The following is a 72,089-nucleotide window of genomic DNA, read 5'->3' as shown; positions in this document are numbered from 1 at the left end:
GGTCGTTACGTTAACTTGATATGTTACAAAATTGGCATAGTATGACAAGAGTATATGCGAACATAAATGATAGGTCATGACATGCGTGTCATGTAGGTCATGAAACAGCCGCCTACGTCTTGGTGCTCCCATGGTCGTTTCGTTAACTTGGTAGGCTCCCCCGCACACTGCTTCGCATAACATCGATTCCCACAGGGCGTGGGGTCTGCCGGCTTTTTTTTTTGTGCCTTCCACTGTTATTTCACTCAAGTAATAAAACGGAAGAGCTGTGATTGTTCGTCATCATCATCAGCAGCAGCCTATTTTTATGTCTACTGCAGGACGCATGCTTCTCCCTGTGACCTCCAACTACCCCTCTTTTGCGCTAGCTGATTCCAACTTGCGCCTACATATTTCCTAACTTTATCACCCCACCTTATTTTCTGCCGTCCTCGACTGCGCTTCCGTTCTCTTGGTACCCATTCTGTAACTCTATAGGTCCACCGGTTTTCCATCCTACGCATTACATGGCCTGCCAAGCTTCATTTTCCCCCTTAATGTCCATTAGAATATCGGCTATCCCCGTTTGCTCTCTCCTCCACACCGCTCTCTTCCTGTCTCTTACGGTTAGGCCTAACATTTTTCGTTCCATCACTTATTGTGCGGTCCTTAACATGTTCTCTAGCTTCTTTGCTAACCTCCAAGTTTCTTCCCCATATGTTAGCACCGGTAGAATGAAATGATTGCAAACTTTTCTTTTCAACGACAGTGGTAAGCTCCCAGTCAGGATTTGGCAGTGCCTGCCATATGCACTCCAACCCAATTTTATTCTTCTATGAATTTCCTTGTCATGATCGCGATCACCTGTGATTAGTTGACATACATAAACGTACCCCTTTACAGAGTGATTGTTAGCAATGTATATCTATGGCAATATGCAGTTTACAAAACGTCAGATTGTTTATTCTTCTCCGTTTGTTTTCATACGTTTGTATGTCTTGCTCTGATATTTAACCACTTGGTTTCTTCACGGCATCTCATGATGTACCCAGAGATTTATCCAGCTTTCTACTGCTGGTTTTAGTGTTTGTTGTAACATATCTCTTTACTTTCCTTTTTCTCCAACAAAACATGAACGTATCAACATGTAATTCTTCATTCAGTGTATTCACCTACAGAGCACGAGTTTTTTTTTATTTATATAACTGTCTAAAGGTTTCTCCGTGCGTTATCTAGGTGTGTATATTATGCTTGATTAAGGGAGCGCAGATCTCGTCAAAGCTTTGTCGCTTTTTGTTTGCGTCCAACTCAGTGTCTTCGATACTGAAATAAACTTCAACCTTGAAGTTGGAGTTTACCCCGACTTAACAGCTTCCTGGTAAGATTGCGGCTTCTAAACTCTAAAGAACCATAAACCACAACACTAAAGCGGTCCGAACTATACAATTTCCTATTCCAGACAAAATAGTATGTCTAGACAAAATACTATTTTAAAATGGTATCTGTGCTCATTTCAAGAATGTGATTTTATTACGAGTTGAGATAATCGAACGTAAACTTTTCTCCATTAAATTTCGCAAGCACTCAGTGCAAGCATGTCAGTGTGCTTCATCTTAAATAGAATTTATTGTATATACGACCTTTTGGCACAAGAAAATTGCCAAAGTTTGCTAGATGGAGTCTATTCTTCCTCTAAGATGCAACTTAGTCCCTCCTGGCCAATAAACAGTTAACTAGATTTATATCGACGCTGTCAAATTCTGTTATGTTGCGGCGACCTGGCGCGTGAACTTGACGGTGGCGTCGAAACACTTATTTTGCATTAGCGTTTTTTGTGCCTCACGGAGTCCGCTTTCTCTGTTTTGGAATTCGAGAAATTTAGCCAAACGTTCGTATAACTAACAGGTTTCTGCGTATATAGCTGGTTTGATTGACCAAGTAATTGTATATACCTGAACTTTCCCACGACAACCTAAAGCAACTTTGATGATGAGTCCGTTATAGAGGAGTCTGTGATCTTTGAGGAAAAGAAGGAACTATTTCAATTATTGACTACGAAACAACGCTCTTTAGATTTCGTAAATTTTTAGTGCGGTATCTTAAGACAAATTTGAAACACAAAACGACGCGCACAAGCGCTTAACCCGGTCGTTTTGTGTTTCAAATTTTTCCTTAGATACGTGTGCTAAAAGTCTAAGAGCTGTAGATAACCAGCTACCCTGAACCAACGCGATGCTGCGCATATTTTATGCCGTGATTTTCGCCTTTGCTTTGAACAGTTAGGAACGTCACCAAGAATGGCATTCTCGATGCACAAGATTGTGGAAGCCTATTCCAGCCTAATTGCGTCAATGCCGGATCATAACAGGCGCAGCCGGTCCATCGAAAAAAGTGCACATGCAACAACTCTGTACAATGAAAAAAACAATAAACATACTCACTCGAAAGCTGAGTTCGCGGTTTGCAAGCGGCAATATGGTGCTCGCAGCGGATTCCCGAGTTCGATACATGTAATGCCCAGTTCGTTGTGAAAGATTATATTGGATGAATATCGGTCCGCAATTTTCCAGTGTTCAATACAGACAACAATTCACTCAATCTTGTTACGTTATATACAGATTCGACTGTACTTTGCTGCTACTTTCATGGCTCGACATCTCTCGTCTTCTTCGCTTTATTTCTCGCAATGAAAAAGAACTGCCCGAGAAATTGTATCCAGTGCGGGCCCTTTACTTGGCTGTGATATTGACGGCATCAACACTGGTGCCTCGCGTACTTTCGAAAATGGTGCGAGGTATCACGATGCCGGTCCAATAGCCATTTCGATGAGCATCACAACCCGCAGGAGTCGCAGTAAAACGCGGCCCTCGAGGCAGGTATCGAGCGTTGCCATCCTTAAAATAAAAAAAAATCCACAGAAAGCAGCAGTCAGCTACAACGCGTAAATATCATGTTCAAATCTACAATGCACGCTCACATAAAAAAGTCACAAAAGTAAAAAACTAATATGGCTCAAAACTCCACCATCAAATTTTCATTATAACGCAAGCTACGAAAGTATAGCGAAGAAAATAGCAATGACTCCCAAAGCAAGGTGCAATCTAAACAGCAATGAGAACAAATGCTTACAACCGTAGCTCGGCTAGCAAGACCGTGTGGTCCGGCGTTCCTCAAGGTTCGGTCCTTGGTTTCCTTTTGTTTTTAATTTTTTATTAACGACCTCCCTAACGATATAGCATCCTCAGTGCGTTTGTTTGCAGATGACTGCGTCCTGTACCAGCCCACAACATAGGAAACTGTCAATGTGTCAATTTGTCGCTGCAAAATGACCTAAACAAAATAACTGGTGCTCACGCTGGCTTATAGTACTTAACACTTTACAATGTAATTTCATGTCTATTTCTCGGCAACGAAACAACAGCATTTACCTCTATTCCCTCAATTCATCGGTCCTCTCATCCACAGATACATACCGCTACCTAGCCTCACAATATCGAACAAACTCACCTGGTCCGACCACATCTCATAACTAGCGCCTGATTGTTCTAGATCACTCGACTTAATCAAAAGGTCCCTATCAATGTCACCCGCTTCTATTCGAAAACTTCTCTATGAAAGAGTCATTCGCACTAAACTCGAATATGCGTCACCAATTTTGTGCCCTCATCAAACTTACTTGATTAACCCATTAGAATCGGTACAGAATCGGGCTGCACGATTTATAGCAAAACAATACGATTGACACACTAGTATCAGTAGCATTAAATCTCCTCTTAACATCGGTACTTGTCAACTCGCCGTACAATTGCAAAAGAGTGTCTTTTTCACCAACTCTACTACTATTTTCCCCAGCTGTCTAATACACTTCTTCGTCCTCCTCACCGCACTTCTCGCCAACTTTTCAATAGCTTAAGTGTACAACGTCTTCATGGAACTATCACCGTATTTCATAAATCTTTCCTGCCCAACGCAATAGAGCACTGGAACGAACTGCCACAATCAATAGTTATTGAACGCGATAGCTCAAAATTCAAGCAGTTACTGAAAGCCCATTATCCAACCTAATCACCTTGCTTACACATGTGCCACATCTGACTACTATTGCTTTACTTATATATATATATATATATATATATATATATATATATATATATATATATATATCTTTCATACAATTTTTGATATCATCACTGCTCTGTATTTCTGTTTTTGCCCCCCCCCCCTTATGTAATACACCGAAAGGGGCCTTTAAGGGTTATTAAATGATGATGATGATTGAGAATGTATAAATGCAGCTTGACTGTCACCCGAATCTCGGCAAAGACTCGGTGCGACGACCGTGTGTTCCTGTATAATTTTGGTAACGCTATGGGCATTGCATTAGTGGAATGTGCCACAGAAAGTGTGGGATTAGGGCGAAGTTTTTATCAATGCGTTCTAAACCCCTTCCCCCATGTTACAAAGCCAGGTTGCTGCCAAACTGATGTTTTACGTTGCTGGCATACTTACGCAAGCGATCACTGAGGCAACGGCAGGTCGGCCCCACGTAGGATTGTCCGCAGCTCAGTGAGATGTCGTAGACGACCTGGAAATTAGATTAGATTCCGGGGTTATACGTGGGAAAACCGCGATCTGATTATGAGGCATTGTGGAATAATTGTGACCACCTGCGGCTCTTTATAGCACACCGAATGCACGGAACACGGGCGTTTTTTTTTTTTCTTTTCATTTCGTCCCAGTCCAAATGCGCCCGCCGCGGACGGGGTTTAATCGCCGTGACCTCGTGCTTAGCAGATATCGCCAAAGCCACGAGCAATCACGGCGGGTTAAACCCTGGAGATGCAGCCATTTACGGGCGCCTGATGCTTCATTTAGCATTCGCGGTTCACCGGAAGGTCACCCTGGTTGACCATTCTACATTCAGCTCGCTTAGGGATCGGGAAAATAACGACACTCCGATCCTGCCCACTGCATTTTTCTGCCCATGGGACACCCCATGCACAACGGCCCGACAGATAACTTTGATCTATTGATCTCGCTTTTGGGGGGCTTTCTTCCTTTGTGCGTTTGAGATAATAGGTCGTTTGCCAGGTGCACGAAAAGGCACTTGGGGAAGCCCGCCAGTACCATCCATTGCAGCGGACCTTCAAAGCTTTTTCTAATCTAGTGTGGGCTAGACCATTGCAGTGCATTGCTGAAGAATACTTTCACAATGCCCCTTTTTACTGCCCTTGTGTGGGCTATAAAAAAAGGCAGTAGACTTTTGGCATGCTATTTGGACGAGCTCACTCAAGACTAGTGAAGAGGGGGGTCGCAAAAGCAGTCTTCCACAATGCGCTGCAAAGGTGTTGTGGGTGCATCCCGAAATACAAGGAAGTGACCGTTATCAAAAGGTACGCAGACAAGCGCACATGCGAGATCGCCGAGGTCTTCACAAGTGTCAAGTGCGGCCCTTCATGCGCCATCATTAGGAAATCCCATATCTGCAAGATGACCCTGACCGTCGCGTACTCAGAAGCCCCAAGTCATTCGTGTAATATTTTTTTTGCATTTACCTTGCCTTTTCGGGCTATCTCTTTCGGCCCAGCGCAATAAAGTTTAATTGAAAGTCAGTCCCCCGTGTCGTGCGTTCCCTAATCACAGATCCTTTATCGCACTCTTGGCAATAGTGTATCAAAATAAATTTGCACGCTTTTGTGATGGTACTTACATGGCTATATCGCCTAGTGAAGTTGTTACAAGATTTTGGACGAGTATGTACGATAAGCAGAATACAATATGAATTTCCGCAATTTGTACAGGCTCATTCTCCTAGTCAAATAGTCTATGGTGCGATAACACGGAATGCAATCACAACGTTCGACGATCACCTGTACGTGACCACCGCACATGTCAATTTATTCGCACCAATGTACACTTCCAAATTTCGATGATTAGTTGTGCATTAAGCTCTTTCTAGATAGAACGTGGCTACTCCTTGATAATCTGGCATTGCTGTGCTCACTTGCGCTGCGATGGCTCTACGCAAGCCTAATCTAAACCGACTTTTAAGAAGACAAACTAAAATCACGCGAAATCTATTTGTATATTTTAAATGAATTATGCGGTCTGTTGCCTCTTGAGTAACCAGAGATTAAACTTTCCTGCTAGTCTTTGATTCTGCATAGGTCTAATTTAATGCTTCTACATGTCATTCCGCTCAACGGAGTGACGTTTTTGACACTTTAGGCAATTTTGTTTTTCATGACGACAACGGTAGCCTTGTGGATAAGAATAACAATGCGAAGCATTCTTTTCGAACTTCAGGCGCTCTCAACTTCAGGCGTTGGCCTTATAGATAAGCGTAATAATGCGAAGTATTCTTTGCGAACTTAAGGCGCTCTGAATATCTATCTATCTATCTATCTATCTATCTATCTATCTATCTATCTATCTATCTATCTATCTATTTAGCCTCCTGTGCCGTGTTGCGCACGGTGCCTACCAACTTGACCCGCTGGGAATAGGCCCTTGTTCGCGATGCCGTCGCGGTCGCTGCATTGTCGTCATTCGAACTTCGTCATCCGACTCACACCTCTGATTATCGCGTACTACCAGCGCTCGAGCCAGGTGGCGCGAGTAAGAAGATTCCGGCATCTCGACGGTGGAACATCGGTTGGTGTTTGCCTCGGTACGAACAGCGACTGAAAATGCAAGCTTCCCGCGAGCGTTCATGTCCGATTACCGGACAGCAACGCGCCACCCTCTCGTTCCTCCCGACGCTCGGCACCGCTCTTTCACGGCCCCGGTTCTTGTATTTTCCAGGCCGTTCAATCAAGCATCGATGCATGCTCTTTCGCGCTGCATGGTAACAAATAAGTTCTTAGAGGACCGCATCTTCGTAAACACGTGTGTCAAATCAGAGTTTGCGTTTCTTGGGGATTCATTTGAGCAGCTCGAATATGGCGTACTAATATTGACGCGAAATAAGTTGGCACGTGGTGTCACTGGCCCCTTGAGGCGAGAACGACGAAGTTCGTGGTTGCGCGCGCGCTCTCCGAGGTACAGCCATTATTAAAGGCTGACGTGTTTTTTGCCTATCTGTTGCTGGTCAACTATTCTAGCTGTACTAGCTGGGTGACATTTCTGGTGGAGGTGCTAGAATAGTTCTAATTATTTAGAATAATTCTGTATCAGGGGGCTAGAATAGCCCCCTGATACAGAACTATGCGAGGCGACGTCTAGCTACGGCACCAAATGCGTATTTAAATTAAAACGTTGAGAGGCGAGATACATAATTCCCACCATAGTACAGCTTCGCTGATCTTCCATTCAACCCCAGTGGAACGGCTGACAGTTCTTTTTAAATATTTTTTCTTTCTCTCATAAATATAAGCATGCAAGTTCTCATTCATTGTATGATCCGGAAATTATTCATCAGGAAAACCAAGAGAAACAGATGGCCCAGTTCTGTTTTATATGACCATACCTTGCAGAATAATTGAATACAGCAGCCTTCATTCCTCCTCCCTCTCCATATAAAAAATATCAGTGGCGATTAGGTGGTAAATGCGAAAGAAATGCGTTAGCATGACGTCGCACCTCAGAGGTCCCGGATGCATGGCCTAAATGATGTTCACCACACGGCAAAGTTTGGTTCAGATGCTCACTCGGCGCACGTCCTGCATCTTCGTGGAACTTGTATATATATTTACATATACCTCTACCACGTGGCCTACCTCTGCTCTACCAGGTGACCGTTTTCCCACAATCCGCACACTTACACTTTTTTCCGCTTTGACACTCCTAATCCTAAAATATTAATTAAAATCTTGCCAAATGAGAGGTGTTATTGTGCAGAAGTGACTATTTTATATCAGTGTCTGTTATTGCAACAGAAAATATGTGGACGCAGTTAGTGCTGCCATTGGTCTAGCCGTCTGCGCCGTCGTGCATAGGGGGCCCGTGAGTCGAGTCATGACCTCCGGAGAGGCGCAGTGCGTTTGACTGCTGAAACGTTGAAGAGGCCTAGACGCACGGCCGCCCCTCCACTCAATTGGTCGCATTGGTGGCGCTGGAACAGTGTCCGGCCGTCGACTGCTGGCATGGGCATTGTGCAGACGCACACTGTAAGCACCATGGAGGAACAAAAACCTTAAGAGAGAGCATCGCGCAATGCGATTGAAGCCAAGCGTGTCGGTGCAACACGTGATAGTCACGTCAGAACTCGCGGTAAATTTAAGGGCCCCTGCTCTGCATGCAGCGCTGCGGCAGGGCCCCCTAAATGTCCTCGAACAAGCGCGCACTGATTAGAAACCTACGGGCACCAAACGTCTCTGCAAATCTTGATTCTTGCTCCGTGATCTCAACGCCAGATGTCACGTGTTGGGCCGACACTGCGCAAAACAAGAGCAAAAGGACTGACGTCACGGAGCGTTTGCTGGTCTAGGCTAGCTGCGTGACATAATGCTCCCTCCTAGTTTTATTACGATAGCAATTACATAGACACACCAGGCGCATTTATGCCATCGCTGTCGTCGTCGTCGCCGTGAGGTTCCGTATAAAGTCCATGGGCGATAAAATTGTTGCCGCGCGCAGTATGCTGTATGTGCAAGTGAAAATATGCGACGGTGATCCGGCAATTGCGTCTTGCGCCGCAAGGGCTGGAAGCGGGGAGAAAGCGCCAGTCTTCCACTGGCGCACGACGCTCTGGGGGAAGGGTGTGTAGGTGGAGGAGCCGCGCTTTACCGTGGCTGCGCGCTCCCGCCGGGCCGGAAGGCTTCAGGGGTAGGGTGAGCAGGTGGAGGGACTGCGCTTTATTGCAGCCGCGCGATACCGCCAGACCGGAAAGCTCTGGGGGTATCGCCACAAGCGACCGCCCGCGCGGCTGTGTCTTGAAAGCCATCTGCGGCGCGGGCAGATTCCACCCTCCCTGTGTGTTCACCGCGAAGAGAGCGCCGGCACGAAGCTCAATTCACTCGCTGCAGTAGCCGCGCTGAAGCACTCCAGCGTTCTGACAGCGACTTTCCACTGTCATCGAGTGAGATGTGCTCATCTTTGCGTGTGCGCGCAGGACAGCATGCTTCTTAATTTAGTTAGTCTACCTATGTTTATAAATTTATACGGCCGATAAATCTACTATCCTTATTTTGCATAGCTGTCCACTAATTTTCCATGGCAATCGATGCTTCGCCTTTCGGGCGAAACTGCGACTTTCTTTTTTCTTCCTCCATGGCAGGCACATACTAGCGTTCCTATTGAGCTGCTATGTTTGCACTGTCTGAGCGGGACGGACAGTAAACATCAAGCTAGCCCTTTTCTAATTCCGGTGTGACATGTGCACTTCTGATCGCAATCGGGGGCGATCCGGATTAAGCTCAATCCGGATCCGCGTGCGGCTACACGGTGAATGCAGAATCGTGACCGCGATTTCTTGATCGTGGTCGCAGGCTGACGTCGGCGCCCTCCAGCGCAGTATTCTGAAAACGCTAAAAACAAAAAGTGAATGGAGCTCAATAAAAAACGTTCAAAAACCTTTTCATCAGTAATATAGTAAGCTTTGAAATTGAAATATTGCCAAAATTTAACCATATTTTTCAAATCTGCATTTGTAGCCAAGGCATTACGCAGTTCTGAGAGTTGCAGACGATGAGCAAACGATAAGAACTCGATCCGGATCGTTGGACTGCGTAGCAGCGACCATTGTTGATCGCGATAAAGAAATACGATCCGGATCGGATCAGGAGTGTACGTGTGACAGGGGTATTCTGTAAGTGTCCACCTAGTTGGCATGTTGACTTCGTCTTCTGTTTACATGCGCTAACCGTGTGCTAACCAAAACGACATTACAAAGGAATCACAACAGCCTGACGACGACGGTGGCATAACGACAGTTGAATGGTATTGTGCTGCTAAGCACGAGGTCGCCGGATCAAATCCCGGCCGTGGCAGCCGCATCTCGATTGGGTGAAATGCAACAAAGCCCCTGTCCCGTGCATTGAGGGCATGTTAAAGATCCCCTGATGGTCAAAATTGATCCGTAGTCCCCCACTACGGCGTGCCTCATAATCAAATCAACGTTTTGGCACGCAAAACCCCGGCATTCGTTTAGTGCGACATGTCCTAGCAGCTGCGCTTCTTCCGTACCCGTTTCTGCAGGGGGCCACATATTTCTCCTGCTGTTCGTTTGAAAATCATGCACCTCTCTGGCACTGTGCGAGTGCTTAGCGGCTCACCACTCACTGTGGTGAGCCGGTAAGACGAAACGGCGTGTTCCGATAACAGACGCACTGAGAACGTCAGCGTCGAGCGTGCGCCGCAACCGTCAGACCCGGTGGCCGACAAGCATGACACAGCGCCACTACCGACCGCAGCATGTAGACCTTCAGACGCCACAAAGACCTCTCACGAGAGTACGAGCGTCTGAGAAGTCTAGTAACTCGCTTGCGCGAGACCATGTGCCCTAAGGGTTAGAAAGTGCAAAAGTGCAACTAAGGAACAAAACCGAACACGGGCGAACGAGGCAAACAGAAATAATTTTCTTTGTCGCGATAGCTGTGACATCGTTACTTGCATCCGGCACCAGTTCTAGGGTATCACTGTCCTGTAAAGCCAGATACCAGTGCTTGTTTGAATTTGCCGTTGTCCGTGCTAGCCTTAGGCATTCTATGTTGAAGGGATACATTTTTCATTATCAAATGTCCTACGATTGAGAAATCCGTAGCGATAGCACGAGCGCAACTTTTTTGTGGCAGTTTGAAAGGGCGAAACTAACTGAAAATAAAAAAAATTGTCAACCAGCTCGACCTTGTTTTAATAGAACGAAATCAGCTTTTCTTATGCTTTTCAACCCCTATGCAGCGCGCCGCCTTTCTCCGAAGACGAGTGGTGCGCCCAAAGCTCGTCTTTCATGACAATAGGACGCCGAACTGTTGCAAGAACAAAACGGCGCACCCTCACATGTCCTTCAAAACTTCATGATACTCAAAAGCTAACTCACATCAATATGAGAAGGGTTATGAAGTAAAACGTCATCAAATAAAGATGCACTCACAGCTTATCACTGTCTGATTCATTTTATTACTGTGAGATGATTATACCGTCAATATCGAGCTGGTTCTCACCTGCGTCTGTGACCTACTTCGACGCTACGTCTCATTCGCTGCCGTTATGCTATTATTTCTGAGAGCCATCGCTGGTACCCGTGGCGAGCTGGAAAGTTAACAACCATAGAGGCGATACGCCAGGCTAGCATGCTGTGCAATGTCAATGACTTACTGCAACCTTACTGGATATGTAATCCCACAAGGGACACGTGCTAAGGGCAGAACAATATGGCAAAGGCCCTCGCCCAGCAATGTCCTGAACGACGTGTTATCAGTATAGTGTTCGCAGTTTTATGCCACCTGCCTGTATAAAGATAACCGTGCCTGCTGGCTTCCCCCGTTTTATTGTCAGACATGACGCCATTACAACTTTTGCAGCTATTTTAGTGGGAAGAGACGATACCCCAGCACTTATCCAGCATTGAGTTTATTGCAGCAACCCAAAGTGCAGTGTGGCAGGAATAATACAGCGTCGCTCGGATATTCCTGCCACCATATAGAAAGCAATGCTTGCTTTTAAATGTAAAACCAGGGCTTTAAAATTGCATTCTTCGCTGTTCCTTATTTCGAAATGAAACTCTTACGAAACCTGCGCTTTCGTAAACATAACGCTTGTGGCGTGAGCCTTACGGCACGGCAATGTCTAATTCGTGTTAAGCACTATCTCATATAGCAAAGCCATGATAAGGCAATGAAATGACGTTTCTGCTTAGTACCTGTAAAAATAAAAAAGTAAGGACGGGACAATATCCCATTGAGTATTTACCGGCGTTTACGTTCATGTGGTTTATTTCTCACTCTCTTTTATTATGTTGATTATCCTGTGCTGCGAGTGCATTAGGGGTGTTTTAAACAACTAGTCGAACTATTCGTAAGTTTTTTTACTGTCAAGTAGATGCACAATTGACGGCGAATCTTGACACCGAGATTATAGTGCGAAGCCTATAGTTAGTATAGTATTTGCGTACCACCTAATTACCACTGCAATATGTCATTGCACATTTGTGTAAGCCTGATGTTTGGGTAAAAATCTGCGACTTCAACTTTTTTAAATTTTACGTGATTTCTGGAACATCTTCAAACTCAATGTGGCACTTTTGTAATGCGATTACTACCCGTAGAATGACCTGAATATCTGACCGATAGGTTTTCCTGCCTACTTTAACCCCCTCCCCTTTCCTGTTATCAGTAACAACCGTCCACGCGTCAAGGCCTGCCACGGCACTGAGGCACTGACCACTGGTCACTTCTTCACAGTTCCGCAAGTAATTGAGTCGAAACATGTGAGTAAATGACGTTCGTAAGAAGCGCATGTTCGGTCAGAGACGCTATGAGTACACATATACTCCAGGATACCTCGGAAAATTTAGATGCTGTCACAATAAGTACGGTAGTGAGACGTTATATCATTTGTTATATAAATGGTGAATCACAGCGTATTAGAGACTGGAAAGCCGTATCACCTATTAAGATGGTAACTGTTACAAGGATGTGTAACAGCTAGCACTCCAAATTTATATATATATATATATATATATATATATATATATAAGTAGATAAATGAGATGCGAAAGGCAGGGAGGTTAACTGGAAGGTAGATATCCAGTTTGCTACCCTGCACTGGGGAAGGGGTCAGGGGAGACAGAAAGATAAAGAAAAAACGTGGGCAGCTTGCACTAGTGTTGCAAGGCTGCAGTAAACAGCGGAGCAGGAGATCGACCTAGGCTCTTCCAGGTTTCACTAGGCTTGGCTAAGTTCTTCTAGGAAATCTTAAGTACTGCTAGGCACGGTATTCCGAATGTAGACCAGCCAATTCGCCGGATTGTGTTTGGCGAATGAAAGCTGGCCAAACCTCTGATCTTAAGGTAACTAGGGATACGATCACTCCCATGCGTCTCAATGTAAAAAAAACGCATATCCACGGGGTGAATGATGATGAGTGGGCGAAGCTCCGGAGGGAATCATCGGTAAACCGTGAATCTTCCGTGCAATTCGCCCAGTCTCGCCGCACTAAATCGAACGATTGACTTCCACCAATGACACGCGCCATATGTGACGTCATTCCTATTTTATAACAGCGCCCTTCATTTTAATTGCACCATCTCCAGCTTAAGGGGACGCTAGCACAAACGCGTTAGAAACGTGCAGTACTCTCTAGTAAGGAGGAGAGGCCACCGTCTTACGCAGCCGTTTACACATGCCGGAAACGTGCACCGCGTTTGCCGACGCCATCACATGAGTGCTGATAGAGTATAACCCCCCATTCATAAATGCTCCTCGACTTGAACTTGACTTGCCACCGCTTTCAACGCGTTTCGAACGCGCTGCCCAAGGCGGTGGCAAGTCAAGTTCAAGTCGAGGAGCGTTTATGAATACGGGGGTAAGGCGAAGAGGCCACAGCGTCTTACACCAGCTTCTTACACGGGCCGTAACGCGCTAGCACAAACGCGTTAGAAACGCGCAATCTTTCGTTAATAGACAGATTTAGTTTAGCGTTAGCGTAATAGCGGGGTTACGGGAAATAGCGTTACCGTTCCGCAAACGAACTTTGCAGAAAGAGAGTTTTAGTATAGCGTGATAGCGTAGTTTACGTGCGGGACGCTATTCCATTACGCTTTGAATTTCGCATGCATAGGGCACCTAAGTCTATGTGTGTGTGTGCGTCCGGAAAGTGCGAGAGGCAGCGCAATGTAAGCCAGGAGCGCATTGTATTTTTACTTCACATGTCCGTCGATCTGCAACGAAACAGACAAGCAGTACAAGCTGTCTACCATAGCCTCCGAAATCCTCCCATCTCAGAGGCCATATGCCGTTGTCGCACCTATCTCCCGACTTTATCGACAGATGGCGCTCACGTCTCGCAAAAAATTTCGTTGGTTAGGCTTAGGCGCGTTCAAAACGAGAAGCGATCTCGAAAACTCCGCTAAATTATCTATAAAAACATATTGTCGATCCTGCCTGAAGGTAAGCGAAAACTATTTACGCAGTCATTTCCTACCAACGAAGTCAATTATTCAACAGCAACTCCAAATTCAGTTCGAAGCGGGCGGCCGGGACCGCCGCCATGTTTTACGTACACTACGTAAACACGCTAACACGGTAACGTTAACTCTGAGAAATAGCGTGCGCACGGTAAACGGTATGGCTCGTTTAGCGTTCGGCGCATGCGCATTTCGATCTCGCTATTCCCGTACGACCGCTATTCCGGTAACCACGCTAAACTAAAACTGTCTATTGTCATCGTGGTGCGTGTGTCCATGTGCGCTTCGTGGCGTAGTGGTTAGCGCTGCGCGTTCGGAAGCGCTTTGATCTTACGTAACTAGGGATACGATCACTCCCATGCGTCTCAGTGTCAAAAAACCTCTTCACATTAGTAGCACAGCGACGTGACACAAACGCCAAGTCTGAACAGCTGCTGTATGGTGAGCCTCGTAGAAACGTAGGGCTCCCATCATTAAGCAGGGACAGTCCATGGTGTGATGCAAATGAAGCTAGTCGCCGGCCGGTTACGTTAATTTTGGAGCTACCCCAAATAGGGTGATGGGCGTTAAAGTCTCCTGTGCTAATCCATGGGCCAGGGGTTGCTGTCAAGATGTCTTCTAGTCTCTTGTTATCCAACCGGGTTCATGATGATATGTAGGTACCCACCAGCATAAAGGCTACCTTTTTCTTCTTAACAGTCAGGCAAACATACTGATGTTCATCATGACGCGGCACATGCTGAACGACGTAGGTAAGCTCCTGACGAATGAACACAACGACCTTGCTGCTGTCGCTGTAGGTTGAGGACATGATTGATTCGTCGCCGGATAGCCGAATAGGTTTGATAACTTCGGTTCACAGATTACGATGATTGGGAAATGGTTAGAGTATACATACTAACGAAAGTCAGGCATCCGACATCTAAGCTCTCTCGCATTCCACTAGATAATGGATGCTTCTCTGACCTCTTCGCGGAACGACTAGTGATTGCCAGCCATGAATCTACTCCAGGGCGTGTAGGACTAGGGCTCAGCGCGTGCAGCACTTGCAGTCCACTTCGAGCGGTTGGAGTCGCGATACTGGTCAGTAGTTCTTTGATGACATTCACTAAGGACCACAGCATCGGTATAATCTGTCGGTCAACCCTTGGTACTTGATCAACCGAAGTATGCGTAGAAGCAGAAATCAGGCGATGTGCGCGGAAGCGCAGGCCAGTCACCCGCGGTGTTTGACTTTTCCGTTTCATTCCTCTTCGCCCTTGCATATCTACTTGCCCTCGAAGGTGATGAGTTGGATAGTCTGCTTATGAAGAGCACCCCGTCTTCTACGCTTGCGTCGACGATAACGCCGGCGTCGTACAGTCTAAGCAGCTTCTCTGTGGGATGAGCTGTCTCTAAGCATTTGTTTAAGAACGGCAATTTCTCTCTTGATTTGCGGACAGTCTTTGAATGAGGTATCATGGGATACATCACAGTTGCTGCCCTTTAAATTGGTTGTGTGGCAAGCGTCCACAGTGTGCGACTCAGCGCTGCGTGGACAAACTATACTCTTTGTACAGACGCCCTTGATATGCCGATCTTCATGCAGTTAGGGCACTGAAGTGACTTGGGCACGAATGGCCGAAAAGCATGTCGGAAGAGGCCAACCTTGGCATGCGAAGGAATGGAATCGCCCTTGAATATCAACGTTACGCAGCGGGTGTTACCAAGGCGCAGCACATGCGTTATGATAACTCCTTCGGTAGCTGGTTTGATGAGAATTGGCAGGTCCGAGTTTGCCTATGTCCAAATCAATGTCGTAAATGATGCCCGTCATGCTGGATTTGTCTAAAGGTACAATCGCTCGGACTTTGGTGCCGACCAAATCTGTTATTCTCCGAAGCTTGTCCAACGTGCTGCCATTTGTCGCGTCCACAGCGAGGATATTCTTGCGCATGTTTAATCGGGCTTTCCTTATTTCATTCGGTGCGACCCCCTCGAGGAACAAAGAGAGAGAAAGCTTGCCTGTTAAGTGTTCGGAGGCTGATGGAGGAGTCCTCGGGCACGAAGAGGACGGAGTGCGGCCAGCGTTCACTTTTTGTCTTCATGGTTAATGTCCTCGCTGGTGAAGACAGCTTGATAATCCTTCTTTTGGCCTTCCCGCTCATCACAGACTCAAAGCTGTCATCTGACGAGTCATCGCCTGTGACCGAGTACAGTTCGGTGTCCTCGCTGGTGCTAGACCAGGAACGCTGTTTCCTCGACGAGCTCGCCATAGTTGACCTCTGGCCGGGTGTCACCGCAGTTGACTCGGCTTCCATAGAAACAAGGCAGTGAGCCTCGCTGATCACCTCGCTGGTGCTGGCTCAGGCGCGTTGATTCCCCGGGGAGCTTGCCATAGCAGACCTCAGGCTGGGTGGGCCTGTGGATAGCTCCGCTACCGTCGCCACAAGGCAGCAAGCAGCGTCCCAGAAAAATGTGGAAAATTTGATGAAAATGCAACGAACAGAGACAGAAGCGTTCTATAGATGGATGTTGTGCTAATGAGCCAATGTACACGATGTGCAAAACGCACCAAGCTTAGGGCGCACTTTAAAGAGCTCAAGGTTCTCAAAATATTTGGAGTCTTATTCGCTGCGGCGTTCATCGTAATACCACTGTGCGGTTCAGGGACTGTAAGCACCATGATTTAATTTCATTTACCTTTTTTAGTGTTATCTGGCAGAAATTTGTTCGGGACTTCTAGCTAAAGTACAAGTAGCCTAATTGCCATTGTAGAACAATCGAATTCATCTTTCAACTGATAATGCAGATGTCTTTCTTTCTTCGTAGTTATTGCGCAGGCTGTACTGCATTACTGTTGACATTTTGGGGCTCACATTGTAGCCCGAAATACCTGAAATGTGTGTCATACTTGCATCTTCTACCTTTAAAAGTTCTTTTTTGCCAGTCTCACTGAGTGGTGCGCCTATTCCATTGCTTCCACCGTATAGTCTGATTTTCTTTTTCTTATTTCCCTACCGGTAATATTTTCATTGCTGTAGTTAAAATAAATAAATTATTGTGGCTATTTGCATTTTTTCTCATGTGACTGTATATAACTGTTTCCTTATACAGGGTGTCCCACGCAACTTTAGCCAAACCTTAAAGATATGCAAATGCCATCGTAGCTGGACAGAACCAAGGTAATGTTGTTTGCCATGGCATTGGAAGTAATAGATCAACTTCTCAAGTATTATAATTACATGAAACTTGGCAATGATAAAATTGCAGGGTCACATGACAAACCCCCGATACACGTTTCCGTTGCTCAATACGCCCTACATAAAAGGGTTTTTCCGAGCCTTAAGGAAGCCCGCGAATACACGTAAAATTGCCGCACGACTGGCCGCTCGAGGCACTTACGCGTGCATTCTCGGGCTTCTTTCAGGCTCGGAAAAACACTTTTAAGTAGCACATACTGAGCAGCAGTAAGCTGTGTCGGGAGTTGCTCATGTTGCCCCACAATTTTGTCATTGCCACGTTTCATGTAATTACTTTGTATAATATTTGAGAAGTCGAAATATTACTTAAAATAATTATGCAATGAGGCGGAATGCTAAAAATAATGCATCTCCAAGCGACGGCAAACAACATTACCTTGGTTCTGTCCAGCTACGTGGCATTTGCATAATTTTAAAGTCTGGCTAAAATTACGTGGGACCCCCTGTATATAGGCCACATTATATATTAACAACATTAATATACGAAAAGAATAAATAAATAAAGAGATGATCTATAAGGGATATAAGAAACTGCCCTGAAGTTCGGTCGTGAACGACGCTACAAAAACGGTGCGATAAAATTAGGGCACCTACCTAAGCCCGGGTCACGTTAAAGCTTGCTCAATGAAGCAAACTCAATAAAGTTGTATCCATCCATCCCACACATATTTGCGTGTATGGCGGATGTCCGCACATGAGACGCCTAACCTTTCCTCAAGATCAACGGAGGTACACACACACAAAAAAAAAGAAGAGACGTACACAAGCAGCGCTATCTTTTGACGGCCGCCACTTGCCGCGGCAAGGATTGGAGGGAAAGATATGAACGAGGCGACAAGGAGCTTTTTATTTCAGCGCAACGGAAGGGTATGGGTAAGGCGGGGTGCTTGTCCGTGTAGCCGAAAGTGGCGACTCGCGCAGTTGAATCTCCTTTGCATACTTGCGCATAAGAGAAGCGGGCAACGAGCTACACGGTTCATACTTGTGCTCGCGATGGGCTGCTCGCGCGGATGGGTGGTCGTCGCGGCAGCCTCCATTATCAATGTATTCACTCTTGCCGTGATGCGGTCAGGTGCTATCATTTACGTTGGGATTGCGAGCACATTCGGAGTGTCCCGGGAAGATGCCGCCTGGCCGGTATGCCTGGCTACCGTTTTCAACTTGGCGGCAGGTGAGTCGCTAATTCCGCTTGCTGCTGACATTTCACACACGCTCGCAGGTTTGTGAGCTTCTTTCGGCATTTGTGTATTTACGCAGAGGTCTGTGCTGCTCAGTGATTTCCGACCAACTTGGTTTTTCTCGATCTTCACTGAGCAACGGCTTCCTTATAGGTCGAGGCTAAAGTGAAAGGGTGATAAAGTTGCTTGCGAAGTAATTTCGTTTGCGGGACCCGAATCTCGGCTATGGGGCTCCGAAAATCCGGGGTCTCTAGGACTGACAACTTCCTGAAATCCTGAAATAAGAGTAAAAAAATCAAGAACGTTTCACGAAGACGACCTTAATATTGCACTTAACAACACTTCTACCGGAAATGTTGTTCACGAATTCAATGATTAATTTTTTTGCTGAGCGGCTGATAAGAGTTTGATAAGAGTTCCATAATCATAAAGGTTATTTGGAGTCAGAAACGTGCGATACTTTTCTTTCTTTTCTTCGAGAAGATAAGTACACGGAAATAGCTTTGTACCGCCATTAGTGATTGGGGCATAATAAAAGCTACATGGAGAAGTTACTGTTACTGCCCTTCTTTTCACAAGCACTCTTGAATTTAATGCACAATCACAGAGGCCTTACATACGAATTACTCGTGCTCGACTGGCAACGCATAAAACCTCAAGTCCCGTGCTCTGTTTTTCGAAACGGCGGCAGAGCTTATATTCCTTCTTTTCCTCCATTTACGGAGTCTTTAGTTGACTTCTCAAACCCCTCGAGCCGTATATCGCCTTGTATCTAAATTCTGCTACTGCCTTGCCTGTCAGTATAATATAACTGATACTTGCGCATAATTACGAGCAATTTAAATTTTTAGCCAACCAAACTTTCAAGAAATTTTTCACTTTCGATGAGTGTGGCAAAATTTTACCTGTCTCTTCGTAACAGGGGACGATCTAGCACAGCTTTAAAGAGGGGCTCACAGCAGGGATAATTTTGCAAGCGCGAAAGAGCCGGCATCTCGCGGTGGAGGAGTAAGATCTTCTGCCTCTCTCCCCCCTTCTTGTTCTGGCAGTGCTTCGTAAAATCCTATGAAATCCCAATGTCAAGGTAGGCTATATTCACACAGGCATAAAGATCTACCTTTCAAAATGGAGATTGTCTCGTTTGTATTTTTATTAGTAGGACTGTTTGTAAGTGTAGACGAAAGCTTGAGCTTGTATACAATTAAACACAACCTTTATTTTGGGAATTTACTGTGAGTTGCAGTAGCATTTTGATGGGCAGTCATGTGGTTTTATGTCTCGAAGGTATCCTTAGTCTAGGCGCAATGCCACATCATAAGACCACTTCCTAGTTCGACACTCTAATGCTACAGTAGCTCAGCATATAGTCGGTTTTTTGCAGCCAATACATGCAACTATATCGTCACCATGACCATGTTCTAGGAGGAATAACGGTTTGGCACTTAGCCATCGAATACAGTAAGCCCGCTAACGAGAAGTCCAGGGGTAACATCCAGGGTTTGCATTGTGTTTCGAACTCTCGGTAAAGCCACGCCAACGTGCACTTCGGCGACAAAATATTTGTTATGTGAAATGCAACTATTACAAGTGTAACGATAAAAGGTTGCTGACATGATATTGTCTACTATTCATTTCTTGCGTCAAGTGAAATTCTAGAATTTCTAAACACTAGAAAAAATTGTGACCAGCCACAAAGCGACGTTAAGAAGTTCATATAACAGCTCTTCTACATCAAGTTTCGGATTTGTTCCCGGGAAGATGCTGTGACAGTATGTTGGAGCAGGGCACCGAACATTCTGACGTTTTTGACACTTGTTCGGTCGCCTCGTATGCTGCTACTCACTGCTAGGACCGATGCAGCAGCATATCGGACGACCGAACGAGGCGAAACGAGTGGTAAAACGTCGAAATTTTTTGCTCCCACGTGACCACGTACTGTGTCATGACGTCACGACACAGTATCCTCCTGGGAAACGAGACCGTAACTAGGTGTATAAAGGCTATTCTATTAAATTACTTACGGCGCATTTAGGCTCGTTACTCTTTCTTGTATGGTTTACCTAGGGCTCTAGCAGCTTCATTTACCGCGAAAAATGCTCTTGTAGAAAATATAATGCCAGTATAACGCCAGTACTTTGACATGACTGCCATGCTTCCCACACCTTGTACGGATAGTTTAGGGCAAACGTGATATCCACAGTCCACCGAGCTACTTTGCACAGAGAACTTGTCGATTCGCCTTGTTAGGTGGTTTCGACGGATGTGCCGCTGCTGTCGCACTGGACCCAGGCTGTGAGCGATATGTACTAGCACGTCGGAATTGAACTATTGCAGACTAAATTGTTAACCTTAACTGAGGTTGGGTTGCTTGAAATTAAACCAGGGCTAATCAAGTCTCGAAGTACGTATACCAATAGCGGTATTACCTAAAGATTATTTTTTCCATTGGTTTAATTTCTTATCACAACGTCGCAGTGAGTGGCCGATACTGGCGATTAAGGAGGGAAAATGAGAAGAGCCATTACAGAATGCTGCGAAAAATTATCCCTTTGACAGCACCTGAATGATGTCCAACTTTTCTGCGTTTCGCTCGGACCCTTTTTGCGGTGCGTTTGACAGTTCACTTTTCTTCTCCCACATATTTAGTACAAAAAGCTCCCAACGAAGTTTCTTTGTTATTTTACTGATAATGGCATAAATGTGCCGTTTTCATTGTTGGGTCCACCTACTAAAACCTTAGTAGGAAGATTGAAAAATGCAAACCACACAGTGCCTAATTAAACACTTTGGTCAAATCGAAGAAATACCTACAGAATGCGCGGAATACCACCCAAAATTCGATACGAAAATACGCGTATTTGCAAGAACACAGAAGTAAAGGAAATTACGAAACACTAGCGCCTGCACACATTGCCAGTGTCAACTGATAAAAGTAATACAGACGAAGAAGGAAAGCGTACTTACTAGGGCTTCGTGGTTCTCGTGGTTTTCCATATTTAACGTCGGCCAACATGCGCGAATTGCTATAGCGGTTCTTAGGATTGCGGCTTGTGGTGTAAGCGGATGCATCTAATGAAACCTCCTGAGCAATTAAAGACAACTGGCTCAGTTGGTGCATTTTCGAAGGCTATGACATACAAAGGAACGCTCTGTTCTACGAGGTTCCTCTTGTTCGTTCTCTTTAATAGCGCCTAAGTTGGTCTCAGAACCTCATATGTTGCATAGGACGATATGAAAGGACGATCTTTTTTCTTTAGCGCTACAGTAAACACCGTTGGCATGGGTCAAGGCTTCTTTAAAGCAGATTTGGAAAGGTACTGCTGCATTTCTTTACCATTTCGTAGACCAGTTGTCATGCAACGTGGAATTCCCATTGCATATGCTAGGACACTTGGCGCTGCTGCGTGCATTATTACGACGCACCGTACCGTCGAGGACTGAACAGTTCCTGAAGATAAGTAGCATCCCCAAACACATCTCAGGGGCTGCAGCGAATGTCAGTGAGATAATGCACTTCCGACACACAGATTATTGTCTTGGATTCCAAGACAAAGACTTCTAGCTACCTCAGTCCCAACCGTTTTCGCCACTCATCTGCTCCTGCACATATAGTGTTTTCAACTTGACCATTCCCCACGGCTTGACCCTTGTTTCTGTAGTAAACATCGGTACCACGCAGTCAAGCGAGCCCAAGTGCAATATTTTTAGATGCGAAGCAGCTTATGGCGGGGGCTTTGTCTGTCCGTCCCGCGGCGTCCCACGCTCCCACAGCGCATGCGCGTCCCCTCGCCCTCACTCTCCTCTCCTACGCTCCCCTTTCTCTCCTCTAGGAATCCTCTACTGTACGGAGCGTAGCCTGCGTGCCACACCCCCACAGCGCATGCGCATTACCCTCCCCCACTAACTTCTCTCCTACGCTCCCCCTTTCTCTCCTCTAGGAATCCGGAGCGGCGCGCACGACAGGTGGTGTATAGTCCCGCGGTATGAAAATGACGGAGCGCGCGCGCCTCAATCTCTCTTCTGTGTAGCGCCGCGATGAGCGCTCGGGCCGCTGCCGCGAAACCATCTCCCGCTCAAGCTAACCATCTCCCCGCTGCTTCGCATCCACACATGGTTCCCTTTAGCGGGAGATGGAGTAATTTGTTTTGTCTGCTGAATCAATTATGCCACCATATATTTCTTCAAATGAAGGATTATGAACAAATAAAACACGAGCTAATCCATTCAAACAAAAATTACATAAATAAAAAAATATTTATTCTCCTTTCAATGAAGGAGAATAAATATTTTCATTTGTTTTCACTGTTGGTAATGGTGCACGGCTCGTCATATTCAAGTAAACAACACTAGTAAGTTCCTCTATGAGCCAATGTATTACGTTTTTACCGTTCCTGCCAAAATTTTAATTCCGTTCTGACTTCAGTTTATTCGTCACGTTCTTCTTAGATCGCCAGTACATTACATTGAGCATTGCCTTCAAGCCTTACAGCAATTGGTGAAATTGTGAAATAAGCGGCACCTTCAAATTGCGTGCGCCGGTTCTTACTCTGTTCGAGTTGTTCACATCGCTGTTGTGAAACAGCGAAACAGTGATATGGAGAACGCACGTGCACGCATGGCACGTTCAGATTTCATTATGCAATGCCCGCAGGACATCACTAAAAAAGACTAGGAGCGGCCCTCGCTGAAAAAGCAGTGTACTTTGGAGCGGCCAGCAAAAGTATCACTTAGTCGTTTGTTTATCGGGTGCAAGATCACTTAATGGAAACTAATTATTTATAGTACGTTTTTTACGGTGTGTTACGATATGTATCCGTGATAGCAAGACAGGTGCGTGTGGTGTGGTATTAACATGGTTTAATCGTATTGTTACCGTATACGTTTACTCAGAAAATTGACAATAATAATTATGCCAACCAAAGGTGAGCCAGCAGCTGTAGATTATATGTAGCGCTGCGTGCTTCACAAGAGCACACAAAACACTGATTAAATCACAATCCACCACTTGGTGACTACTTCAGACGCGCACTTTCCCAAACCCCTTGCTATACCATCGAATTTAACCCGATACATACTCCCCACTCTGCAAAGCCTGTGAGGCCCACGCTGACCTCGATCGCATCATCTGGGCATGCCTGAAAGCTACACCCACCGCACTAACACTACACGCATCATAACTACGGCCGAGCAGCGGGAGACTTTGCTGCTCCGCTTAGACCCAGAAGAGAGGCTCTGGGCCGTCCGGATGGCCGAAGACGCTTCCAGAAAGCAAGGGCTGGCCGCGGTCTGAGGAAGGAGAGGCCCGAGGTTTAGTCTCTCAACCCCCGCCTCCCCCAGACATCATGGACACAATAAAGTTTTATCTCTCTCTCACAAGAGAGTATTAGGCCTCGCTTTCTTCAGTGTGACCCTCATGGTCTCGGTGAAGTTTTACCAGTGACAGTGTGTTTTTCAATATGTGCAGAGGACATTTGCTTCTAGACTTATGCGGTTACGCGACTTCAGGTGCGTGCACGGGTAGCAACTCTGACATTAGCATGCCTTTGAATAAAAGGCTTGACGGTATGCGTATCCACAAAGACGTGCACGTACATGTACTGTCGACCAAAAAAGTTTACGGACCAAGGCATCCGACAAAAAAAAAACTGAATATCTCCGCAGCCTCAAAACGCAGCCTGGTATTCCCATCTCCAGCCTCTACTGGTATATGCAAAGAACATTGCGATATGCAGTTTTACTGGCTACTTTAAAGACTGCTCGGATATTTAGCGTTATCTGAGATCCCATCGTCCGTAAACTTTACCTGCACATTTTGCCCGTACATTGCCTTCACATGTAAACCCATGACGCCATGCTCAGTCTCTACTAACGGAGAGACAGGCTAACGGAGAGAGGAGAGACAGGCTAACGGATTCTTAGGCGTAATAGGTGGGCAAATTTTTCATCCTCTATTGCGCGTATCTGAAAAGAGACTCCTCGATAGCCCATGTACTGAGAATCAGGGGCGGGAGAAGATGAGGAAAATCTGTATTCTAAGTTTACGTTACAGTGAGCTCTTTTTCTAGAGCTTTTAGGCTACAGTCTTCCAGTGCTGTCCAACCCGTGCAACTTCAACGTTCGCTCGTTGTAGAGCTTACGGGACGAGGCATTGCGGCGCATGTGCTTCGGACTTCCTGGTTTTGTGACATTCACCATCTGCACCATCGTTTCTCCTCAAAGGTCATCCGGTCCAATAAAGGTTACTGTGGGTTTTCTGAAGGCGTCAGTTGGGTATATTTTCCGCGTCCCCGATAACCATTTGGACCGTTTGCCTTCGCAGAGATCACGTGCTACATTTCCGGAAGTTATCGTCACCCGTCAAGGTTGTCTTTCTTCATTATACACACAACCAGCAAGGAATTCATTTTCTTATGGTGTCTTCCACAGATTCAGGTGCGCATAAAATTTGCAGAGGTAACGAAGAAAGCCAGGTACCCAAAAATAGCATCGAAACAAATTACATATAGCCAAATAAAACATATCTACAATGATGGGTCAGTCTCATACAGCGTCTCTACAGATTCCGTTGTCTTTGAAACTGCCCAAACTACGGTCAAATTCAAGCTGTTCTAGAAGAAAAAAAAACACTAACGGAAACAAGTTGCTGCACTGAGTGCTGCTGCAAAATACCTATTACAAAAGCAACCTCGCCAATCGCTCGTATAGGCAGCACTTCAGTATTTGCAATTTGCCATATAGTACAGGATTCATCAGCGCCTGGTACATGAGAGAAGAGAGGACCACCATCAAGCTCTTGAGTAGGGGAGCGAAAAAATATTTCCTTTGCTGCCTTGACATACAAGCATTCCTGGTATGTCAATAAGCTCTCCGGCGATGCCGCACATTGCGCCCGTGAAGAAGCCAGAATGGTTACCATCCCCCTATGAAAAACCGACATGGAAACTATTTCATGGTTAGAGCTACAGCTAACTTATATTGGTCTTGTCCTAACTTCTCCAATTGTCGTTTTCATATACTTCATACAGGCTCCAAACTACAAATCAAAAATTACCCCCTGTGATGACACATTGCTATGCAGCTTCTGGCTCGAGGTGGTATATAAAGGCTTTCTTATTCTGCATTAGAATGGGTGGCACGCGCATGTGGGATGTTTGTGTAACCACAGAAACTTTTGAGCGGATTTTGTCTCTTTGACCCCAATGCGACATGCTGCGGCAAGCACTCCAGTTAGTAATAAACCGACTGGGTTGTAGGCCACTTTCTGAAACAAATATCCTTGAACCATATCCGTGCGCGTCGCCGGCACCAAAGTCAGCGAGGGCATCACTGAAGCAGGTCAAGTCGAGAGGTTTCTGCAAACGTTTATAGACTTTCTGCGCGCCTACAAGTGTGGGCACAAGTAGTGCTGTTTATGTCTCTCTCCCTCTCGCCCTCTATTTATACCTATACGCGCTTTCCCAGCTCAGGGTAGTAAACCGGAAGCAGATCTGGTAAACACCCTTGCCTTTCCTCTCTTCAATTTCTGTCTCTTGACACTATAGTATATGATCTATACCATTTTCACAGAATGCGAAAATGAATTGTTAACTACTTTTCGAATACGACGTGATGGCATGAAAATCCAGTATGCAGTTTGAACATAGTCACCCTCGACACAATGTTTATTCTATGTAATTATGTTTAGGCACAATAAAATGGATTTCCAACATCACATACCAGAGGACACGGTTACTTTGTGTGCGTGATAAAAAATGCTGCTTTTGGTATCTAACCGTAGTACTTACACAAATAAGTGTCTCCTATTTTAGGTTCGTAACATGGTACTTAGTGATAGATACTAACTTAAGAAGTGATGACGTTTTTGAGATATCCTTTTTCTAAGAAAAATATCAAGCAAATATTTTGACAGTGACACCTTAAATCAATGTTGAACAGCAAAAGGTACCTTCTTCGCTTGCGGAGTGGAATGTCAATGCTTCTTTGCAGGTCCTATCTCGGGAATTCTTGCTCAGCACTTTCAGATATCGACACTCCTGGTTGTAGGCTGCTTTCTTGCTTCCCTTCCGGTGTGTGCCAGCTACTTCGCCAACGGGGTGCCCTTCCTCATTTTAACCCTGGGAGTCTTGCATGGTCAGTAATGATAACTAGTAAGTTTGCCAAATAGAGAAAAACATAAATAGTTTTCTTGTCTTTCTGGATATCATCAAGAATGGAATTCATAAACTGCTGGTTTCGGCTTAGTCGGCTATAAACAAAATGAGGGACAATTTTTCGGGAACAACCGTTCGCGAACGCCCTTTATTGAACCTCTCAAAGCATAAATAAGGACAGCTAAATGTAAGATTGCCTGTGCACTTTTTGCTGCTATATAATGGGGATTTGAAACCGATTACATTATTAATCGCGAAGATAAAGAAACATTAAAGTTCAATTAGTGCCGACCACAAGGCGGAAAAATAATCGGGGAAGACCCAGCTCCACTTGAAAGGCGAAACAAAAAAACGTTCGTAGTTTTATCGGTCGTACAAATTGCAGTAAAATTTCGCTCACTCATTAATAGAACAAGGGTGGTGTCACGGTCGCACAGGCAGGCATGAACAGATCTGTCTCGACGACGACGAAATTAACACTCAGTGTCACAACGCTGGCGTGATAAAGAGCGCCGGCAGTGGGAAGCAGACGCTTAGTGCGGCTTCTGATTTCACTGTGTCTCGGAAAGTCGAGGTCACACGACCTACAGAACTGTAGGCGTGCGTAGACACAGGGGGCTCGAAGCCTCCAGCCATCTCTTTCTTTGCATACGCCGTATATTACCTTCAAAATAGGGTGCGTGGGCTGCGTGCGTGTTCCGCCGCACGAACAATCACGTACAGCCACTACCGAGCCAGCTAGAGCTAGGTCATATCAAACAGTCGCCAACACTCGGCAGACCCATATGGGTGTTGTGTTGGCCTAGTCTGAATGAGCCGTTATGCATTTAAAACCATAAAGCATAAGTCGGTTGCCAGTTATATACCCTTTTCTGGTGTTGCCTAAATTCAGCTTTATTTAGAAGCAACATAAAAATCGTAAATAACTGTATTAGACGAGTGTCACAGTAGCGTAGTTTGACATAAGGGCCATGTTTCAAGGTGGTGGAGAACATTTTTTTGTTAATTTTACACGTAATGGCACCAAGTTAACACGCTCGCTGAACGCGGTATCCTATTGAATGCTTTCCTTAATCCCTCTAATATGGTGATATCAAAAGACAGATAGTGTGGTATTTCTTCACTCGGGCTAAACAAATGCATGTGAGAACCCATTAATACCTCGCATGTCACCTTTCCACGATCATCTTGTTAGCAACCAGATAAACACACCTTGTCGTACATTCCTTCAAGAAAAACTAGCGCAGCATGTTGTACTGAAGAACTCGCATGCCTTACTAACTGTTCAGGCACTAAATAGATAAGAACACAATTCATTGCCCTTGATTGTGAATAGAAGAAATGCATACTGGTTATATTTTTTTCGCTATACCACATTTATATTTCCCTGTTCCTGTGCGCAGGGTGCGGTTTGTCCCTGCTAACGTTGGGCTATGCCGCCGTCAACCAGAGCGTCACCAAAAACAAGGCGCTCGCATCGGGCATCACCATTGGAGGCTCCGTGGTCGGCGGCATTATCTTCCCGCCCGTCATACAGTTCCTTTTCGACAAGTACGGCACAAAAGGTGGTCTCCTCGTCTTCGGTGCCATCATGCTGAACTCTACGGCGGCAGCACTCTTCACGAGGACGTCTTGGCGAGGAAACGCCATACCACAGGACTTGGAAAAAAGCGCGCAAAACTCCACAACAACATGCCTCTCGGAGATCGCGAACAGATGCATTTATGAGGCCAACGGTGATGCCCGAGGACTGGCAGATAACGTGCGTAACTGCTGTGATAACCACTCGTTGAGCCCCTGCAACGGGACAGTAGGCCTCGACACGCCTCTCAATGACAGTGCATGCAAAAAGATATCTGCGTGCGGAAGAGCTGTGGTTGCCGCGGATGGGCCTCTAAGCGCCAAGACTCAGCAACCTCCACAGACCACTCTAGCAAAGTGGCTCTCTTTCTTGAAGAATCCGAGGTTCTACGTCATCGCCTATACTTTGGGTCAGATCTGGTACTTAAACACCACGCTTCTCACGGTAGTAGTGGACGCTGCGATGGAGCGTGGCATACCCAAGTGGGACGCCGTCTCGCTGGTCACGTTCATAACGGCCCCCGATCTCGTGTCCAGATTTTTGTCGGGGCCCATAACCGACAAAGGTCTTCTGAGGAAGAGCTCCATGATGGTCCTGAGCCTAACAACGAACGGCATCGCGCATCTGCTTATGACGCTCTTCACGTCCTACCCTGCGCTGGCGGCGCTCTCGGCGGTCTCCGGGTCGTGCAACGGAGTGGCTGTGACGCACATTTTCGTGCTTTGCGGGGAGCTCGTCGATCCGGTAACCTTCGGCCTGTGCATGGGCGCTGCCAATTTCGTGGCTGCGTTTGCGCTGCTCGAGAGGCCACTCATGATCGGTAAGAGCTTGGTCCTTGGCCAGGTCGGTTACGTACCAATGCATGTAACTGAAGAATAATGATCTGCTCGTTTTGCCAACAGCGTTAAGGACAGACTAAGTTAAGAAGTGGTGGGTGCCTATTCGTGTACAATTATTCATTTGGGCGGAGCTGACAGCTGTGCCACCGGGATATTTACACTTACTGTGCAGGCCTGCAGCTAAAGAGTGCTGCGCCTACGCGGGGCCGTATATTACGATGATCCATTTCATTTTTTATTATTATATATTTTTTCCTCGTCATTAGCTCTCACACACCTGCGCCGCCGACATAGCCTGGAATCCGCAACTCTGTAGCAGTGGTGTTACGAAAACATGAATGAATAATTGACCATTGAGAGTTTTCATCCGCACAACTCGCACGAAAGTGTCAACTTATTGGCATGGTTTTCATTTCTGCAAGTTTGCACCTGAATACTTCATTTTTTGTTTGACAGAAGTTGCATATTGCAATATTTGTGAAGAAGTTCATATACTTAAGCAATTTGGGGTTATCAAGCTACCTAGAAAACGGGTAGCTCGCGCCGAGCGCTATTGTGTTCTTGCTGAGGGCGCTTTTAAGCGATAATATCGTATGACACCTCCAAGCTAATGCCTGTAGCTGCCATATGATATTACAGTTCATATTAGTACATTTCCCCACGAATTCCGAGTACTGTCGCCCAGCCTACAGAGATGACCTAATACATCGATTCCGCCAGGGAACCTATGAGTATTCTTGAGAAAACGCAGCGCCCATGGCTTTACGCGTACGTTAGGAGGGCAGAATTTCACTAACTACGGATATGAAACCGTTGCCAAGCCAGAATGATATGGAAATTCTTGGATGTCTTATGATTTTTTTTGTCATGTCAGCGCTGCCAATACCTGACTGGTGAATTCAGCAACAGTTCCTTCGTCCACTTTCAATACTGCGTCATGCGGAAGCCTCCGCTAAAAGGAAACAATTGCGGTCTTCTGTCACTGTATTTCATTTTCGCTTCCTTGCACCCCACAAGGGCCGTTTGAGGCAGCGTCCCCTTTATTTAGTTCTTTATAACTCGCTGACAAGCAAAGTGAGAGCAAACAAGCGTTGTACTTGGAACGATTAGCCTCGCGTAACGACGTCCATCTTTAAAGGGTCCTAAACCAGGCTGAGCTCGATGGTGACGAAGGGTTTTCTTAAGTTAGGGGTTTCTCGCTAGCCATCGCTATACTCTCTCTACTTGTGCTATCTCGTCCTGGTCGTCTACTTCCGTAGAAGATATGTGGGCACTGAGCCAGTCAAACGTGATGCTCGCGTGTTTTTTTTTTTTTTTTCCTGCTTGCCAGCTCCATCAAATGCCGCTTATGAGGACACTGCGCTTTTCGGCTGCACGCTGGTGCCGGCCCACGTACAGTGGAAAACACCCTAGAAGAGACAAAATCATTTCATTGCGCACGACCGGGAAGCAAGACGACCAGGAAGTGTGGGCGTGCAAGAAGTGCATGACAAAGGCCAGCTAGCAGATGGATCAGAACTTGCGTTCACTGTTCGACAGCTTTGACCCGGGTGACGACACGCGCATGACACTGTTGGCGTCATGGGGAGAGAAGGAGGAACTGGAAAAGTTCCGTGAAGAGCACGCGATTGTTATTTTTGTTATCGTGGGTGTTTCAGGCGTCCCTTAAACACGCGAGACTTTTGTAAATTGGTATTCATTATTGCGCGAAAATTAAACAGAGTAAGGATGGTTCTTCCAAGTTTTGTAGTAAAGCATTCACAAATATTAGGCTAGCCTGTGAGCAAAACACTCAAAAAAGAAGGAAAATCACGTTATTACAACCTTGAAACGAAGTAGAAAATACTCTCTCAGAAAGTTCGTACCAAAGAACACGCATAGGTGGTGTATAGGCACATTTTCAAAACGATCAAATGATCACTTGGCGCTTTTGCAAGGAAGCGGAATATCCTTCAATTTGTTACAACTTTCGGGGGAAAAAAGTAGTCACAGGCGTTTCATGGTTATGTGTTGAAAATAATAAAGAGGGCCTGCTATTTGGCCCTCGTAACGAAGCAGGCAGTTCTTAATGTGACACACAGTGAAGCTTTTAGCGCGATAGCGTTAAAGACCCCATGTCGCAGAAAATCCGGCGTTGCGGTCGGTCACGGCGTCCGCCGCCAAGAAAATCACCCCGAACCACCCCGGCCACGCAGGCACCTCCACGTGGCGCAGAGGCGCTGGCGAACTAATCGAATTTCTTCAAGTAGAATGCGTCGGAAGACTCTCAAAGAACGACGTAACCACAACCTACAGACGCGATAGCATGGGATTGTAATTTTGTTGTAGGAGAAAACATAATTCTCTTACGCGGAAACTCGAACACAAGTCCCTTTTCCATCATCACTTCTACCACTCATACAACGACGCGCAGTGGTAGCTCCTTGCAAAAATACCATTCGGATGGCGCTCGCCTCCTGGGTAGCCGCATGCGGAGGCGAAGTTGGGGAGAAAATCACCAGCCCTTCCCCTGTCGAGGAAATTGGGGTAAGCGAAGCTTGTCGTGTGTGTATCTGACCTTCGTGGTGATTTTCTTTCTTCCTCTCTCTCTTTCTCTCCATCTATCTTTCTCTCTCTTTCTCTCTCTTCCCCTCTCTTATTTCTTTCTCTCTTTCTCTTTTTCTATATCTATTTTTCCTTTCTCTCTTGTTTTGTTTCTCTAACTGTCCTGGTGATTTTCTCTCGTTCTCTTTCTTTCTTTCTCTCTCTTTTTCTCTCTCTTTCTCTCTATCTATCTTTGTTTCTCTCTCTATTTCTTTCTTTCTCTCTTTCTCGCTTTCTTTACCTTTCTTTCTCTCACGTTCGTAGTGATTTTCTCTTTCTTTCTCCCTCTCTCTTTCTCGCGATCTTTCTTTCTCTCTTTATTTCTTTCTATCTCTCTCCCTCCTTCCTTCTTTCGCGCTCTCTCTTTATTTCTCTCTTTCTTCCTCTCTTTCTCTCTTTTTCGTCCCTGGTATGTGCCAATGAGCTTGGACCCGTTCTGCACTATCCCCATGATCGGCCCACTTTGGCGGAATTTTTTTGCTCGGCACACGAAAGAACCGTTGGTTGGCAGAGGTATATAGCTTCGCTATAAAAAGAAAGCTGTAGTTGCCGGCAAGCCTGATAAGCAGCCAGGGATCTGTGAATGCTGTCGCGTTCCAGTCTTAAAGGCGAAGAATAAGCGTCCCCACAATTTCTTTTTTTTTTTTTTTTTGCTCAGTACTCCTATTCTCTCCAGGTAATTCTCTTGTTTTGACTGCAGTGTCTCAGTTATGACGCCGGACATATTCTGTACAAATGTCACGCCTAAGTGTGTTACACTTGCTAGCAGCGTTTTATTAGAAATCATTGTTAACATATTTCATGTGCATCTTTCAACATTATGCTTTCGTTTCTCTTGCCACCTATTTCCAGGATATTGCAAGGACAAGCTCGGAAGCTACGACGGCCTGTTTTATTTCAGTGCTGGCGTAGCCTGGAGCTGCGCAATTCCTCTGGCTCATCGCATACTTCCACGAGAGTCGAACCTCGAAGAAAAAATTGCTGAGGGAAGCAACCGTGGCAAAATGGTGATACTATTTCGAGAAGATAACAATGTGGCAAACACAGCAGAGCTTCTTCTTTATTAGATGTGACGCCTGAGAAGTCTAGCGACATTGAGGGCAGGCCATCTAGAAAGGCTTACTCAGAAAACCTACAATGAAGCTATTGAAATTGCATAATAGTGTCAACAGTCTTTAGCAAAATGTCCTTACACTAACAGATCACGTCCGTGAGTCATGATGAAATTGTAGAAAACTTAAGATAAAGGTTGTAAGACTACACGAACAACATAACAACAAAAGCACAAACAGGTGATGGCAGCATATAGAAATCATAGAAGGGCTTAAAAAACAACTCTTCACGAAAAATCTATGAAATTGTTGTCTACGAGAAACAACCCGTAGAGTTTCCAGAGCTAATCTCTGCTTGTCGACGCTATACCAGGGTTCAAGCACTTTTTTGCATTAAAAAAGTACGTCCATCTAAAGCATTTCAATAACTGTGATAGATCTCCTGCTGGTCCTGCTGTGGGTACTCAATCAGAGCGTCCTCATTAGAACTTGCAGTTTTCCTGTTGTGCGGGTGCTCAGATGACGTAGTCCTTCTTTTACGATGCGAATGTCCACCAATATTGGTCCAGGATGTGCTGTCTTCCCGACATATCGAAGGAAAACAGCACCCGTATCGAGAAAACTGTGACACCTTATCACCTCTAAAGCCTACAGGGAGAAATACGAACGCACTGATTTATTGCAATATTCAGTTCGACATTCCAAACGCTACAGTGAGGCTGCCAGCAAAGCCGTTGGGGAGGGCTTCTAAATAATTTCAACTACTGGAAATGAGACAACCACTGAGCTGCACCATCTCAAGTCCAGCGTTGTACGGCTATCACAGAAAAGGTGCCAATCATAAAAGTACAAAATGAAAAACTGTGTAACAAGAAACTTTAGTTAAATTCACTACAAGGCACCCTTGGCAGAAAAACGTATGTTTGGTGGAAACGTCATTGTCGAGAGACATCCCAAAGGGTGAACTATGGTCGGCCGCGAGCCCACGCGTGCATGCCGACTACCTTCGTGGGTGCGAAGGGTGCCATATTTGGTAGAGATTATGAAACGTAAATTGAAAGGTTTACGATCCGCGGTAAGGGCGAAGTACTGCAGCGCGCAATGTTAAGGAATAGGAAAAGAGTGGTCTGAATTAGACAGCAAGCGGAGCTAGCCAATATGCCACTTTGAGATCAAGAGGACAAAATGGAGCTCGACAGGTCATGTAACACGTGGGCGGATAACCAGCGGTATATTATAGTTACAGAATGGGCGCCTGGAGAATAGAAGCGCAGTCGTGGACGTGAGACAACTAGGTGATGTGATACTGCTGCTACTTTGATGGCATACTGCTGCTACTTCTTCAACCAACTAGCCCAACTTGGGGCACTACTGCTTATGATAATAACTATAATGATGATGATGATGTTAGCTCGTCTTTTGTCTCGGCACCCGCCACAGATGTCGTGAACTTAATGACGTGGCATACGGGACCACGCTACCGTAAGCGCATAAGGGGGCCCCCTTATGCGCTTATGGTAGCGCGATCTCGATCACGTGACCTCCTACACTGTGCACGCAGGCAGCCTACATGTCAAACGACTAGCCTTCTCAGATCACTCTCGCAGCCGCAAATAGATTACTTGGCCTCCAGCATACCACGTGCGGGCCCAGTTGGCATAGCGGGCTGGGCTGCGCACGCACTATAGCACTCGGGGTCACCGTGGTAGCAGCAAAGGCAGGAACAAGGCTTGGCTGCCCTTACAATTTTTAGCGCAATAAAAAGAAGTATGTGTCCAGCTCTGTAAGCAAGGCTCCTTTGAAGCTTCCTTTGTTCTACCAGCAGCTAAATCGTTTTTCCCTTCGCGCTTCCAACATTGGGATGTTATTTGCGAAGCGGATAGCGTTAACAACCATGCTAGGCAGTTCTTTCTTTGTACAAAGGTTTGTCAGAGGAACCGAAACATAGATTCGATTGTTCTTTTGTTAGTCACGACACACATCGTGAGCCTTGAAGCGGGCATTATGCGCCGGTCACTTGTATGTGTTCTTAGCTTGTGATTCATTTGTGAATAGAATGGACACTTTCGATTCAAGGCCACACTCCCCTGCGCCGATTTTGGTTCACTATAGAGACACAGGTACCTTTACATGACCTACATAGCGAATGCGATCCTGTTACTACTTTCCCTGTCATTTTATGACATAATTGCTGAAATAAGTTCACACGCCGCAACGAGAACAGTGAAATACTATGCCCCTGTGAACCAGACTTTCCAGCAGCTCTTCGCGTCCTTTGCGGCTTATCCTGGCTATAACAGTAATCGTCATCTACCTTGCGCGGCTTGCATTTCTTTAACGCTGAGCACTCGGTACTTCCAGGTCCCACACGGCATACGCGTTTTCAAGTAGCAGGGAACAGAGAGTTAGCAAGGGGAACGCAAGCAAGACCGATGAGGTATATTGTTTGGGGACAATACTAGTATACGCCTCAAGTGGGCGTAAGCTTTCTTGTTTTCCTCCTTTTTTTTGTCTTTCACAGTGTACTGTGCGAGGGCCTAAATATTTCTGCACTCGACACTGCTTCGCTTTCTGCAAGTAAACGCTAGCGCCGCTCTCGTCTGAAGTAGACACTGCGTTTATATATCACTACTGGAATGTGTAATGGAGGACAGAAAAAATCACTTTAGGAATAACAAGGGTGAATTACCTGTGAAGTTCCACGAAAATGCTTCCTGACATTCTTGTATTTCCCCCTATCTTTTCTTGCTTTCTTTTAAACGAGGGCTTGGCATCCTTAGTTAGGTGCATAACTGTCGGCATTGTGTCGTAGTGTCATTACTGTCTTAGTGTCGCTGGCGGGGGCGAAATCTGAAAGCGAAGTAAAGTAAACAGGATGAGCAATTATTTCGATTTCACTGACGCTAAGCAGCAAGACCCCAAGTAAGGCGCGTGGGCGAGTGTCACCCGAGTAACGTACTAAAGTAGCTGTTTGCGAATTTTCACCATAACAGATGGTTGGTATAGGTTGGCCATATTGAAGTCTGGCGCAAAAAAAAACGGACCACACGAGAGCGGTCATGTGTGTTTCTTACTTCTCTTGTGCTCCGTCTTTTGAGCCACAGTTAAATATGGATTATAAATCGCCTAGCAAGAGCCGCCTATGCCAGCCCCAGGGAGCCCTACACATTCTTCTCGCTCGTTCCAAAACGAACGACTCGTTCCTGAGAGTCAGTAACGCAGCACAGCAGCGTGCGTGTCACGCAGTGTAATTGCCGACTTGCTGGATGCCGCTTCTCTTGCCTTTTCGAGGGTGTAAGCGTTAGTTTCGGAACATGTGTCATTTTGCCATAGTGCGTATAAAATGTCATACTCAAAGGCACATTTAGCACACTCCCGTGGAAAGTATTTTGCTGCATTCGAAGCCGTCAGTCGAACATGACTACTCAATTTTCCCTTCTTCCTGTCCACCCTGGCACACTGCTATATAAAACGTGAATGCAGCGCACTTGCTACTTCATCAAGCCCGTCCTTGCCACCACAATGTGACAGCACTTCACCCAGGATGTTCTCCTGACATTCAACCTCACAATGGACCTTACCATGAGTCTTGCTTCAATTACCTAGGGGACTACCTACGCGAACCTGCGTGCGTGTGTGTGTGTGTGTGTGCGTGCGTGCGTGCGTGCGTGTGTGTGTGTGTGTGTGTGTGTGTGTGTGTGTGTGTGTGTGTGTGTGTGTGTGTGTGTGTGTGTGTGTGTGTGTGTGTGTGTGTGTGTGTGTGTGTGTGTGTGTGTGTGTGTGTGTGTGTGTGTGTGTGTGTGTGTGTGTGTGTGTGTGTGTGTGTGTGTGTGTGCAAGTAACAAGTAGCACTTATATCAGAAATTTAGTGGCGAGCGCAGTCGTCGGTCCTAGAAATATGACCCTTACGGGCTAACTGCATCTGCTATTTATGCACGTATGACGGTAAATTCTAGAATAATCGCTTGTGCTCGCTTACATTCGAGATTTCACAACGTTAGCGTCATGCACGCAATTTTATTAGAGAAGACTCTTTGGCTGCAGAGTCCGGCGACAAAATTCAGAACGTTTGGAATGCAGTAGGTGCGTCTTGCACCCAGCAACGAATTGGTAACAATAGAATTTGGGGGAATATTGGTCCCCGTCAAAAAGCTAAATGATGTACCCGTGATATAAACACAACATACATAAAAAAATCTTTAGGAAAAGGGCACATCTACGTGTCTCGCCTTTTTACTGCGTGAATAGACATCTCGTGAAGGTATTTTATTGCAAATCGCACCTAGCAGGTGGTAACGTGCTACCGTGGAATCGGCTGCTCCGCGAACCTAAAAAGTTTATTTTTTTCAAAGGAACTGGCTTCATTCTTTCCAGTGCAATAATTTTATTTATGGAAATACGAGAACGGATGTTGAGGGGCCTGTGCAGACCATGTGAGTTAACGCGATTCGGCCTGACCACTGACGGCACAATCATCATTGTATTCGGAACAAAGGCCATCGGGCAAAATATATAGGCGGTGTAGGCGTAGTCACAGTTTTGAAGCAGCCGTTAGAAACGAAACCTACGTGGCCTATTGCTTTATAAGTAAAACACTGCCACAACACATCCGCGAAACCTGCTGTTAACGCGCATGATGAAAGCAACCTTATTTCTAGGGTGTGCCCTTTTCTTTGGCCAAAACGTGGTCGCGAGCCGCTCGGCGTATGGTAAGCATGCAATCAAATTGGTCGCATTTTGTTCATCGTTTTCTAACGCTCTGTGTGATAAGAAATGTTCCTCAGGAAAACGTTTCGTCTGCTCTCAGGATGCCATGCAATGCATGAGTGCGCAGGAAGAAAAAGAAAGAAAGCCTCTGCCGATGTATGCCTATCCGAGAAAATCGTATATCAAAGACAGCGAAGCTGTTTGAGGGCGTTCTCGTGCCCCCAAAAGTAGATATGCGTTTCGACACTGCCCGAAGCCTCCACAAGACTTTGCAAACATTTCACTAAATCCGCTTCAGTTCGTTCGCTATACAAGGTCATTTTAAAATGATTCGCTATATAAGAGTTATGTACTTATATGCTCTCCGTTATATCCAATGCATTTCTTGCTTGCGGCACTGGCACTGTCGTCGCTGGTGTCTGGCTGCGCGCTCCGACGGCATATTCGAGCGGCCACTTTGGAGCTTCGACGCCGGCTCCGCGCTCTCACCACTGCATTCGTCATACGCCCATTTCGGGGATCTCCAACACAGGCTGCTTTCTGTGATCTATATTTCATACTGACCACGATGCCACACAGCGACATGCGACTACACCGCCGCCGCATGGGAACCGTTGTGGAACTCCCCTTACCAGCTCCGCTGTATTCTCTGATTGCCAACACTTACAAAAACAGCACGCATAGGGTAACGGCCTCGCGATCTAAATAGTTTCTCTTGAATTACAGCCCTTCTGTTAAACAGCTTGAGCACTTACAATACTATGGCCTGTGCAGGCCGGTTCTACCATTCGCGATCTTGCATGCAACAACCGCCCGTCGCCACGGGCGTCACGGAGCAGTCATCCCTGGTGATCACCTATGAAGGTATCCCTTCCATACCATGCATCCGGACAAACCACAAAAAAATATCAGTAGACTGTGTTGTACTCGGTGGTAAAGAAAAGTGTATTTCAATTGAGCCAAGCCGACAGACGTCGCAGACCGACAGAGTCTCTGCTGCAGCGACTCCGTGTGCTTTCTCTGTACATCCCAGTGGACGTACAATCTAACTTTATTATAATTAGCTTGCTGTGAATGACATATCAGAAAGAACCTTGGATTTGTGTCACTTTAAAAGCGTTATAGTTGTCATCCTCGGGGCTCCAGTTCTGACCTCATTATTAATCAATGTGACCTGTCAGCAAATTACGAGCGCATGAGGCCTTTAAAGAACAAACCCACACCCAACGACTGCAAAGCTCACGACAGTTGTGCCGACTTTCGGACGACCAAATGTGCATTCACATATTTGGTGGAGTCGTTTACGCCTATCGAATACAAACGCGAGAAATACATAACTTTTCATTAGTGATGGGGTTAAAACCCCGATAGCACCAGTAGTTATTTAACTCGTTTTCAAGCGTGCCAGAATATAAGTGTCGTGCATCATGCTCCGAATCTGCAAAATCGACTATGCGGAACACCGTATAGGATTGCTCCTGGGGTTCTTTAACGCGCACCTAAAGCACATGAAAACGAGCATTTTGTACATTCCGTTCGCACAGGGGTGCAGCCGCAGATAATCGTGCAAGCGACGTCGTGCACTCCGGCGCATCGCCATAGCCTTTGAGCCATACCGCGGCTTATCACCAGGCCCACGATAGGTGCAGGAGTGTGCGTTTCATGCGTGCGATAATATGTGGATTTCTAGTATAGTTATCTTACTCCACTGTTTATTAGGCAAAAGCATAACGCTGTGTTCTGTAAAAGGACACGCATGTGTTACAGAACAGATGTCTACGTCAATTACAATGCGTTCTACCGTAGTTATAAAATTTTAAAGTGTCGTAGCAATGTAGGTGATGCTCTGGTTATAAAGCGTTTTTTGAGTGCGTTCAGTAGGACGTGCAAAACAACCGAAAAGACATCTTTTTGACCAACTAGAACTATGCTAACACGTGCACAGGACCGCAAGAAATGCACAGGGCATAGAATTGGTAGTCTGCTACGAGAAGCTTTTAATTATACAGGAAACGTTGTAACTGTATTACTAATTTGAAGGGGCAATCCAGAAGAAAATAATTTCCGCCAACAAATAAGTACCAAATGTTCTGCACACAGAGAAGGAAGCGAAAAAAAATTGTCAACTCGTTTCTGGAGCAATTCATAAGGTTTTCTCTTTTCTTCATATCCTCTTAAGGACCAGAGAAATTATCATTTCACCATTATTTTTTCAAGCTTTTACACCATGCTAATTTAGGGCCGAAAAGAGTAAACCTTTGTTTTTACTCATTCGGAATATTGCGCACTGTAATAAAGGTAATGTCGAATACACCGGATGTCGAATACACCGGACGTTAGACTAGTATATGTGCTGTTCACACCTGTGACCATGCACTCAGCAATCATAGTCAAATAAGGTTATCCCTGACAGTGCTAGGCAGGGATATTCATGACTATGGCCGTTGCCTAAGTGGCGGTGCAGCCAACACTCCCGAGCTAATTTCTTACTGATACTCAAATAAATACCGTAGACTGCATACACAGAAGGTCGGCCAATGCGTCTAGCTTAATGGTAAATCACCGCACACCTGATGCGGAAGCTGCAGGCTCAGCTCTAACCTGCAGGAAGCTGCATTTTCGCCCATTTCCCCTTATCCCATTATCTCAACATTTTAATTTACCAACAGGACAGCTGTTTCTCCTCATGCTTTCTGTGGTTTAAATATGCAAAGGAATGTAGGTACCTCGTAGAAGCGCTTGCTATCCCTCTGCTCCTACGTGCATTGAAAAGAGGAACAGCATGAGACGAACAAAGCCATAGCAACAAAGAGACACTCGAGAAGGAGTTCCAGCGAGTAACAAAGTAGTCGTGGCGCATAAGCAATAAGCTCGCAATTGAAGTTCACGACTTAGAACACAATGCTAATGCAGTCAGTGCAAAAAAAATGGGTCGGCTTTATTGGAGGCGCAGCCGTAGGGCGGAACGAGAAACGTGTTATTCGTGCTGCTGAGGATGTATGGACACTGGACGGCACAGAAATGGCATAACCGAATGCAGGTGCGTAGCCAAGACTTTGTTTTTTCTGGGAGAGGAGGGCTAACGTTCTGTTATGGTCTGTTCAGCATCCCATGCTTGGTGTATAAGAATACATCTTTTACCTTGAGCCGGCCCATGGCCTCCTTGAAGGCGCGTGCCATCATGCACTTGTCTGGGGCTGGCGTTCGAAGGATATGCGCCTTTGTTCATAGGCGACGGGCCGGGGATAAAAGGAAGCAGGGCGCCGGCCGGAAAAATTTCGCCCCCCCCCTCCCTCCAAAAAAAAATGGCATGACCAATGGTGCCGTTCCCGCGAGATAAGATATCAAATTAGCTAGCATGATGGTCTGGTCCCAGTGGTTGCTAGCGCTCATCCGCTTATACAGTTGAAGCCAATCTTCAACATCAGTGTTGTCAGTACGGGATAAGGTTCTTGGGGCGCGTGGTTATTCCAGAATGACGGTTGGCATATGTGCCCACGTGCCCGAGGCATCCTCGCCTTGAGCTGGCATGGTCATCCCCCCCTGGTTGTGCCACTGGCTGAATGCACACGTTACCTTTATTCACACATTGTAAAGCTTACATGCATAACTTATAACGCACATAGTGGAAGTCCTACGCTCTAATCTTGCAATCGTACTCGCTTGCTATTCCTAGCGGGCCCGCTGTGGTAAAAGACGGTGGGCGCAAATTGGCATCCCCTTGTTATGCAGTCCGAGACATTTTACGCCATTTCAGGACCCTGCGTGTCGAGCGCGGGGGTTATGGGCGTTTTTTTTTTCATCTACAGAGCAATACAAAAGTAAGGGGCGTAGGTAGTATTGTGGCAAACATACGTATAAGCGTTACGTATGTATACGTAAGGTGCACATCTGGACAAGAGAAGCGAGGTCTTTTTGGGCGGCACGCAGATGTGCAACAGGCTTGTCAAACAAATCCTTGACCTTCTGTTTACAAATGTCCCACGTGGTAAGTTCCTCCTCGTGGGTCTCGATCCAGACGGGTGCCGTACCCGCGACATAAGATATCAAATTAGCTAGCATGATGGTCTGGTCCTAGTGGTTGCTTGCGCTCACCCGCTCATACAGTTGGAGCCAATCTTCGACATCAGCATTGTCGGTACCGGATAAGGTTCTTGGGTCGCGCGGTTGTTCCAGAATGACGGTTGGCATATGTGCCGACGTGCCGGAAGCAACCTCGCCTTGAGCTGGTATGGTAGATGCAGCCAAGGAGCGCCGGCTACTTAAATCCCTCTTGCTGTTGAGCCCGCACCCTCCACCAAATATGTTACGGGGGAAAAAGGCGCAAGCAATATATTTACAAAATATTTACAATAGCTGTAGCGGCTGACAAGATGGTAGTTCTTGTTGGTGTCGCCTAGCTCGCGAAGTTAAGAGTGTCGTCATTGGAGTAATCGTAAACGTCTTCTTCATCAGCCCTTTATAGTATTATTACCTGTTTTGTTACACGCGGTTTCAGCAAGCGACTCGCTATGTAGGTGTTGGCTGCCTTTGCTATCTGCATATGAGGTGGCTTCATGGCTGACATTTCCGAATGTTTATCCACCGCATGTTGAACTTGTCTTCCCTGTAGCGCATCTGTCTTCTATGTTATCGTCATCGCGCCTTTACGTCCCCGTTCAGCATGCTAGAGCGCGCTAGCTCAGGCCGACCGCTGCGCCATTTTTCAAGTAAGTTCTCTCTTCCCCTATCCTGACCGAGCTGAAAGACATTTAACGTCAAAAGGGTAAATCGTGTGCTTGAACCTTACAATGCCCAGCCCCTCAGTTTCGCTTTTTATTCTCGCTTATTGCGCACCGAGGACCTCCCCCTTGACAGCCTTCGTACCATATGGGATAGCTCGCGAGGTTTTATTGGCCAGCTGCCTGCTGCTGTGCTCACGTACTACGTGACACCTGCGGTTGGATGGATGTTTGACGGAGAATAACACTCCCAACGCTAAATCTAGTACATAATACGCATCTACTGACGGAAGTGCACGGGTGAATGACGCTGTGGTAGCTAATTTTAAAGCTCTGCATATGTTATTCAGGAGATGTGGGTTCGCCTACCACCGAAGGCAAGTTGTATTTTCGTCCACCTTTATTCCTCCTTTTCCTTATGCTTTCTTTCTGCACTCAAGTAAATATTCTTGCTTTCCCTACCTTAATTCTCTGTTTTGCTTTATACGGCTTTAACTGACTTCCGTATGAAGCTTGTCCATGAAGTAATTGCGTTCTCTCAAAACATTTTTTCACGAGCTTTAATATTCCAGAATGCGGTTACGTTCAAAACACTCTCCATTGGATGTAATTCACTGGTTGCGCTTCTTCTTTTGGTGCTAGAAGCACCTTTGGAAGTCCTTTTCTGTTACGAGCTTCACCGAACGCCCCAAAATGCCTTCCCCAGTTCGCATTTGGGGAAAAAAGTAGCAGGAGGCTTGACCCGGCCAGTAAGGAGCGTATTCTAGGACAGTAATAAAATTTGTATCCCAAAAACTCATGCAATATCGAGGCAGTATGCGAAAGGGCATTATCTGGTTAAAGAATACAGCGCACCTCTTTTGACAAGTTTTGAGGACCTGCACGCAGAAAGCTACATTCACAGTTTGACTTTCATGAAATTCGTGTGGCTAAATGCCATGACAGTCAAAAAGAAAGAACAACGCAACTTTGATTTTGTTGTTTGTTCTTTCCAGCTTTTTTCGATATTCCCTCAGCTTTTTTTTTTTTTTTGCTCCTCACACTGCTACTACTACAGCTCGATGTTGTATTCGTAAATACATGTTTCGTCGCCGGTGACGACCGTTTACAAGAATTCATCCCCCTCAGACGTTTTTCTATCACTGCAGCATTTTTTTCGTCCAAGCTTTTTTTCAGCAGTCGGCAGTATTGCCGCCATCTTGGCGCAAACCTTCTTCATTTCAAGTTTTTAGTCAAAATCTGGTAAGCAGATCACTTTAACAAAACAGGTGATTCGGCCATCATTTAACAGTCTTTCGGTGACCACTCAGCTTAAGACAACGCACAGGATAGAAAATTCGATCTTTGTATGGGTTGGGGAGCGTCCTTATCTTCCATCGTCCATGGGGTATTCATGGTTTTCCCGAAAACGCTGGACCTACTGGCACATAGAACTTATTTTTAGGGTATCTTTTCCATAACGGTTTTGCAACATTTTATGAATTTTTGCCGAGTTTTAAAAGAACTTTGCTATTGATTGTTTGATATGGAACTATAAATGGGTTGCTCAAAATGTGAACGCATGAAATTAAATTCTGCGTTTTCATTAGCACTGTGGCTTGCACTAGAATTGAACCGCGTCCCTTTGAGTGGAGAGCGTAAGAGAAGGGCGCAGCTGCACCCACTCCCATATTAAGGCGAAAGCCTTTAATGGCTCATACTCGCGACGTCCGACAGTCCGTCCGTCCGTGCCCTGGAACGCTGCCAGCTGTGGCCTCTCCCCCTTGCACTCTCTCCGCAATCACGTGATGGCACAGCGGTGCGCGCGGCAACGCTCCTTCGTCAAACGTCTCGTTGCAGCAGTCGAGTTAGTCGAATGGCTCCCAAGCGTTCCGGTGATGATTCCACGGCAAGCTATTCGGAGAAGCGCCCCAAGAATGTGGATTCCCCCGATGCCAAACTTCAGAAGAAGAATGAGCGAACGCGCATGCGGTGGTAGTCAGTCGATTGGGCAAAGGCTTTCGCCGAACAAACTTTGGAATTTACAAAGTGTCCTTAAATTTTTCTCTCACTCCCTGCATGAACTTTTGGGAAAGACATCGTATAAGTAACGCTCATATTTCGTCTCAAATTTCAGATCAAAGGTGCTTGGTAAGCGTACCAGCCGTGACGTACAGAGGATGCCCTTCACCTTCTTGGCAGTACAATGCAAAGAGTAGGAGGTGTGTGCAGAATTGCGTATTACGTGGCCCTTTCGGATCGAAGGATGAATGCGACGGGATTTGCCGTAGTAGTAAGCATAAGCATGTTCCTTCTTTCAGTATATATAATGTAATCAGAGACAGACAAGAGGCTTTCCCCACGAACGCCACGCGTTATTTGATATTTGGCTCAACAGGCTATGTGTTACGTGCATACATTGAACATAAAATAAAGCAGCATAGATTAGTTTTCTTTTTGGGTACAATAGGAGGAAATATAAATTTCCCATAATTGACTGAGCAAATAACAATTCAGTTTCGTGAACGCTGTGGTGCTTCGCGGTGTGACGCACGTACCACTCAGCAAGAAAAGGGCGTTCTGAGAAAAGAGCTCTGTTAATGTACTATGTAAGGCTAATCGACTTTTACGACACAACACCGTAGTCGTGCTTGTCTAATGGCACTGCCTAAAGCCACTTTTACATGTTTATGTGACCAAGAACAAAACAGTATCTGTATAATTTTGTCATAAAACCACTTTTCTATTAGGAGGTAGTGAGCTGTCGCAAGTGACGGCTATACATGGAAATTTCCACGCGATTGAAGTATTGTCTTTTTTTTTTTTTTTTTGCTCAGCCGCCCACCACATGGCCCACAGTGACCTTTATTATCACAAGTTCCGGCCTTCAAATTTGACGTTCACGCGAACACACAGATAAAAAAGAAATGTTGAAGCCGACAATTTTCTACGACAAACTGACGATTCAGCTGTGCGCAATAAGCATGACAGACCAGCATGATATTCTTATCGGCGCCCTTACGTCACTTTTTTTTCTGCAAAGCGGTGTTTTCTTTGCTACGTTATTATATTTGAAAAATCCTTTCCCTGAAACAAATTAGACAAACTTTAATTCTCTGTCGCGATCAGAATGCTCAATGCCACTAGCGACACATTTATTTAACAGCTCCTAGTTAATGAGGAGACGTTATATTTGTTGTGCGATTCTGTTCGTTGGCGCAGTACAGCTTCAAGATATGAGCATTCCGATCAAAAGGACTGGCTGCCTTTTCTGGAACAGGCATCCGAAAGCCACGCGATCTTTCTCCGTTGTCTCGACTTCGGTTTCATCACGTAACACACCACATATTTAGGATAATATCTTTTAGTATAACGCCTAAAGCGTAATAATCAAGAATGAATCAAACCGAACGTTTGTAATGAGGTAAAGAAAGTTACGAAAGCACTTGACGACGCTACTAGACGGGGACGGAGACGCATACAGCACGGTCAGCCAACTACGAAATCATCTTTACTGGTGACAGATACGCATTTTTATGACAGATTACGGTGACAGATACGCATAATACATTAAACGTAACGAATAACGACATACCTGAGCACAATGCGAGCACTAGCTCAAACCTCTACACATAGTCAGTGTCGTATGAACCAAGGTAAACATCCAAGAGAAACAGTTATTTTTCAGAAATAGAGAAGGAAGCCATGCTGACACAGTTTGTCCGTATCGTCTCGCAAAAAAAAACGAATTGCTCTTCATTGTTCGTTGTCTCGTTATTATTCTTATTACTTAGAGAAGCTCGTGCTAGTCTTGGCTTTCCTTTGTTTATGTGTGCCGTAGCATTGCCTCCACTCTATAAGCAGGATGCCCGATAAATGCCTGTCTCCGAATAAGTAGTGGGTTGCCAGCTTGCGGTCGTATGGTTGTATTTATGCCGTGCCCGTCTATATTCGGTCAAGTGATTTCGCTATACGGGACCAACAATCAATACGCAGATTCAGTTAGACGAATTTCTCTATTAACAACAATAACGTCTCATCTAGCAACAAAATTGTGGCACTTTTAAAGTAAACGACTGGTGTAAATACAAGATCTTCTTCTTGAATTCTGTGATACATTCTTCAAAGTTTTGCTTCTGCCAAACCCGCAGCATCAGCATAATGTCTAACATTTCCGCGGCGTTTTTCAGTTGACGTGTGCAAAGCGCCACGGCCTATATCGTCCTGTGCGCCGGGCACCAACCACATCGTGTACTACTACGACCCAAGAAACAAAACTTGTGTCCAAGGTAGCCAGTGCACATATGCCGGCAACAACTTTCCCACCCTGATCGAGTGCCAGCAAACGTGCACCAAATGTAAGTTTCCGCTTGTTAATGCGGTATCATTATCGTGGGGCCTAACAGACCATGTAGGTATTCGTCTGTGGAAAGAAAGACATGGGCCGATTCATTAGGTACTGCTGTCTTACTAATCTGTCTCATATGGCTAGCTTTCACGAGTAAAGAATGCGAAAAACAGGCACGCTGACGCAAGCGCCAAACGATTCTAAGGCCGACTATGGCATGAGAAAAGGATGCGTGCAATCGTCGTTAGATGCCTGGGTCCCTGTGGCAAAAAAAAAACTGAGCTTCGGCCCCTCCGTCGGTCCCGCATTTCTTTGCAGCATTATAGGTGAAGTTAACCCACTTTTGGAGGTATCTAACAAAAACGTCACGGGTGTGTCAAGTGTGCACAATATTTCGTGTTTGCTACAGATGCAAGTTATGATAATTTCACTTTGTCAAATGAGAACGTTCAAGGTCACCCGTGAGTCGTAGGGTGTCGGAACGAAATGTTTTTCGTTCTGGTTTTAGTTTCGTTCCACTGAAAAAAAGTTGCGTTCCGGTTCTGCTCCGGAACGAAAGAAAAAATATCCGTCACGGTTCATAACGAATTTTGGTTCGCATGGAAAAATTTTCAAGCAAAATAACGATAAAAACATATTATTTATTTTTCTCAATCATTTGAGAATAGCTTTCTCAATGTTTATGTTTCTCAATATATTTCTCAAACATTTTTCTTTCAATTTATTTGTCTATGCGCGCTGCAACCGTTTTCGCTTAGTTTGATACGGTAAGCGTGAATTTGATGCAGCTGACGACGAGGGCTTGCACTAGCCTCGTCTTCGTTGAGGCCGTGCGTGATTCGTGCAGTTCGGACTATTATGAGCTATGGATTATGGGATCATGCTCAGTGCGTTGAGTCAAGGCACTGAGCATGATCTCAGAATCACCACGTCATCCAGTGCACTCACTGAAATACGAGACCGCTGTTCCGGTAAAACGAACTTAAACGAACATAAACGAACGATAAAGCTTCGGTAACAAAGCGTTGTACCCGTAGATAACAAAAGCATGAGCTCTTCAGTGCTGCGTTTTGCTACGATGCCGGTCTTTCCAGTGCGCCGAGCGGCAAGCTTAGATTAGTGTAGCGCTCGACCGGCTATCGCTCGCACTATCGCTGCCTGAGATACGTGCTTATGCGGTTGCCTGACGTCGGTTGTTGCGGATTGCCGACTTTCCCCTTGAACCGAAAACCGACCAAAAATATTTCGGTTTCACTCCGGAACAAAATAATAAAAAACGTGTCCGTTACGCTTTCGTTCCATTTTTTTTTTCGTTCCATTCCGACCCACTGCCCGTGACGCACGTGCGCGTACTTGTCGAGCCGTCACAATAATCATTCATGTTTGATTTCACACATTCAGTAAGCGGTGCAAAGTGCGGGCCTACTTTGGCATGAACGCATGCCAAAGGATACGGTTTCAATTTAGAAGTCATCATTTATTTAATCAGAGATGACCAACGGATTTTTAGGATATTTTACGAAGTAAGCCTTCGAGAAATACACTTCGTTTTTACAGCATTCTTTGAATGATTGTGGTATTTCTTATTCGTAATGTACCATTGAAATATATTTTGGGTAGTCACGAAATGTAGCTGTAACTGCATGATTTATGATATATGACGGCAGAAAATTACAAAAAGTACGTTTTTTTCTTTAATATTGAGGTTTAATACATTTCTGGTCTAAACAAAGCATTGTGATGGCGCCCGAGCGCCTCGTTCAAACGACCAAATACAACCCCGCGCGTAGCAATATTTGACTATCCACCAAAACTGAAAGATGTACATAATACCAGCTATATTGTTTTCGAGAGCTTCCGTAATTATTATAATACAAATGGCGCGTACAGTTACTGGGGAAATTGGCAAAACTCTTTAACTGGTTCCCGTAGGTTTGAAAATAGGAAGAAGTATGCAGTTATTGCACAGTAAACCCCATAATTATTCTGCCAACCTTAAACAATGGCCGTACATCCTCCCTAACGTGCCCCTACCTCTCCCTCCCGCCTCCCTATTTCAACAATATGTGAATTGTGGATTTTGCAGCGGAACCTGTCTGTGTTGCGCTATTAAACCCAATTCAAATAATAAGTATGAACTATGAGCCTTATTTAAACATCCCGGCAGACTAACAGACATATTGTATTTATTTATTTATTTATTTATTTATTTATTTATTTATTTATTTATTTATTTATTTATTTATTTATTTATTTATTTATTTATTTATTAGTTGCTAACTAACTCTACCTCAAACGTTCTGTAACAAGGATTTGAAGGGTGGGCCTATGAAGGCTAAAGGAGTTGAACGGCATGACTTTAATAAAAGGTTTTCATCGATGGCAAAGCCTTAAAACGTGATATGTCAATGACCAAAGCGGATAATGATTTCATTCTCCGGCTCCATGCAAAAAAAAGAACGCTGGAACATAGTTTTATAAGCATGTAGAAGATGTACTGTATTTGATGAGTTCTGATGCGTTAGCCAAAAGCGATGACGTTAAACGCATTTTCAACGCTTTGGAGGACATGCATAAATCATCATCTACAAATTTCGCATTTTTTCCACAGACTTGCACGTACATAATCCATGTTGTTGCCTCCACTTCTGACAAATTTGAACTCGGCAGTAGTTATAGATCTTCCAGGGCAGCGGCTAAACTTTAAACACAGTTCGTAAATACGCCTATAAGGCATCGAAACTTTCGGCACCCAACACCAATTACCTGCCCCCCATGTTTAATTCATTTCAAGGACGCTGCCCATGTTTAGTTTTTCCCAGACGCCGGTGAAACTTTCTACGCGTTTCGTATTGCACCTGTAAAAAAAAACAAGAAAAGAATGTTTGTCCTTTTTTATGCGATTCCCAATTAACACCTATACACTTCAATATTTTCCCGCACGTCACATATAACATTTTTTCTTGTCCCTCTATACTCTGTGCACCATTTAGCATCTTTCTAGCACCGGCCGCTTTTATACAATTTAAATGCGGCGTGTAACATATAATACTTCTAATTCCAGCTTTCGCTGCGATGACAATGCATGGTGTTAAAAACGAGTGAGACACTTGGGCTGTGGTTGTCACGATCACTGAAGATCTAACGCTGCAAAAGAGATGTTCAATAATGAAAAGCGTTCAATATCATGCCAATGATTCCGCAAAGTGAACAAAATTCTTTTTTGTCGTATTTAAGAAAGGACTCTTTTAATTGAACTAAGCTATCCAAAGGCTTTAGTTTACTGTACCGCGGTCAATTTGCGAAATGACACACTAACCGAGAGTCCATGCTTTTTGGATACGTTCAGTTTGGCTCAACTGCTATGCCGTCTACTTGCTGAATAAGTTACGATGGGTTTTCGCTTTGCCTTTCCTATCCGTGTAAGCGGGATGCAGAACGCAATAACATCAGTGCTACAATTTATAGCACAAGTTAAAGGAAGCTCCCACAACGTCAAACATTTCTCTTCGATTCTATAGGCCGGCGGCATTTGTTATTCTAATGAACCCTCTCATTAGTAACTAACACAGAAACACCGCTGCTACTGCACTGGCCACGTATTTAAAGAAACGTAAAATCAAGTTTCGGGTTCCAACCTCGCATAGAAATTTCGCGGCATTCATGCAAGCTGAAACCGAGTTCAGACGCGCGGAAGCGTGCACTTGCCAAGAAAAACCAATGAAGCCGAAAGTGACAAAATCGCTATTGTATTTCAGTACGATTTTGGCCGACGATACCAGACCGATGCCGCGTGTACCCGAGCCATGGGCACCACTGCTTTTGGGGATGGCGCTCCGGATCAGCCCGATACTACTACGACCCGTACGCCGGCCGGTGCTTTGGCTTTTGGTACTACGGCTGCGGAGGAACACGTAATAACTTTGTCACCTTGGATGAGTGCCAACGACGTTGTGCAGGTAAGTACACTTGTAACATTCGGGAACGTAATCAGCCGTATAATATTGTTACTGTTACAACACTGCTATTGAATTACTGAAGAGGGGTTTTGATGTAAGTGAAGTGACTTCTGGAGATCTATGCCATGTGTTCGTGTAAAGATGTGCTACATTTTCTTAATTTTTGTTGTTTATTTTTTATTAGTTATTTCTGCATGCTATTTGAAATGCATCTTTTTTTTATATTTGCGTAGTGCGTAGTTAACACCGTGCACTCATAAATGCTCCTTTTCTATAGTGCTGTGTACCCCTCATTCATCCACAAATAAATGTTGTTGATGTGTTCAGTGTACTTTTTTCCTTCTTTTTTCATTTGTACCTACAAGTCTGTACATCTAGCTTGCGTGTATGTGGTTCCCGCTGAATTTTCCTGTAGCGCGAATCATTTCATTCTTTCGCATGCACAATTTAGCTGTACCATTCTTTTTTTATGTTTTTCCCGCATGAACATTTCAATGTATTCTTCAAATAAGTGACATTTCAAGGTGCGCATACCCTCGTCAAGCTGCATTATTTGAGAATTTTTGTCTGCGGTCCTCGCATAATATTCTCGAATAAATTAAATAACTTGCATGTGTTATCGGTGACATAATAAAATTGGTCAGTGCTCAAGGCTTACGTGCTAAATAATCCCGACTCCCACTAGCTGTGTCTAATGTTATCCCTATAATTTATCAAATGCGAGGGCACTCATGTTTCACATACTTTTCTAGTACAGCGCTAGTTGAAACCCTCATGTCAAAGTACAAACTGGTGCATCAGCAATTTTCGCCGCCTGTTCCTAATGCAAGTTTTTCAGACTGGGCCGTAATATGACAAATAGGGATAAATAGGCATCTCTTGTGCTCTTAATGGTCTAAAGTTTGCAGTTACCGTAAGGAGGCTGTAGGAAAACGTTAGAATTGGTTTTAAAACCAGGTCGATTTTTGTTGGTTCTGTAATTTTTAATATACAGAAAAATCCATGTCAGTCGCTTCACGGTATTGAGAAATAACACTAGAATTGCACTATCCTAAACGGTTATTCTTTTTTTAGTATTTATTGCGTGAAAGAATTAACCGCTGACACACTAGGATTATACAGGTGTATTTAGCCGTTTAAAATGTACAGTGGGAGTGAATGATGTAATCTAACGAGTCAAAATAAATAGGCCGTATAATTATAGTATACTTACATGATATATTCTTACCTTTGCTCATGTGGTCTCGGCTGTAACGATCCTCAGGGGAACACATTATGGCTAATCAAATGACCTGCGATTGAGAACACATACTAGGACAATGTTAAGGCATGTTAAACATGTTCCGCATCTGATAGCCTATCCTCTAAAGGCGCTGGCTAGAGCTTAAACAACTATGCAATAAATACTTATGTATAAGTATTCCAGAAATTAAACAGCGCGACAGCCGTCCCTATGTCTCTATGTGTCGAGCACAGCGCTCACCATGCAGAAGATTTCCACTCGAAATGTCTCTCTTTTTTTAAGTGTGAATAATAATTTTCTATACTATTCAATTTTTATGTATATTAAATTGATCATTATAATGTGGTATTTAAGTACAGTCAGATTTTCTTGCGCTTTGCTTGTAGTTATTGCTTGTTTGTTTCCTAAGGTGGTTCAACGTTAAATTATCATTCTGAAAGTTATGCCGTCCGGCAGTTTTTTGGTGTAGAACAATCTAACAACATCAGGAAAGGTTACAAAACAAGGTATGTATCTTACATATCCTTAAAATCGAGTTTTATGGAAATAAAGTTTGGCTCCTAATTTATATTCATCAAATCACTAAGACTGTCCACGTGACAAGATTGTGCACGATAGCTGTTGATAGCACCGCGCTATCACGAAATATTCACAAAGTGAGTAACGAATAATAACTAGAGAAAGCGTTTTTCAAATCCAACTGCGAGCATTGCATCTGCCCCCTTTTTACAGGACGTGAAGGCGCGGTTCCGGTATATCCTGTCGGTGGTGATACAGGGTAAGTGAGGCGTTTGTCGCGTATATCTAGAGAACTCTTATTTAGTAACAAAATACTCTTTCTTCCTTGTTTTTAAGATTGGGAAATGTTTTCTTGAATCCTGTTCGGGAATTTCAACCAAATAACTGCACTCTGACGAATTCATGTAAATAATAAAATTTACAGCTGAAACAAGTATTATTGCTATTCGTTTCTCATTTTTAAATGGAGAACAATTGAAACTCAGCCTATATGGCCTTTACATAAGTGCCCTTCAAACCAGTTGTAAACATTAATTTCCAGTTTTGTAATCAACGCAGAATATGAACCTCATCGATATTTTCTGTATTCTACAAAGAAAACCGCTTGGAAAGAATTTTGATCTCTATGTCTCCTTCCTGGACAGACGCACGAATCAAATAATCGGTGAAAACGGCTGTCTTTGATTAGAGAAGTTTTCCAGGCTCCATTTGCTCCGATTCCGTTCGGCACTTTTGGATTACTATTCAATTATGTCTCAAAATTACTGTTCCCACACCCTTGCTCAATACACAGGCATTTCGAAGAAATACCATGAAATTAAGCTCGTCAGAATGTATTGCATTTGTATCCACTAGCTGTCTGATAAAAATGCTGTAATTGAAGGTGAGCAATTCTTCCAGCGCGTTTCATCCCGTATATTTTCGTTATGGCAAACTTTTGTCGTGGGCAGAACAATCTTCGCAATCTTTCCCGCCCATTTAATTTCCACCCATATCGTAGCTATCATTTCCGCTCGAGTGCATTCAAACCGTTGATCACGGCTACTCACTATAATAGTTTGCAATCATGTAACTTAGCGCAATGGCGCGATCCCAATCGGAAGTAATGTTTTAAATATATATGCATTCCGCAGGATTGTATTTTCTACTTGAAGAGGCGGCACCTCCAACTTCACCTATCAGGTAAGGGACATGCACTCCACACATCTGTGAACAGTTTGACAGTAGTGGTGACTCGTTATGTTATGTAAAAATGAATCTCATGGGATTCAAATTACAATAGCCTTTTTTGCGAATACCTAGTTGTCACATACGTGCGCTGTGGCCTCAGAAATGTAAAAATGCCTCTAAACTAGAAAAAAGTTTGGTCTTGTGCTTAAATTCGGCTTAGTGCTTAGGAAGCCGCAGCCTAACTTTGTGCTGCAACTAGGTGAAGCATGGACAAGGGAGGAGCACCTACCTGATTTTCATGGGAGACTTGCCTCATCCCTCAACTCTAAAATTGGTCATTTCTAGCGTGCAAAATTAAACCTATTAAAATGAAAAAAAAACAGTAGTTAGAGTAGTGACTACAAGGTAATTGCCTGCATCTGTTCTTACGTCAACTTGACGTTTTGTTGTGCGAGTTCCTTCATTCTACGGAGCAAATTAAAAGGACGCAAAAAAGGCACAATCAGGAGAGGGAACCACACAAGTGCTGATTAACACCTAATGTATTTTACGAATATGTAAAAGGACAGTTTATGATCCGCATATTGGCAAAAGCCAAACTAAGAACCTTGCTGGTTCCTTTCCAGGAACCTATTTCCACCCTTCCTGAAATTGACAGATGTGTCACTAGCGCCATCACGACCCCTCTGTTTCATGAAAAACAGCCTCCAAATGCTCATGTGCCCCACGTGTCACGTGTGTTTTCGCATATGTGCAGCACATAAACTGTCACTTGTTCTTGAGATACATCAGGTGTTCACTAGTGCTTGTTCCGTTTTCTGCCCGAGTCAGGTCTTTTTGTTTAGCTTGTTTAATTTATTGCAATAAGTTTACTCGTATTTCCTTTCTCCACGCACAGTGAGCAGCTCATGTAGACGTGCTTCTTCTTGCATACTGTTTTTGCTTGCGTGCTGCTCTGCCTACACCGTGTGCAGGCTTCTAGTTGTCACCATTTCGCCTTTGCGTTGCAAACAAAAAATGTCACGCTGAAGAAAACATAAGGTTGTCCGTGGCCTATAGGAAAACAATGAAAACTTCCCAAGCGTTCACGCGAAGTGAATAGCATCCCTGGGGCGATTGCTTGCCCGCTGCTGCACATTCGATTATACACACTCTTGGCGTCTTTCACTTCACCGCTTGTAGTGTGAATTGAAGTGCATCATTTTTTGCTTTTAACTTCATTTTGTTTGTTTCTTTTCCAGAACGATATACCTTCTTTGAACCCGAAGTTTGAGAATGAAACGTGCAGCTCAAAAAAAGAAGACGCAAGGAAACCAACGAAGCAGATAATAAGACCGCATGCGAGCATGAAAATTTAAGGTTGTTTTATTAATTTCCAACAAGCAAGCACAGCTTTCTAAAATCGTAACAGCCTCTTTTTTGACGCGTTGAACACGAACCCGTCTTTACAACAATCGTTTTCTGCAGTGCACTATTTACGCCAATAAAAACTTCGTCATTTGTCAGCATAATCTTCAAAAATCTGTGAAAATATATAGTTGAACTTTTACCTGGCATATTATATTTTCTTGAATAGTTCGGCTTAAACTGTATAATGATGGATGCAAATTCACGACATGAAAGCAAGACAACGACGAGGGAGCTTTGCTACAGCCATGACAGATGGCTGGTTAGAGATATGTTTAGTTTGGAAACGCGTGCGTGTAAGCACGTTGTTGTTTGCGGCGTAACGTGCGCGCGAATCGTCTCATTGTGCTAGTTGTCACAATAGAAGTATTAGGACATATACCTTTTGGTTAACTATAACTCATCAGGAAAGTAATGTTCTTATTTTAGGGGCGAAGCTCCTTAGGGTGTGGGTCTGTCCCTCCTCTGTAGTATGTAGTAGTAGTAGTAGTCGTCGTCGTAGTAGGTAGCGACGTCTACTTTTATCAGAAAAAAAATTCCGAAAGTTGTGTCCGTAGCGCGGAATCGAACCAGGGACCCCTCGCTTCCGAACGCGCGGCGCTAACCACTACGCCACGAAGCGCACATGGACACACGCACTACACGATGACAATAAATACCCAACATTAACGAAAGACTGCGCGTTTCTAACGCGTTTGTGCTAGCGCGTTACGGCCCGTGTAAGAAGCTGGTGTAAGACGCTGTGGCCTCTCCGCCTTACCCCCGTGCTCATAAACGCTCCTCGACTTGAACTTGACTTGCCACCGCCTTGGGCAGCGCGTTCGAAACGCGTTGAAGGCGGTGGCAAGTCAAGTTCAAGTCGAGGAGCGTTTATGAATACTCTCTCAGCAGTCATGTGATGGCGTCGGCAAACGCGGTGCACGTTCCGGCATGTGTAAACGGCTGCGTAAGACGCTGTGGCCTCTCCCCCTTACTAGAGAGTACTGCACGTTTCTAACGCGTTTGTGCTAGCGTCCCCTTAAGCAGGAGATGGTGCAATTATAATGAAGGGCGCTGTTATAAAATTGGAATGACGTCACATATGGCGCGTGTCATTGGTGGAAGTCAATCGTTCGATTTAGTGCGGCGAGACTGGGCGAATTACACGGAAGATTCACGGTTTACCGATGATTCCCTCCGGAGCTTCGCCCACTCATCATCATTCACCCCGTGGATATGCGGTGTTTTTTTAACAAGCAGCATAGTTTTTGATCAGGACTGTCAACCACAACACAACTTGCCCACATAACTCACGACCTTTTCGATGAAATTATTGAGGGGAGTCAGGTGGACGCAATCTTTCTGGACTTGACGAAAACGTTCGACTTGGTACCACATGAATGCTTACTGAACAAGCATGTAGCCTTTGATAATATCAATAAGATTGTTTCATGGATCTGCCATTCCTTACAGCATTCTAAAACGGTGCGGGGACGTTCACACGTGTTTCTAGCTACTTCGACGCCTTCTCTGAAGAACCCCAAGGCTCAGTCTTAGCACTTGTTATATATTTCCTTTAGATTAATGATATTCAATTCTGTGTAGAATTATTCGTTCAGATAGGCCTGTGTGTAGACGATTATGTAGATTACACTATCGTAAACAATCCTGAGCACTAGCTCAGCCTCAACAACTTGATAAAAAATATATACGTGCTTGGTGCCTTAAATGGAGCATGAAATTGAACCCAAGTAAAACCAAGCGTGCCAAGTTCGTCAATAAGAATGTACCCTTCAACTTCATATGCAGACTTGAAGCAAATAAAATTGCCGTGTATGACGAAGTAAAATACATAGGAGCTACTATAGCTAGCAGCTTTAACTGGCAGCCACATAATGTCTCTATCTGCAATATAGCTCTTGGCAAACAGTATTTTTTTAATAGGAGACTGCGCGACAGCTCCCGCAGCAGTCAAACTGAACACATGCAAAACGCTTGTAAGACCAGTCTTTTAAATCGCAGACTTACAAGCAGACCCAGATGAGAAACACTTATTTGACAAGATCAAGAGAACTCAGAAATTGCCAGTGTGTTTTGTCTACAAGGACTATACACGGAACTCAAGCGCAAATGGTCTCATCAAAAGAACAAGTCTGCAACCGCTTAAAGCGTGCCTAATAATAGTTTTTCAAAATTATAGCGCTCTTCTCGACGAGGAATTTAACTACCGCTTTTCATTATGCTCGACTGCAAAATGTAACTAAAGTTTTCAGCGGAGAAGCTGCCGTATATCGATAGTGATTAGTTGATAAAAGAGCTCCGAAATCGTAATCTACCCACGGTGACTGTTCTTCACTGTGTCGCCTTTTAATTGTGAATGACGAAGGGCAATTAGACAATTGTCCCTTACTTAGAGCACCACTCGGTGAGAATAATGCAAGTATAAAATATTGGCAATGTTATCGGCCACGCCGCGCACTTATGTTGAAAAGGGAACATGGTAACATTTCTTACCCGGTGTCACGTTGGCCCAAGTGAAGGCCACTACTGTCCAAGTGGCCGTAGGTCATACCGATTCTACTTCAGCCCTGACACTAGCCAGTGCCACATCTTGTGAGAAGGCTGTGGAGGCACTCGCAGTAACTTTCGCGCGTATTGTGATTGCCGTCGACGTTGTGAATGTAAGTAGGTTTATGACGCTTTAGCCATCGGATTTACCTTTAACCAGAAGTAAATTCATAACAGCATCAGCAATGTACTTAGTAATAAATTAAGGCAGAAAAACAAACAGGCTCTAACAGGGTACCCATTGCTGATTTATCAAGCACAATGTTGCTGTGTGAGCACAAATGAGATTCTACAAAGCAGGCGCAGATCTCAGGTAAAATAAAGAAAGCGCGTTTTTAAACGCGAGCTTAACTTGCCTGTACGGGCTTCCAGTTTCGCAATGTCTGAGATAGTTACTACGATACTACTTAAGGAATGTAATTCCTCAAACAGTGCAAGTTTCAGGTTACGAGACCATAGGCCGCCTTTTCACTATTGTGCAGATTTGGGTTGGTCATGCACTCCAGTTCAGCAGCTGCAGTATTTGTCCCAGCAAAATCTACAGTAATAAAATTACGGACATCGCACTTGACATCGACGACGGCTGTCGAACTTACAGCTCTGTGTGCAGCAATGAAATTTATCGACCAGGAACCGCCCCAGAAATGGTCTATCTTCTGCGATTCCAAGGCCGCCCTCCAGAGTTTGCTCTCTGCGTTACGCCGTGGAGCCCACGAACTGACTTGTCGCGGACACACGCGAAATTTACCATCAGGCAGTTGACAAAGGACATGACATCACCTTTCAATGGCTGCCAAGTCACTGTGGTATCTGTGGAAATGAGCGAGTGGACGCAGCCGCTCGATCTTCACATACCAGTACCGATTGCGTCGCTATCCCTATGTCCAGAACCGACGCAGCACGAGAGCTCCGTGCGCTTGCTCGCGAGCTTACGTTAGCCCACTGGAATACAACGGACTTTAAGAACCAGCGCCTCTGTTCCGTGGATCCTAATCTGAAGCTCCGCCTTCCACATGGCTTACCACGACGGGAAGTAACTCTCATTTGTCGCCTAAGACTTGGAGTAGCTTTTACCAACGCGTACTCCTACCTTATTGGAATTACCACAAGTCCAAGTTGTGAAACTTGCGGGTGCAAAGAGACGATAGCACATCTTCTGTGTGATTGTCGTCGTTTTAGTGCACAAAGGAAAGTCCTAAGAACCACGCTCAACAAGATAGACAGCCGTCCCCTTACGGAAGCCAGAATTCTTGGTCCCCGGTCCCAGCCGACGTCGGAACGAACTGCTTTAAAAGCGCTAGTACGCTTTTAAAAAAAAAAGAAACAGGACTTCGTGAAAAACTATAGAATTGTGCGGACTGATGGGTTTTTTTTCTTCTTCTTTTTAATATTCTCTTGTTTTCTAATCTTTTCTGCCCTTACCCCATCCCCCTGTGTAGAGTAGCCAACCGGACACTTTACCTGGTTAACCTCTCTGCCTTTCACCTCTTATTTTCCTTCCTTCCTTCCCTCCTTGTGCAGATTCAGTGCGACACCCTGTATTTTATAGAAACTCACAACGTTCGTGAGACTTCACACACATTTGGTACCACATATTGCGTGTTCATAATTATTTTAGGTTAGAACCGTATCTATCTACCCAAACCATTGTCTTTGTACATTCCAGGGCGAAACTCTCTGCTTAAAAACAAGGCTGCCTTAAAATTGAGGTAAGGTTCCCATTTTTCAAGAATTCTTACCATTGAGTTCTGAAGTAATGCATTCCTAAATTGGTGACCAAGAATCTTCGTTCCTCTTTCTAAATAATCAACCGTGCTTGTTAAAAAGGCCTCCGCACTAGAAAGCAGCAACGATCACCGTGCGATTGCATCTGGCTATCATCATCACATCATCGTGTGACCTTGTATGACTCTGTGGTGCAGTGCGAGTGCGGGACAGCAATATTGATAAAGAGTGCGTGCGTTTGCCTTGGCGTTAACGCTTCTTTCACCACTTGAGCACGCTGCCATTTGTTTTGGGCATCAACACAAATATTATTGCCATCACGATTGTCCTGCCGACCATGACAAAAAAATTTTGCATAGATATAACGATAGCTGGAGCGACCGCGTGATGATAATCGCTACAAGTTGACCTGTTCCTAATGCCTCCAAAAAATGGTTCTCGTGTTTTTCTCAATAGAACGTGGACGCTCTGATATTATTTCGAAAATGCATAATTTAGCTTGCACGCACTACCGTCACTAACTTCGGTCTACCTGGAAGCGACCTTAATTTCATCGCTAATATTGTATGTCTAGGTTTGTAAGCAGTGACATGAGGAAAGCAAATGATTCGGCGTAGGCGTGCATGTGACGCATATGTGCCGGTTGCAGGGACACCAACTTCGCTATGCGACGACGATGGTGACGTCGGCTTGCTAGTCAGTCCTATTGAATTGAGGTTAAGTGTAGCGCCACACTACGACATGGGCACACGAAAGAACGACAGACACGCAGCACTTACTTTAAACATTTGTTTAGAGTAAGTGTCTACTTTAAACATTTGTTTAAAGTAAGCGCTGTGTGCTTCTGTTTTCTTCTTGTGTCTATGTCCTGGTGTTGCGTTGTGCGTCTTCGTAACTCGCTATGCGGCTTCTCCTGCGGAGACCACGAGTGCAATTATTTCACCAGACAATGCCTGTTTCTGCTGCACTCTATCGTTTGGCTGCTATAAAATTTTCCTGTTATGGAATGTGCAATGTGACCGGGGGTTTGCTTCAGGGAAAGTAAAAAAGGAACCTTTAGGCACACAAACAAAAAGAAACTAAGGAGCTCGTTTCAAAAGAATCGCCATCCAGGGGCCAAACGGCGAGAACAGCATATGGATTCCCGTGAAGTGGGAACCACTTCCATCCGGCGCATGCGCTGAAAAGCTCACGAAATAAGTTTTTCATTCATTCATTCCAGCTTTCTATCGTGAATAATGTTGCAAATTCACAGAAAGTGTTTTATTCGTGCTTCTGACCAATGCGTGTATTTTCAGAACAGTAATGGAAGACCAAAAGCGCACTTGCATTTTTCCTTCTGCAGACTAATCTTTGACACTTAGTGTTGTCGCAACAGATCGCACACGAGCGCACATTTATTTTACATTTATAAATGGAACTTTTTGTTAGCTTTTCCATCATTTTCTAAATAATGAGAATAGTTTTAAGGATTGCTTCTCAAGACGCGATGATTCAATTATGGGATGACGTTAAACAGCTTATCTTTGCGGCCGAAATATGCACACTATTGTGCACACATAACAAAAAAAGTAAATTGCATTGTAAAATGGCTCATAATCTTGCTATTTAAAAGCATTTCCACCAACTCACTGATAACCCTTCTCCTTACTATCTATACTAGGCAATTTGCTTCCCGTACTGTCATTTCGCTCGAGCAAGAACTTAACGTGTTTGTCAGTAATTTTCACATTAGACCTTTTTCTTGGGTTTTGTAATACAGGTATAATTATTTCTACGAAACACTGTCAATCGGCCACTTTCTTGTATAACAACCTGCAGCATTGTGAAGAACACATATGGGCGTTGTTTATTAAGACCTGCGTTTCGCAAGTGAGATATAAAGGGAACGTATTGGCGGTCACTGCAAAATTAAGGTCACGGAACAAGCAATAAAGACAGCTCGCTTCTTTCTGAAAGAAACGTATCCGCATAAACACTGGCAATCTATGTGCAGGGATCGAAGACTTGTTCAAGACACATCGCTCGTGAAGTTGACTCCCCGAAATGCTATCTCTGCACCAGCAGACTACAAAATTAATTAGAAATTTAGCAGTTGTAGTAGCTGCGGTCGTGCATTAGGTGGTGGGTGATGCCTCCTTAGCACCCTGGCACAATATGACACCGCGTATGCCTTCTAAAAATGAGACGTTTTCTGCTCGTGACTGTTAAAGCACAATATACGGACGCTCCCTATATTGAAAAAAAATTATTCGCTAATGTACTTGAAAAACTAGCTTTTCTGAGAGCTGCGCTAATGTATTCTCTTACCGTCGTAAGGAACATGTTGCACATGTAGGCGACGTACGTACTGCTAAAAACTTTTCTGATAGATTTCGTCGTGCCTGTTCATAACATACACTCTCCTTGTGCATACAAATGTACTTTGCGAGCATTCACATGTTTGCAGTGTCAAAGGCCTCAACCCTTTTTTTCTTAGACATAAAATATTCTCTCAGTGCCGTGGTACAGTAGACCTAGGCTTTCAACTATGTCTTTGACATTTGAAGGTATTCCCAATTTAAGTTAGCCAAGAAAGCTTTAGCAACAAAAGACCTTGCAAAAAATCTCCGTTATCACTTTAAGCCTGCCCTACGTTTCCGGTAGACATGAAAGACCTATGTTTATCTGTTCGTTTGACATGAAATGGGTGGCTTGCGCAATTTCACCAGTGGAGTATTTACTGGCGTTCGGAATTTTTAAGTTAATTGTCAGAAACGGCACTGAAGTTATCGCGCTTTTTTTATTGTACGTGGGATTCATTTAGTCTTTTTTCGTTACCAACGGGCACCTACTACTTTGTTTTACCGTTATGCAATGGCAGTAGGCGTTTTTCAGCAGATTGTTTCGGATATCTGCTCCATGCAATACTACAAGGGACTTTTGGAAAATGAAACTGCATGTTAGCGTCTGTACTTGAAATTAAAACTGGAAAAATCACAGACTTAGCTACAGGCCTATACAGGCTCACCTGTTTCTCTAATACTATCAGCACCTTCGAGATATCAACGCTTTAATTATAACTAACTTAAGGTGACAAAAAACACACAGCTCACAAGAGAGGACAACAGGACAGACGATCTCTCGCATTGTCTTCTCGTGTGTGCTGTGTGTTTTTTGGCGCCTTAAGATAACTATAATGAATAGATACCTACTTGCCCAGTAGTGCTTTAAATTGCCGAAAAATATTGGTGTACCGCTATGTCTTTCCTAAAAAGCCATATTTACACGCAATCTCCAAAATATCAACGTCTCCTGTTGTAAATTCCTGGACGAGTATATACCTGAAGTGTTCACGGTGTCAGAGTCCTTAACGAGCGGACATCCATTCGATGCGTGTCAATTTCGAATTGAGAAACTATAACATGAGTCATAATATAAGTAGTTTAACCGCAACAGTAGCAAGTCAGTTAATTAGATATTAAGTCAGCGATTACTACAAGACTTCTCACATCTAGTGGCGCTAATATTTTGTCTCCCAGGAAATATTCGCAGTTATAGCTCATAGTTTTTATAGAATCAGCCTAAATTCTTTTCTTCCGCCCCTATTTTATTAGGTACCTGGTGTGCCGCGCAATTTCGACTTAGCTTCTTTAATACACGAGTGCAGCCTACCAAGATAAAGGTGTCTTCTGCTTATTACAGTTACCCTGCATTCTCCCCCAAATATTAGCACTCGATATTATGATATCTTTGGAGAAGCATAATATATGTGTTTTAAAATGGTGTTTTACGTATGTGTAAGTTCACAAAGTTAGAGATTAACGTTCAGACAATCAATTCTATTTGATCCGTGCCAGGTTCTATATCTTCTATTTCTTTTCGTACGGTAAAGAGCAAAGAACTTGAGAAAGATGCCGCGGTACGGCAGGCGTTTGCTTTGGTGCACCCACGAAAATATGTGAACCGATTTAAATAACAAAAAGCGCTATCATTGTGGAGAGCCTGAAGCGGAACCTCCCTGAAGATAAGGATGAAGACGACCGAGACTGGGGCTGGGGGCACAGAGGAAGAAGTTCATTAAAATGGCGGACCAAACAGACCGTCTCATTATTATTTCCTTACATTTTTGGCGAAGTCGACAGGATCTGAAGCTGATACATGGGTCCAGATTGGAACCGGTCGACATCATGATGGACGAGGATACGTCCAGAGCTACCAGATCGACGGTGAAGAGCCAGTCAGCTTGCAAACTGGAGCCAGCTCAATGGAGTTTCTTGCTTGGGTCGCGACCAAGTCAGGTACAACTGTGGCCGGACTTCTTGAGCAAGGTACCGTGAAGATTTTTGTCAAGATGGTAGAGTACATTAGGTTCTTTCAACCAGCTCACCTAAGAGATGCTTTACATCGTTAACCAGACTTCACCGCAGTAATTATGCAGCTCATCCACACTCAACCCGAACAGTTAGAAACCCAAACACAATTTATGTCTGCTATGGTACAAGCGATGCAGCGTAAGAATTATCAGCGAGGTGACACCGTCAAACCAGACATGTTCCGTGGCACATCAGCAGCTCCAACTTACTGGCTGGACTTTTATGAGTACGCTTGTGTGCAGAAGCAGTGGGTGACTGACGAAGACAAGATATTTAACTTACGCTTCTTTCTATATGGTACTGCAAGGAAGTGATACGACATTCGGATTGTGGAACAGGTTCGCGAGAAGTGGAGTGAATGGAAGAAGAGCCTGCTGTCCTGTTCTGCTGTAAATGTAGTTCAGCAATGGGATAAGGCAATAACATATAAGAACACTAGTGGCAGTCTCCGTGACTGCTATTTTGAAAAAAAAAGGAGACTACTTCAACTCGCCGATCCCAGCTTTACCAGAAACATCAGTCGTACCGCTTCTATTGCTCGGTATGAGTAGAGAGTGTCAAATACAACTACAGGCCCGACAGGTCAAGACTGCAGAAGACATTCTTTGCTGTCTAAAGGGCATTGTATAAACCACATCATGTGGTAGTCAGCGTAGAAACCTCGCCGTCATACAGCCAAACAGCTATCGCATAACTCCACCAAACGCACTACATAGGCTTAAACGTCCGAGTGTGGAACAGCCGAATATACATAACCATGGTGCATATCAGCGACCCGCAGTTCCTGAAAAATATGCGACTGTATATCTGATGAAGAAAAACATTCTCCGCGTGAGAATGATAGTAAATTGAAAGGAATTATATGTTCTTGTGGATACAGGCGCGTCCGTGAGCTTGATAAACTCAAGTTTGGTGGATAAAAGTCAAGTCCGTAAAGACAAGATTATGGAGGTGCTCAGTTATGATGGGAAAGGCAGGCTCCTAGAGGACTTGGTAACAATTCCAGTTGAATTTAAAGGTGTTACTATCCCTACTGACGCAATAGTAATGAACGACGTCGAATTGTCAAGGCCAGATGTGAAGCTTTTGAGGGTAAACATCTCTTGGCAGGACGAACTGACTATTGATCACGAGCGAGATGAAGATAGCAGTGGAACGAGCGGAAGTCTTCGAGTTGTGAAAATGTCAGAGGATGTTCCCAGTACTTACCCAGAACTGGTATGCGTTGAGCCTTACCCTCCTGCAACGTCGTTTATTGAAGTGCTATTTAACCTACGAGACACAACTGTTCTCCGTAAGAAACCTTACAGTCTATCACACGAGAAAAAGATGTGGCTGAAGAAGGAACTGCAACAGATGCTTGCAGCGGAAATTATCAGACCATCAACTTCAGACTATGCTTCCCCCATTACAACAGTGCCAAAGGAAGATGGAACATTCAGGCTTTGTACAAATTATCGTTTGATTAATAAGCAAACAGACCTGTCTCCGTTTCCTATGCCATGCATTGATGACATTATTAATGAAACCGGGGCCTGTCACTGGTTCTCAAGAATTGACCTTTGTAAAGGGTATTGGCAGATACCACTCCAGGAAGAGTACAAAAAATACACAGCCTTTGTGACCCCATTTGATATCTATGAGTATAATAGGCCCCCATTTGGCTGGAAAAATTCAGGGGCATGGTTCCAGAAAATGATAAACACTGTGTTGGAACCTCTGACTGGCAAATGCTGCAATGTGTATGTCGACGACATTATTGTCTACTCTCGAACAAAAGACGAACACTAGCTGCATTTATCGCAAGTTTTGAATGCTTTGGCAAAAGCAAAGCTGAAGATCAATTTTAAAACGAGTGAGTTTTTCAAGACATCAGTGGTATTTCCAGGAAGGACATTTGACGGTCATACAAAGAGTACGAAGTAAGAGTTAGTGCAGAGGATTAAAACTTTGACGAAACCTCATGACTTGCACTCTTGGAGGGCTTTCCTTGGCCTAGCTGGACATTTCAGGGCCTTCATTATTGACTTTGCCACAAAAACAAGGTGTTTGACAGCATTAATCCAAAAAGACACACCGTTCGTTTGGAGCAAACAATGCGAAGACGTTTATCAACAACTGGTGAAAACGATATCGTCGGATCCTGTTCTAGCACTCCCGAACTTCAAGAAATCTTTTGAGTTGTGTACTGACGCATCCCTATATGGAACCGGCGCAGTCCTCTATCAACGAGATACCAGTAAACCACCGGGACGCCAGCTGATTATAATTGGATATTACTCATACACCTTCAGCAAATCGGAAATAAACTACAACACCACGGAAAAAGAGGCATTGGCCGTCGTCATGGCGTTGCGGTACCTTAGCACTTACCTCGAAGGTCAACACTTTAACTTGTTCACGGACAACCAAGCTTTGACTTATTTGCTGAACATTACTCAACCGAAGGGAAGGATTGCTCGTTGGTTCAGCGAAATCCAGCAGTTCGCGTTCGACGTGGTTCACCGTCCTGGAATGAAGCTCCCCGACGCGGACGCTTTGTCAAGACTGCATATTCCGGAGACTGAAATAATTAAAACTCTGCATGTAGCAAGTATTTGGGAAGACACAGAAGATATTGTGTTGAAGAATGGAAAGTTCGAGGTACCAGAAACAGATCGCCAGAAGATTTTGAAGCTTTATCACGACATTCCCGGCGGCTTTTGTAGGACATATATGAAGGTGCAGCAACGTTTCACTTGGAAAAGTATGAAAAATGACGTACATAAATAGGTGAGGACTTCTCATGATTGCCAAGTGCGAAAAGCAAAATATAGGCCTAAAGGAAAAGAAATGACCATACCTGTGTACTCCAATGTGCCATTTGAAGTTGTGCACCTCGACTTTGCCGATGTTAAAAAGAAAGGGGAAGGAGTGCGCAAGACGCAAGCTTTTCTGGTTGCTATTAACCAATGTACACGGATGGCAGCCGCGAAACTAGGAAACGAAGACTCCAACGCTCTCATTTCCCTTATGCAATGGGAAATGTTTAAGAATACTAAAGTGATTGTCCGCGACAACGGTCCAACATTCAGAAGCGAAAGGCTAAGAGCTTGGGCAGAGGAAAGGGGAATCCCCCTGGGGTTCACTACGCCATACCATCCTGAGGGTAACGCTCTGGCTGAGCGATTAATTCGTGATTTGAACACACACATTACACTTTATTCAAATTTTCCTGGCGGTTGGAAATGCGCTCAGGAAGCTGTCTGTTCAGCATCGCAACGGCTGCTATACGGCTGGCCTTGGTTGCACACCTGATTTTGCTGCCTGTGGAACCAGCCCATGGCTATACCACGGATCATCGCCTGGGAATAGCAGGCAACATAATTCTACAAGAACGTGCCAAGACAAAAGACCAACAGCAGCAGCACAAACTATCAATGAAAAAACGTTACGACACTCAAACATCGGTTTAAAATCCCAGACATCGAACCAGGGCACTTAGTCCTTGTACGCAAAGGACTGGACGGCTCGAAGTCGCCGTTCATCGGCCCCTACATGGTGAACAAAACCGGCAAATAACGAGGCGTTCTGAAGGCAATTTATTACGAAGTACCAGGAGAGAAAGTTGAACCCAGCGCCATCCGCAACGTGATTCCATATTACCTAGGAGGGGAGACAATCAAAGCCGCGGAGGGTGTGGAGAGCATAAAGCGGAACCTCCCCGAAGATTAGGAAGAAGACCACCGAGACTGGGGCTGGGGGCACAGAGGAAGAAGTTCATTAAAATGGGAGAGTAAAGAGACCGTCTCATTATTATTTTCTTACAATCATCACCTAAACAACTGTAATATACAAACGCATTCATAATATTTATTTACTATATTGCGATTCATTCAACTTTTGACTGGATTGTTTTTACCCACAGCAATCTGGACTAAGTATCGTTATGGTTGAAGCACGGAATTGAAATGGAATCAGATATTGTTGCCATATTTGATTTTACTTTGATCATAAACAGTACTTATAAACACAATTCATGGTAAACAGTCCTCGAGTGGACTCACGTTTGTACTGCAACGCTCGCTTGATAAGCACGATCGAGCATATTAACGAGTCCTGTGTGTAACACTGTTTACGGCATACTGATTTGCAAGTAAATACCCTTTCATGTTGACAAAGTTCTCCTTTCTGACCAAACCACGCACTACAAGCCCGCACTAGAGTGGCCCTTTAATTAAATGTTTGGAGAGAACACTAACATGTAAAGCTGGCATATTGCTGATATCCGTTTCTAACGGAGCGTATCGGCTGCCTAGCTTTTTTGCTTGCAAGAAGGTTTTACTTTAGGTTCGAAGAAAGGCGGTACTAAAGAAACAAACTTACTACACGCGTGCTTTGACTCATTCGATGGAATAAAAAATGGAGCTCTAACGTCATCGATGTCAACGCAAGCAGCAGCACATTTCACGTCCACACCAGGACATCCGCTCAAGGACATCTAACTTCTGGCCATCTATCTCGAGGACAACTATCTCCAGTACCATCTACGGAAGACATATCTTCCTGTCTTGCTCCAGCCCATTCGATTATATGACTACAAATTTCCAACGTCATTCTAGCCCCTGATCTTCTGCTGACCTCGACTACGTTTAGCTTTCCTTCACAACAATTCTGATCCCTTATCTGCCGATTTGATCATTGCATTATCTGCTTCACACATTACACGATCTGTCCAGTTTAAGAAGAAGCAGAAGAAGAAGGTTTTATTCAGTTTAAATACCAGTATTTACACAGCAGAATTTAACATTTCATCTGAGCCCTTAGCATTACTGCTAATCATGGGCTCACGCAGAGTTTACACAAGTACAATAACTCAAGCACACTTGTAGAATATGCTTAGACTTTCATAAATAAATAAAAAAGAAAGAAAAGCGGTTCCTCTTAATCCTAAATGGAATATCGGCCTACACATATTTGCTCTATAATAAATACCGCCTCCTTTTCATTTTCTAACGTCAGCGCATCATCTTTTTTCATTCCATCGCTCGTTGCGCGGTCATTATACGTACAGCTTCTTCTCAAACTCCGTTGTTATCACCCCAAGTTTAAGCCCATAGCGGCGTAGTGGTTACAGTACTTGTAGACCGTTTTTACTGCATACTTTCCTTTCCAAGGACTGCGCGAGCTGCCCTCAAAATAAAGGTATGTATGCACCAAAGCATATTCAGCAATACGTTTAGCAAGAAAGTATACATTCAGTGTCATGCGACTACTCACGTGGCACTTTCTTGTTTTTTACGGGTTTTCTTTCAGGCTTGACAAAAAAACTGTTTGTGGAACACGTATTGAGCAACATAATGTATAGACTGGGAATATTCGGAGATGGTCTACAACTTTCTCCTTGGCGCATTTGCTCTGAATACATCATTTGAGCAGTTGATTATTAATAATAACTAATTATATCCTAACCTAACCTAAGCTAACCATGATGCGGCGGCTGCGACGGAGAGAACGACGTCAATGACGGTATGCCCGCAGTCCGCCGTTGTCGCTGGTGTTCTATGTCTAGAGTTTGCTAACCTAACCTAAGCTAACCATGATGCGGCGGCTGCGACGGAGAGAACGACGTCAATGACGGTATGCCCGCAGTCCGCCGTTGTCGCTGGTGTTCTATGTCCCGAGTTTGCTAACCTAACCTAAGCTAACCATGATGCGGCGGCTGCGACGGAGAGAACGACGTCAATGACGGTATGCCCGCAGTCCGCCGTTGTCGCTGGTGTTCTATGTCCCGAGTTTGCTAACCTAACCTAAGCTAAACATGATGCGGCGGCTGCGACGGAGAGAACGACGTCAATGACGGTATGCCCGCAGTCCGCCGTTGTCGCTGGTGTTCTATGTCCCGAGTTTGCTAACCTAACCTAAGCTAACCATGATGCGGCGGCTGCGACGGAGAGAACGACGTCAATGACGGTATGCCCGCAGTCCGCCGTTGTCGCTGGTGTTCTATGTCCCGAGTTTGCTAACCTAACCTAAGCTAAACATGATGCGGCGGCTGCGACGGAGAGAACGACGTCAATGACGGTATGCCCGCAGTCCGCCGTTGTCGCTGGTGTTCTATGTCCCGAGTTTGCTAACCTAACCTAAGCTAACCATGATGCGGCGGCTGCGACGGAGAGAACGACGTCAATGACGGTATGCCCGCAGTCCGCCGTTGTCGCTGGTGTTCTATGTCCCGAGTTTGCTAACCTAACCTAAGCTAACCATGATGCGGCGGCTGCGACGGAGAGAACGACGTCAATGACGGTATGCCCGCAGTCCGCCGTTGTCGCTGGTGTTCTATGTCCCGAGTTTGCTAACCTAACCTAAGCTAAACATGATGCGGCGGCTGCGACGGAGAGAACGACGTCAATGACGGTATGCCCGCAGTCCGCCGTTGTCGCTGGTGTTCTATGTCCCGAGTTTGCTAACCTAACCTAAGCTAACCATGATGCGGCGGCTGCGACGGAGAGAACGACGTCAATGACGGTATGCCCGCAGTCCGCCGTTGTCGCTGGTGTTCTATGTCCCGAGTTTGCTAACCTAACCTAAGCTAAACATGATGCGGCGGCTGCGACGGAGAGAACGACGTCAATGACGGTATGCCCGCAGTCCGCCGTTGTCGCTGGTGTTCTATGTCCCGAGTTTGCTAACCTAACCTAAGCTAACCATGATGCGGCGGCTGCGACGGAGAGAACGACGTCAATGACGGTATGCCCGCAGTCCGCCGTTGTCGCTGGTGTTCTATGTCCCGAGTTTGCTAACCTAACCTAAGCTAAACATGATGCGGCGGCTGCGACGGAGAGAACGACGTCAATGACGGTATGCCCGCAGTCCGCCGTTGTCGCTGGTGTTCTATGTCCCGAGTTTGCTAACCTAACCTAAGCTAACCATGATGCGGCGGCTGCGACGGAGAGAACGACGTCAATGACGGTATGCCCGCAGTCCGCCGTTGTCGCTGGTGTTCTATGTCCCGAGTTTGCTAACCTAACCTAAGCTAAACATGATGCGGCGGCTGCGACGGAGAGAACGACGTCAATGACGGTATGCCCGCAGTCCGCCGTTGTCGCTGGTGTTCTATGTCCCGAGTTTGCTAACCTAACCTAAGCTAACCATGATGCGGCGGCTGCGACGGAGAGAACGACGTCAATGACGGTATGCCCGCAGTCCGCCGTTGTCGCTGGTGTTCTATGTCCCGAGTTTGCTAACCTAACCTAAGCTAACCATGATGCGGCGGCTGCGACGGAGAGAACGACGTCAATGACGGTATGCCCGCAGTCCGCCGTTGTCGCTGGTGTTCTATGTCCCGAGTTTGCTAACCTAACCTAAGCTAAACATGATGCGGCGGCTGCGACGGAGAGAACGACGTCAATGACGGTATGCCCGCAGTCCGCCGTTGTCGCTGGTGTTCTATGTCCCGAGTTTGCTAACCTAACCTAAGCTAACCATGATGCGGCGGCTGCGACGGAGAGAACGACGTCAATGACGGTATGCCCGCAGTCCGCCGTTGTCGCTGGTGTTCTATGTCCCGAGTTTGCTAACCTAACCTAAGCTAAACATGATGCGGCGGCTGCGACGGAGAGAACGACGTCAATGACGGTATGCCCGCAGTCCGCCGTTGTCGCTGGTGTTCTATGTCCCGAGTTTGCTAACCTAACCTAAGCTAACCATGATGCGGCGGCTGCGACGGAGAGAACGACGTCAATGACGGTATGCCCGCAGTCCGCCGTTGTCGCTGGTGTTCTATGTCCCGAGTTTGCTAACCTAACCTAAGCTAAACATGATGCGGCGGCTGCGACGGAGAGAACGACGTCAATGACGGTATGCCCGCAGTCCGCCGTTGTCGCTGGTGTTCTATGTCCCGAGTTTGCTAACCTAACCTAAGCTAACCATGATGCGGCGGCTGCGACGGAGAGAACGACGTCAATGACGGTATGCCCGCAGTCCGCCGTTGTCGCTGGTGTTCTATGTCCCGAGTTTGCTAACCTAACCTAAGCTAAACATGATGCGGCGGCTGCGACGGAGAGAACGACGTCAATGACGGTATGCCCGCAGTCCGCCGTTGTCGCTGGTGTTCTATGTCCCGAGTTTGCTAACCTAACCTAAGCTAACCATGATGCGGCGGCTGCGACGGAGAGAACGACGTCAATGACGGTATGCCCGCAGTCCGCCGTTGTCGCTGGTGTTCTATGTCCCGAGTTTGCTAACCTAACCTAAGCTAACATGATGCGGCGGCTGCGACGGAGAGAACGACGTCAATGACGGTATGCCCGCAGTCCGCCGTTGTCGCTGGTGTTCTATGTCCCGAGTTTGCTAACCTAACCTAAGCTAACCATGATGCGGCGGCTGCGACGGAGAGAACGACGTCAATGACGGTATGCCCGCAGTCCGCCGTTGTCGCTGGTGTTCTATGTCCCGAGTTTGCTAACCTAACCTAAGCTAAACATGATGCGGCGGCTGCGACGGAGAGAACGACGTCAATGACGGTATGCCCGCAGTCCGCCGTTGTCGCTGGTGTTCTATGTCCCGAGTTTGCTAACCTAACCTAAGCTAACCATGATGCGGCGGCTGCGACGGAGAGAACGACGTCAATGACGGTATGCCCGCAGTCCGCCGTTGTCGCTGGTGTTCTATGTCCCGAGTTTGCTAACCTAACCTAAGCTAACCATGATGCGGCGGCCTGCGACGGAGAGAACGACGTCAATGACGGTATGCCCGCAG

General features: G+C 45.1%; 2 protein-coding genes across 3 annotated transcripts; both read left to right on the top strand.

The window, feature by feature from the left end:
* The first annotated feature begins 18,158 nt into the window (after positions 1-18,158).
* Positions 18,159-34,071, top strand: LOC119463645 (monocarboxylate transporter 12-like). The gene is made up of 4 exons (XM_037724469.2): positions 18,159-18,457; positions 26,451-26,594; positions 28,018-29,016; positions 32,471-34,071. Exons 1-4 carry the CDS (start codon positions 18,280-18,282, stop codon positions 32,683-32,685), a joined length of 1,536 nt encoding a protein of 511 aa, XP_037580397.1. The 5' UTR covers positions 18,159-18,279; the 3' UTR covers positions 32,686-34,071.
* A 3,140-nt stretch (positions 34,072-37,211) lies between these two features.
* Positions 37,212-54,656, top strand: LOC119465288 (carboxypeptidase inhibitor SmCI-like). Of its 2 annotated transcripts, XM_049655741.1 has the most exons (8): positions 37,212-37,379; positions 38,152-38,241; positions 44,215-44,370; positions 46,268-46,435; positions 50,184-50,384; positions 52,360-52,405; positions 53,280-53,328; positions 54,558-54,656. In XM_049655741.1, the coding sequence occupies exons 1-7, from the start codon at positions 37,304-37,306 to the stop codon at positions 53,296-53,298; spliced, it is 756 nt and encodes a 251-aa protein (XP_049511698.1). In that variant the 5' UTR covers positions 37,212-37,303; the 3' UTR covers positions 53,299-53,328; positions 54,558-54,656. The 2 variants fall into 2 exon arrangements, with proteins under 2 accessions (XP_049511698.1, XP_037582011.1); XM_037726083.2 differs by lacking the exon at positions 38,152-38,241 and having other exon boundaries at positions 37,213-37,379.
* Positions 54,657-72,089: the final 17,433 nt, after the last annotated feature.

The sequence above is a fragment of the Dermacentor silvarum genome, chromosome 9 (genome assembly GCF_013339745.2).
Source record: "Dermacentor silvarum isolate Dsil-2018 chromosome 9, BIME_Dsil_1.4, whole genome shotgun sequence".
Taxonomy (NCBI): domain Eukaryota; kingdom Metazoa; phylum Arthropoda; class Arachnida; order Ixodida; family Ixodidae; genus Dermacentor; species Dermacentor silvarum.
Note: the sequence above shows the minus strand (reverse complement) of the source record. Positions and strands in the feature narration are given on the sequence as shown.

Bases quoted from the DNA above. Each gene is read 5' to 3' on its own strand.
- LOC119463645 (XM_037724469.2), top strand. From the start codon at position 18,280: ATGGGCTGCTCGCGCGGATGGGTGGTCGTCGCGGCAGCCTCCATTATC. The intron at 18,458-26,450 runs GTGAGTCGCTAA...GCTTCTTTGCAG, and splicing joins CGTTTTCAACTTGGCGGCAG to GTCCTATCTCGGGAATTCTT. The intron at 29,017-32,470 runs GTAAGAGCTTGG...ACCTATTTCCAG, and splicing joins CGAGAGGCCACTCATGATCG to GATATTGCAAGGACAAGCTC.
- LOC119465288 (XM_049655741.1), top strand. From the start codon at position 37,304: ATGATGAAAGCAACCTTATTTCTAGGGTGTGCCCTTTTCTTTGGCCAA. The intron at 44,371-46,267 runs GTAAGCATAAGC...GGCGTTTTTCAG, and splicing joins CGACGGGATTTGCCGTAGTA to TTGACGTGTGCAAAGCGCCA. The intron at 50,385-52,359 runs GTAAGTACACTT...CCCTTTTTACAG, and splicing joins GTGCCAACGACGTTGTGCAG to GACGTGAAGGCGCGGTTCCG.